Source organism: Adiantum capillus-veneris, chromosome 16 (genome assembly GCF_014529385.1).
Source record: "Adiantum capillus-veneris isolate H3 chromosome 16, ASM1452938v2, whole genome shotgun sequence".
Lineage (NCBI taxonomy): Eukaryota > Viridiplantae > Streptophyta > Polypodiopsida > Polypodiales > Pteridaceae > Adiantum > Adiantum capillus-veneris.
Window position 1 is genome coordinate 46,263,104 of NC_140946.1, and position 72,089 is coordinate 46,335,192.

A 72,089-nucleotide genomic window follows, 5' to 3' on the forward strand; every position below is an offset into this window, starting at 1 on the left:
CTTGCTCTGCAGCACGGCTTCTCAGTGATTCAATTTGATGATATAGCATAGAAAATTTGCATTTTTTGTAGTATCTCAAGGAGACAGGCACAACCTATTTTTGGACTTGTTAAAGGCAGCAAGTTGCTTGGCATGGCCGACTCCTTCTTACTGTTTCTTGAAGCTGACAGAGGATGCTTACCACACAGTACTGGTCAATTTCAATTGAAATTGCTCGACAATGTCGACTCTTTTTCTCATGCTCTCTGTATATCAATAGCCATCTGTGAGCAAGGCTTCAATTCCGGAATCTTGCATTAAGATTTTTTCCTGTTTGGGGTATGCTATGAGCACATGGCCTTGGGGAATTTCTTCATATGCCTGTAGGATATTTTAGGGCGTGTATATGATACGTACGCCGACTTTCTCCCACGCAACAAAGCTAGTTATGATCTACATGGAACAAGGTTTTCTTCCGACATCTCCAGACAACTGGTTACAGCTGACTCACCAGGTTAGATCATGTTTAGTAATGTTTATTTTTCCATGTTTATACATTTACATTGGAAACTCATGTTTTTGTGCAAAGCAAAGTTCTTTGACAATTTTACATGAAGCAAGGCTTCTCCCTTGTGCCAAGGTACTTGACTTGGCATCACAGGCAGTGGCACACAAGTTTGGGAAACTAGAAAAATAGGGAATATCACTCCATACCACTAAACCTGTGCAAGGCACTTGTGGTTTTGTCTCTCACGTTTGAGGCCATCATTTTTGCCAAGGGCTTAAATTCTGCATGCACAGCATGCTAGCCAGGTAGATTCACTTCTACCGCCCTATGAAATACGCTTCCGCTATCACACTCGCACCTTTGTCAAGGACATACTAAGGATGGATTATTACTATGATTGTTGGTTTTTATAAACACACAACAGCACTCAAAAGAACTTAATATTTCGACTTATTTCACAGGCAAAGTGCCATTTTACGTCATTTTTCTAAACTCACGACCCCATACATGGTAAGAGGGTCAAGCTGTGGCTTATGTTTTTGTTCCCTCTCTGGATGAGAGTGGTATACAAGCACATTGTTGCATGCTTATAGGATAAGCTGCAAGTCCGGCATAAGATGCGTCAGAGGACACAAATTGGGCACAATATATACAAACTCATCACTTAAGGAAAGTTCCTCAGCCCAGCATGCTATTCTTCTCTCTCTTTTTCTTATTTCTAAGAAGCTTTTCATACGTGTTTTGTTTGGAAGTCAGCATGAGCCAAGGTGCTCTAACTCTCAGCTAGAAATGGGCCAAGATGCCATTCACATTAGTTTTCCTCGGCTTATCGATTGAACAATAATTGTCGTAAGAGCTAGGAGCCACACACAGGCTGGCTAAGAGCCATTGACAGATCTTGGGTAAGACCCAACTATTGCCATTCCTTGGGTGATTGTTCTTAGGATCAAACAAATTTTCCCAGTGGAGTACACATCGAAATCTTGACGTTAATGGACGAGCAAGAGTCTTGTCATTTCGGAGGATTAGGGTGTCATTTTTGCACTATATGTTTCTCGCGCGACACTCAAGTTGCGTTTTTGATACTCTTGCACTTACATCATCTGAGCTATACCATGGAGTCTAGAGACAGCAAACAATAGAGACAACATGGCTGTTGATACGAGCTAGGCATCTCACTTGTGTGGTTTTCTTGCTCTCTCTATAGCACTACGAGTATCTATGGCATCATAGTTTTGGGGTACAACCCAGCGAGTGCTTACTAAATCACCCCATACGCATTGAGGATCAAAATTTGATCTTTTATACTTTCAAGGAAAGAACTCCGCAATCTACCACGCGGTAGCGGGAAAATTCAACTTTTTAAGTTGATTCTCATCATTCTGTACACGGTTAACTAGGTAGGTTACCGTTACCTGCTAGTTGCGCAGTTCTACAAAGGGTCTTACCAAGGCGTTTGACTACGTGGCTTCTACCCAACGGGTTTGGATTGCGAAGGCAACACCCAGGGTTTCTAGTGCAATGTTGCTTGTTTTTTCACACGTGAACGACGTACTCCTCTGTATTTGAATAAGGGTAAGTGAACATTCAATTCAATCTCCAGGTAGGCATCTATTGATTTGGTGTTATTCCAATTTTTAGTATGCATTGCTTGGTTTTTTCAAGTCGTTTAAATATGCTTGAATATTTTAGGGCCATGCCAAGGGCAGGTCAAAACAAGTATTTTGGGCCATAGTGTCCAAAGTACATTATGTTGTTATGAATCCACTTGTAGGATTCGATTTGACACATATTGTCACATGGGATACAACATGATCTAGGGACTCAAGGAGTTCGGTTTAGCCAGTGTGGAGAAATGAATGAGGGTCCCTCTCACTCTTGTCACGAGTGTTTAGAGTTACCTCCACACACAAGTACATCTTGTACTTGAAGAATGTTCTTTTGTAGACATTCTTACATGAGACATATTCCACATGTGGAGGATATGAGTCTCTGGGACTGACACTGGCGTCCACTATTTCAAATATGTGTCACGACAAAGTCCCTAAGTGCTGGTCCAATCAATTTTCTAGACCATTTTTAGCACGACATATCAGGAGAAATTTCAGTGGCCAGAAATTGTCGGATACTTAGAATGACTTGTTAAGATACAAGTACGGCTAAACAACATTACAGATGGTTGTTTATACATATAGGAAATGAAAAAGTTTCATTGTTTGTACCTAGAAGTGATCACTGTTTCACCTTCTATTATGGTTCAGACGTTTCAGCAAAGCTTGCAAAAGTTTGCAAATGAAAGTATTTAGTTTCTTTTCAGAACTATTTACATTCCTGTTAATGTGTGCTAGGCGCATCACATTTGCCATAATTATTGGCAAGGATCACCATGGATATACAGGTTCGGATCTGTTTTTTGCTAGATGCATGCACACTAGGTGTTATGGGCCCTAGTGTTTAGCAAAGGCTGATGTGGAACGCATGGATATTCCTCAAGTTGTTGCTTATGAAGCATTTTGCACTCTATGTGCACTATCTCTATGAGATTCCTTTTGGGTCTACTAATCACCAAAAGAGGTCATGGCTCGGTTTGGGTGTTTATGGATTTTTCAAGTTAACCACGATGGCTATTCCGTACATTGTTGATTCCTCAACAATGTTACACGCTATTGTGATTCCCCGTTTACCAGTTGTCTGGGAAGACTGTCTGTAAACCGTGGGGGAAACACACCTCAGTACTGTCAGTTATCCAAGGGGATAGGCAGATTACAAAGTGTGAGGGAGCACACCTCAGTACTATCAATTATCCAAGGGGATAGACATATTATAAAGTGTAATCTGTTGTTGAAGGATATGCAAAGTGCGTATGTTAGCACCAAGCGATTCAATCAGTAAGCATTTATTGCTCTACTTAGAGTTTGCTTACTATAAGTTAAAGCATGTTTGCGACTAGGTGTAGTCTCTTCATGTATAACTCAGGTTCTCAACCTTGCACACTTGTTAGGGTGGGGTTGTTTACTGCTGATGATGAAAATTGGGAACAAGTCAAGGACTTAAACTTGGCTGATGAGTTCTGTCAGCAAGTTACTTTCATGGAAAGTGACAAGAGGTACTCTTTTTGGTACACCTTTGTTGTGATAAACTTGTTTACCATTCTGATGAGCGTTCTAAATGGAGTCTACACACTATGTTGGATAGGAACCGGTACCATCAGATGGTTACAAATGGACAACAATGTAGAAAATCAAGATGTTACTCTTGGTTTCATTGAACCTCCTACTGAACTGGGTTCCGCTCAAATGAACCGTTGGATCCATGAGGGTGAACCGGGTTCCCCTCAAATGAACTGTTGGATCCATGAGGGATGTTACGGTAGAAAAAATTAGGGTTCTTATGAAGATACCATCACTTGTGTTTTCGCGGACGAAAACGCTTCTCCAAGGCGGGAGTAATGTCAGGGCAAGGGTAGGACCAGTCACGGCCAAGGGCCAGGATGGACATGCAGTCAAGGGGATCCCTATATTTAGCAGGCCAAGGGCCTATCTAGGGCATGGCTGGGTGGAGATTAGCATGTTCCAGTCCCCTTGCCCTTTCAATTGTACCCGAGTTAAGAAACATGCATTTTAATGATAGGAAAGATGAAGAAGCTATACCCAAGAGTCACTTTTGAAGGAATCATTAGGCAAGGAAAACATCTGAAACTGTGGTAAAGCTTGGTGACATTGGGGAGCTAAGTCTTAGCCCTTATAGACCATGATTCAGAAATCAATCTGATGGCAAAGAATTTGCACCAGAAGGGGAAGTGGCCTATTGATGTGGACCACAGGTGGCGGATTCGAGCTGCCAAAATTCCAGGTGATGTTTACGGTGCATGTGCAAACGTCAAGGTAACTATTGGGGATGTTTGTGATGAGCAAAACTTCTTTATACAAGAGCATTCCTCCTATCCACTGATTTTGAGACAGCCCTACATTACGACTGTGTGGATGGAAACGAAGATGCTAGATGATGGCTCGGCCTATGCCAAGGTTTGGAGCCGAGATGGTAAGAAAGCGGTTCAATTTTTAACTGTATGTGTTGACCATGCTAGGAACAAAGAGAATTTACATGATCATCCAATGCCAAAGATGTGCAAAGAGTTCAAAGTACAGAGATTTGCTCAGGATTTTCTTGAGGTGCTACTGTAAAGCGGGACTATGGTGGTACAAGTGAGGAGAAGTTCTCGCAAAGAGAAACCTTTTCTTTAGGATTTTTGGGATTGACATGTGAGGGTTCAGTATCTTACAAAAAATTTAATGATTTAGCGAAGTGGGAGAAACAATATGTTTTAAGTATTCTAAGTGAATTGCAGGGATGTGATGTGCTGGAACCAGATGATGTGATTCTAGAAATCTTCGAAGACATTTCTTATGTTGACACTATGTCAGAGCTTGAGGATATCAGGCAAAGAGGTCAGAAAGTGGAACTAAAGTTGTTAAAGTGCACTCAATGGAGAAGGTAGAAGGCCAAGTCCGGCTTAATTTGAAGCTATTCAAAAGATGAAGAAAACATGGTCTTTGGTTTACTGAAGTTCATCGGTTTTTGGGTGCATGTGTATTCTATCTTATTTGGCTGCCACATTTTGCTCATGTTGCAGAAGTGCTTTATCAACTGCTGAGAAAAGGTCAAAGATTTGTTTGGGAAGATATTCACACACAGGCTATCAGGAAATTAAAGAAGATTCTTCTTGAGACTCTGACCTTGAGGAAAGTCGACTACAAATGCGGAAGGCCAGTAATTTTAACAATTGACACTAGCCCGACAGATATTGGATGGGCTATAGATCAAGATGATGAAGAAGGGCACATGTATGCGGTTTGATTTGGAGCAAAAGTGCTCAATGCTTGCCAAAGAGCCTACCCACAGGTTAAGAGAGAACTTTGGGGTGTTGCTACTACTGTCAAGTCTGATAAAGACTACTTTATTGGAGCTTTAGTCATGGTAGAGACAGATTTCTTGCCACTGATAGGGATGATTGCAAATTGCTCTACTCCGGATATTGCTATGCTGCGATGGATAGCCTATATTAAGTCTCTTAACCCTGAATTTTGTCATATTGTAGGTAGAGATAATCCTGTTGATATGTTATTAAGAGCTAGGTTTGAAGATGAAGAAGAGATGTTGACCACAAGTGATGATGTTGGCTTGAAGTTCTACACGTCTTCTTATCTACATGCAAATTGTGGTAATATTGCTCATATTTTTGAGGTATTTTCTGAGGAGTTCTATGATGGAGAGTAGCTTTTGATTGGTCGCTACCTTAGCACTCTTACTAAGCATGAAGGGTGGACGGATCAAGAATAAAAGGATAAAAAAGAAGGTTTACGACTATTTTGTGAAGGATGGACATTTATGGAAGCAACCAAAGCACTCTAGAGGGGTACCACAATGGGTTTTTTATGATAAAGCGACTCAACAACAGGTTATCAAAGAATTTCATGAAAGTTTATGGGTTGGACACAGAGAATTCTGGGCAACTTTTGTCAAGGTTAAGGATCATTACTGGTGGAAAGGTATGTATAAAGATGTGGCTCAGTTTGTGGAGAAATGCTTAACATGCCAACAATATTCTAATGTGCGAAATTGAGATGGATTGCATTCCACCTATCCACTGGCTATGCACTACAAGTGGGTGGTGGACATGATTACTATGCCAGTAGGTGTTTGGCAGATGTGGTATATTGTTCATGCCAGAGAAGATCTTACTAATTAGGTAGAAGGCAGAGCTTTGCATACCAAAGCTACCAGTTTTGTATGCAAGTTCTTGCTTGAGGATGTTATTTCCAGGTATGGATGTGTTTGTAGAGTTACTGTTGATAGAGAAGAGCTGGATGCAGATGAAGCTCATAATTTCTTTGCTTGCTTGGGCATTAAATTGTCTCTCACTACATCATACAATCTAGAGGGTAATGGTAAAAGTGAAAGAGGGCATCCGCCTATTGTTAAAGCTTTAGCAAAGGCATGCCAGGGACATACTAGTAATTGGCCTAAACTCCTACCATTTGCTTTATGGGTTGATCGAACCACACATAGTTTTGTTAGGTTTTATGCCATTTGAGCTAATGTATGGGCAAAAACCCATTATGCCTACAGAGAGGTAGCGATTATTTCTTGGACCATAATGCCATGGGAAGAAGGTATGTCTACAAAAGATTTGCTTGCTTTGTGCATACGCCAACTTGAAAGGCGTCAGGAAGATATTGAGTAGGCTAAAGTGAAGCTTAAGGAAGCAAGGTTGAAGAATAAAGCAACATTTGATGGTAGCCACAGACTATGACCTCATGCTATTAAAGATGGGGATGGGTCCTTCTATATGAGAGTAGCCTGGAGAATGAGTACACTGCTTTGTGGAAGATGGTTAAACGATGGTTTGGACCATATGTAGTACTTCATGTTTATGATAATGCGACCTATAAGTGATGTGAGCTTGATGGCACTGAGCTCAAGGTGCCTATTGCAGGAAAAAGAGTTAAGTTATTTAAGCAAGGGGAAGGTGAGATTAATATTGAAGATCTCAACACAGATCAATCTCTTGAAGATAATGCTATGTATGCATCATACGATGAGTCTGATGATGCTTCTTAAGTGTAGTTGGCACAGACCGAAGGTTGTGCACGTTGAGAGGGGGTGGATGTCGTGCAGCTCTGCTCCCATGCTAAAAAAGATACCAAAAAAATGCACCTCAAGCTTATTTGAAGCTTACTTGATTAATGATCAATGTTCAGGGCTTGGTAACAAGCTATTTTTACGGTTAATGTATGTCATATGCGGCTTTAAAGGGCCAAAAGATGCCTCAATGATGGTAAAAAGGAGTATGCTTGAAGTGAGCACAAATGGGAGATTATGATCTAGAACTATAGTGCTTGAAGTGCTCTACCAGCTTATCTTTACGGCTTGTCGATTGGAGCTACGGTGAAAAAGTTAGGGCAGTTTGAAGTTTAAGTCGATTGCAGATCCGTACTGGATTGGGCAACTGCAATTGAGGGGACAGAGATGAAGTGAATGAATGGGCATGAAGCGGTCACTTTGTGGAGCGTGCTGGTCTTTTCAGATTAGTGATCAGAGTTACGGTTACCAAGATATCACCAGAATAAATTTCACAGGAGGCCGGTTCCGTACCAGTGTAGTCCGCTCGGTTAGTATGCCATCTCTTGCAGTACATTGATGGTGGGAAAGGAAATAACAAGAAAGTTACGGATGGCTTGGCACCAACCAGATCTGAGCCAAATGTGGTGCTTGGATGATGATTTGGCCAATAAGTATGCTTAATACAATGCTTTAGTAGTGCTTTGGTTGAGATGTATGCCGAATGTGATGCACTTCAGAGAGCACAATAAGTGCTTGAGTGGAATTTTTTAAAAGTCGTCTCTTGATACAGGCAACAGAACTCATGATGAGATTGCTGGACAGGGGTTGTTAGAGAAAGATGTTGTGCTTAGCAATGCCTTGCCCAATATGTATACCAATTGTGGTGCCCTTACGAAAGAATAAAGTGTATGCCTAATGTGGTGCCCGTACGGAAGCACATTGAATTCGTGTTGAGTTTGTGGGTTGATTGTGCTGCCAGGGAATGCTTTGGTTGATATTTGTGTCAAAATGTGGAGCACCTAAGGTTCAATGGTCACCCGGTGGTCGCCCAAATTAAAGGCAAGGCTGCCCATAAGCCAAAAAGGCTTGCCACTGAAGCTTAATGGTGAAAAAGAGAGAAAAATAGAAGGAGGAGTGTCGGCGGCAGTAGCAAGCAGCGCATCAGGAAGGAGAAGCACTCGTAGTGGGCGTTGAGGGCCTCTGGCAGGTTCATCTCTGAAGCAAAAATTGCAGAGAAGACCATGGAAACCTCATTTGACACCACTCCCACTAATTGTCATGCTGCCCACAATCCGACCTTCCACATCATCAAACCCTCTTTCCCATGCCACGTCAGTCACGGTGCCGTGACTGCGTGGTGGGGCAAAAATGTGGGGATTTTAACATGGTGGGGGATAATTTTGGGGGAGCATCAAAAAAGGGAGAGCAAGGGAACAAGGTTTAGAAGCAGGAGAACGTCTCTCTCTCTCTCTCTCTCTCTCTCTCTCTCTCTCTCTCTCTCTCTCTCTCTCGTGTTGGAGAAGCAAGGCAAGGAGGTTTATGAGCAAAGGGAAGACAACTCTCACTTGTCCTCGGCTAGCAAAGGAAGCTCTCTCTCTCTCGAGCTCAGTAAAAGAAATCAGTGCAAATATACAAAGTTCAACAACATTCAAAGTAGGGAAATCCGACATGGAGGAAATTTTGATCATCGACGCCAATTTTAGGTTTAATTAATCTGTTTTGATGAATGACGAAGCCGTTAACAGCCTGAAGGAAACTATAAGGGGAGTTTAAACGCCTAGAATATCAAATGAATTGTGTAGCAGGTGTCGTTAATGACACCGCCTCAATAATATTGCATCTCTTTTGACAGTATTATCAATTTTCAAGCGATTTTTGTGAATCGTTAGCATTATTTGGCTCTGAATTTTCCCACAGCCAGCAGCCTCGTGCTGACCTGGCTCACATTTCAAACCCATATCCCCCGACATTGGGAGTCGCAGTAGTGCTGCCCTCAAATGGCAAAAGAAGATTCACCACGTTCCCTAGCTACTGCATCATTCACTCCTCATCCTTCTCTGTGATGAGCCCAATCTTCTTCCAACAAGAGAAAGCGAATTGTCCCTTCTCGTTCAAGCTGATCAAGGATCTCATATTGAGGTTTGTGAAGCAATGATAGAGGCGGTACACATTGATTGTTGCCTTTAGAGCCTCCTTAAACCATTCGGCTCCATACAATGCCTCTCCATTGGGAATGGCTTCCATGGCATCCCACATAGACTTGATTCTATTCTCAAGATCGTCAATCATCGTGAAAATAAAGAGAAGTGAGCTACGGTAGCTAGTGAACGGTTTCACAAAAATAATACAAGCAATATCAATTTATAGCAATTGTGGGAATATTAGATTATTTCTTTATTCACGATGTGATACATAAACAACCACCTTCCAAATTTGAAAATTGGAAGAAAAAAACTGCAAAACAATGCACCAAAAGGTGGCCATCACAAGATAAATTAGAACCTGATAGTATTGTCCATTTTGTGAACTGACATACAAAAAATTGAAAATGGAAAAATCTATGAATCCATGCGTGGATAGGTCTTGCCTCAGCTCAGTACCCTGAATATATCAGCATCTACCAAAATCAGTTGATGGATAGACATGTTCTCATTTTGGCTTTACCCCAGCACACACAGATAAATGAAATACAAATGTTTACATGCAAGATATGGTTTTTGCTTTGTCACCCGTTCCATGAAGTGTGGACATGTGCACAATGGTTGGTTGCAAATACAAACATTGTACAACCCTACATGACCATCTTCACCTTTGGTCTCTACTTTGGAGACCTCATCAACACCATCTGCCCCAGATATCTCTTCTACGATCTTAGCTCTCAACGCTAGCGCTAGACTGATCTTGCAAAAAGCATCCATGGAAAGGAAAGTCTGGCACCGTACACGCACACCATCTCGCACTGTGGCTCATGCATTGCCTTGAGGAGTGGATGTATCTTTTGACTTGAAAGGAGAATTGGTTGTATTTTGTGCAGGAACAACTGGCATTACAATAGAGATTCCTTCTTTCCTAAACTCCACTTGATACCCCCCTTCATGCAATATTTGCACCTCATCCTCAGATAGGTTGGTGCCCATATGCACGGGCCAAATGTGTGGTGGATGTTGAGGCTCTGGCTCAATGTTCTAGTCTACTATGTGGCAATGCAAGACATGATCCAGACAAAACCAAAACCACTGGCACACCACACCATTCGAATGGTTTTGATATCCTTCAAAAGATGGGGCCGGTATATCAAGGCTTGAACCTGCAATACTACTTCCATACCTTCGTCCTCCTCTTGGAGTGCCGCCACATGTGACTCTACTACCTTGTGGAGTTTTTCGTATGGCCCACATTGCCTCATTGACCTTGCGTTCCACTAGATACTGCCCACCCGAACCTATACTTTGTTTTGGGGGTTGTGACATCCGTTCTTGTGCAAAGTTGATCTTACGGGGTCTTCCACACTTCTTGCGATATTTGGTGACCGAGTTGTACTCAGGCCTATGGGATGCATCATCTTCCACATTGATAACCTCATTTGGCTTGCGTTCTTGCCTTAATGTCTCCTTATCTCTTGTCAATGGAGTTGGTTGTTTATACATTGGAGTGCCTTCAATAGCCTCGTTTACTGCTCTTATTACTTGACTGGGACGTTTTTCATGGTGCTCCGCAAGCTTCTATATCGATGGACCCTTCCCAATGTGTTTTCCTTGCCTATATGAAATGGCCTTTGTGCTCTATAAGATGGAATTTGCTAGGTCAGTTGTACATGCCTCATATAAAGAAATGCGTTTACGAAAACCCTCCCCTGCTAGCCAGTTGCCATGCTTGTTATTGATGAGGTTTGTGCATGGAGCGTTTGGTCAATCAGAACTTCTTTCTACGCATGTCATAATGCCACCCCAATGTGCAATACAAATTTCCCACGAACTAAGCCATGAATACATATATGGAATATTACGGTCTATGCAATGACTGTTATGCCATCATTGGCGTATCAGACGAGTCTCTGTTGTTGCAGACTCTTTTGTTGGTGCTTGCCTCCACTTCTCACACATTCCTTTGTGTATGTGTTGAGAAGCTTGCGCCACATACTTCGTTGTGTGTTGATTCAAGCTTTGCTTCCAATGGAAAAGATAAGAACGATCTCGATCACTCATTGTATTAATCTTGTCGTCACCATTGAAAACAATTCAAATTGCATTCCAATTTGCTTGAGCTTTGTCCACCATGAAGCCAAAGAAACTAGCTCTTTCACACCACATGATAGCATTACATCATTGAGGCACTCCCAAAACAGACATTACGTTTCCATGTCTTCCTTTTTCATTTCACAAGTTGCAATAGTCAGAAGGTCTTGCATGTTGCAAACAAATTGTTAGAGAGGGAGTCAAAGAAAACCCACACTGCTGTCAAGGTGCGCCATGTAACTTGGATCATAGACATGACATGCCATAGTCACCCAATCATTCACGTGTCTAGTGTAATCAAACTGGATCCACACACATCAAAGATTGCCATCCATGTCTTGTCTCATTCGGTTCACTAGGTCCACACCCGATCCTAGACTAATTATTGTGGACATTTTGAAGACATAACATTTCTCTCCCTCCGCACCTTGACCAAGAAACTATGCATTGCATAAACTATGCACATGTGTGTAGATTATTCTTGTTTGAACACAATTACTATTAAGAATAAGTATTCATTGCCATGGGTGGATGACTTGTATGATAAACTCACCCATTTTATGACAATAGATATATTATCGGGGTATCATCAAAAGCGAGAATTAGAGTTATTGATATACCTAAATGTTCTTTTCAAACAAGGTTTGGACATTATGAATCTTGGTTATGTCTTTTGGTCTAACAAATGCGCTAGCTACTTTCATGATGCTCATGGATAGTGCCTTGAAACCATATATGAGCAAGTTTGTCATTGTTTTTCTTCATGACATCCTAATGTATAATGCAACTAAAGAAGAGCACTTACAACACCTGAAGCAAGTAGGCCCTGCCAATTTTTGAAATGGACCTATTTAGATAGAATCAACGAAGATTCTCTCATAGGTTTGAGGATGTAAAAAAGGGAGTGATTGCAGGTGGGTGACTGCAGGTGGAGCTGAGGAGAGACACAGTGAGATGCCATGCGTCGATGAGCGTAGAGAGAGAGAGAGAGAGAGAGAGAGAGAGAGAGAGAGAGAGAGAGAGAGAGAGAGAGAGAGAGAGAGAGAGACCATTTGCCTCTTGGTCTTACGTGCTTCTACACCTGGGAGCTCTGTCCTCATGCTGGAGCTGCCACAGAGGAAGGATGCAAAGTACTGGACGTGATGGCCATAAGGAGAGGGCATGTGTGCAATGTCCCTTGGTTGTAGCTATTGTGAGTGCAATTAAAGGTAGTGTTGTGGTGCACCTGATCGTCACGAGGCAGTATGATTGGTTGAAGGTTTGAGTAATGTGAGAGAAATCAAAATGCAGGCGGACAAGGAGATGCCCAGGTAGAGAGAGGGAAAGAAACGGGGGACCATTTTTCTCTTACTGCTCAATGAAAGGCAACATTTTAGAGCAAAGCAGTGGCTTGACCTCTCCTCGGTATGGTCGTAGAGGAGAGCGGCAAGGTTGGATCGAAATGGGGTGTAGTTGGTGACTTTGACCGCGTCCTCTTTCTCTGTGTGTGTGTGTGTGTGTGTGTGTGTGTAGGTCCATAGGGGCATGATTGGTAGACCTGCATCTTTGTCTTGCTGCTTCAACTTTGGACTTGTAGATGGTTAGTTGGTGGGCTATCTTACATGTTTCTTAGAAGGAAAGGACCATGCAAACGAGGCCATCGCGGAGGGCAAGAGTAGTATAGATGACAGCGATGGACAGATGGTGAGGAATGAGGCCAGTAGTGTTGGAGGAAGACATGGAGGAGAGAGAGGTGGAGAAGTGCACATGTAGAGAGAAAGAGGGTTGTCGTCTGTAGTAAGGCTGGTTGCTCTTGCTCCTTCTTTCACTTGCACCGAGTGGCCCCAAACGTCCAGGTTTTTCTAGATGTTGACGAGCAACCAACAGATGTGAAGAAAGAACAGTGAGGTGAGCATCAAGGGGAATTTGTTAGGCTCACTACCTTTTCATGGTCGTAGGCATCGCTGAGTGTATATGTGAAATGGCACTGAGAGAGAGTGATGATAGAAGCAGGGAGATGCCTGTGTGAGGGCAATGGCGCAGAGAGAGAGAGAGAGAGAGAGAGAGAGAGAGAGAGAGAGAGAGAGAGAGAGAGAGAGAGAGAGAGAGAGAGAGAGAGAGAGAGAGAGAGAGAGAGAGAGAGAGAGATCACAGTGCGCATAGAGGCAGAGACCGGCTTGGGGGGTTGTTGTTGTTCTTTTCATTTTGTATTGAAAGATTTGATGGGAATCTTGGAGAAAATTTAATCGAGTTGGGGAATGTAGACCCAGTAGAAGCGAGTAAGAGCCGAGTCGCACCATGGCTAATAGGGGTAAGTGGGGAGAAAGAAGAACGTGGTTGCACTCTACAAAGAGTAGGAAGAGCCGAGAGAAATGAGGAAAAAAGGTGAATGTTGATTGTTGGTGAATCAGTTCAGATATTCACGCTGCATCAATCGCTTGCTGAAATATAGCCTAATACCTTCCAAATTTAAGGGGATAGTAGGGCACTTGCGGGTCTACGAGAAGTGAGGAAGCTTTTTATTAATGGAGGATTTGATCGCTGCTTATCCCTGCTAGCGCTGAGTGTGACCCGACCCTAAGAGGGTGCACTTGGAGATGCCGAGGCGGCTGCCAAGATAGACCCTCGAGAATGTGGAGATCGTGGGATTTGTCAAAAGAGCTCGGGCTGTGGTCAAAACCAAGACGTCAGGAAATGAGCTTTTTAAAGCGGGGAGATTCTTTGAGGCTTGTGCTATTTATGGTGAGGGCCTTGAGGGTGATCCCATGAATGCCATCTTGTTGTGCAATAGGGCAGCTTGCAGGTCAAAACTTGGTCAGAGGGAGAAAGCCATAGAAGACTGTGATGCAACTTTGCAAGCTCAACCCAATTATATCAAGGCTTTCATGAGGAGAGCACATTGCAGGTCAAAGGTGAACTTGCGACAAAAGCTTTGCACTCACTTGATCAGACTCTTGGATATGTACATGTGTAGCATTCATGAAATCTAATTTGTATGTATGTACGTACATATGTGTCTACTTGTATGATTATGCAAAGTAGGTGAATATCTAGCACATGTTATCTTGTTCTGAGGTTATGATGTCCGTTCCACATCTATGGCTTCACAAAGCTACCCAAAAATTTCTTCATTAAACTAATTTTTTGATTGAAATGCTGGAAGTGTAGCTTGAGTGCTGGGAGGATGCTCTCCAAGACTATGAGGTTTTGAGAGCGAAAATTCCAAGTGATGTGGAAGTTGCACGAGAGTACTTTGATGTGCAAGTTTTGATAAAGAAGTCGAGAGGAGAGGAGATTCACAAGATGAAGTTTGGAGGGGAGGTAGAGGAGGTTTTCAATAAAGGGCAGCTTAGAGAGGTGGTGACATTTGCAGGTACAGTTCACTCTAAAACTGTCTCTTAATGACTTCTGTGTGCTCCTTCAACCGAGGTTACTCTATGTCAAATGAATTGGTGTGTGCCGATTGCGTCTGCATGAGCAAGTTAAGTCCTTTGTAATGTTGGGGTTGTTGTGGGTTTCGGGGATATCTGTGGTGCAATTTATTACAAGATGGAACGATCGATGTGGCCAGATCTCTCCTTTTATTGATCAACTTCTCAAGCGGTTTCCTTGTGTCCATTTTGTGAAGGTAGTCTACGTCTACGACTAGCATGGGATAATGTGACCGGGATGCCATTGATGTGTTATCCTTGACAGCTTAACAATTGCACAAATTTTCAAATCTAGCAATGTTGCTGTGTTAATCAGTGATGACTTTGATCCAAGCTACAAGTGACTGGTCTTTTTTCTCCCTCTTTTGCAGGTAGATGTGGAGGATAATCCTTACCTAGCACTACAACACGGCGCGCAAAAATCGATGCAAATATTGACGAACTAAAAAGCTCTGAAATAGGCCTCGGAAGAGATGCCGGTATCGTAACGTTGGTATAAGTATCGGTATTATAAGCGTCGGAATAAACCATGAAATGAGCGTCGAAATACGCAATGAAATAACCGTCGGTAATACTATTGCATGTTTTGACGTTGCTACCGAGGTCTATACCGACGCCTGTATTGTACTCTGTACCGACAACCAAACCTGTAAATTTTTTTTGGGTAGAGAGGACTAGGAACTAATGGTGTATGTACTGTAGCAAAAGAAAACAACCCTCTCTGTCCAAAGGAAGAGTGCACAAGCAATCGCACTCCACCTACAAGCTGACGCTAAAGAGTGAGTGTATGGCAATTAGCAAAATTGTAAGAAAAACATAACCACAAAATGAAAAGCTTGTTCATGACATAACGGCATAAAGATTTTATAACCATAATTAAAACATGAGTCAAAAACTGCAAAACCATAAACATAACCTGTTTTTATACCATAACCATTACCATAACTTGCTTATCATACCATAACCATAACAACCACACCATCATTGCACAATCATAACCATAACCATAACCATAACCATAACCATCACATGATTGCCATACCATCATAGCAAAATCATAACCTTAACTTGACTGTCAAATCTTAACCATAACATCTATGCCACACCATAAACATAACCATAAATCGTAAACATAAGCACTATAAAACTTATACATATGCAAACAATCACTAAGTCAAAAGACCCTCATGGTAATGCCTCCCAAACGACGTCCTCTCCCTCCTCCTGCAGCTGGGTCAAAAGGGCTACAAGTCCATGCTTGTACCCATACTTCTCTTCTCGGTGTGTCGAAAGACGCTTCACGGCAACTTTCTGCAAAATAATGGTTTAATCATCAGATAAATCTTCAAATAACATATATATTTTTCATAATTTAAAGCATGCATATAATACTTACAAACACTCACATTTGTCCTATTTGAGCAATAAAAGAAGTTGTAAATGTCCTGGAACCTGTAAAAACGCACACACAAACACAAAGCTAAACCCTTAACCCTAAATCTACAAGTAAACATGAAAACAATGTCACCTTAGTGTTATGGGCTAACCCACAAGCAAGATTAGCACTTCCGACAGCTTGTTTCGCACCAAATCTGTTAGAGGTGAGGAAGGAGAGAGCCTGAGAAAAGACACAAGAAGAAGAGAAATGCGTAGAGAAAGTCCGTGGTTTCGTTTTTTGCAAGTACCATCGGTACAAAAATCGATATAGGCGTCGGAAAGTGCGCTGGAGCGAGCGTCAGAAAGTGCATGCGCACTGACGTCGGAATAGGCACCGGAACATGCGTCGAAAATTTGAAAATCAAATTTAAAAAAAAGCTTTAGCTCCCTCCATACATACCTACACATATACCGACGTCCGCCAGTAACGTCGGTAATGTGGCGCCGAAATTTAAGTGACCTCTTGTAGTGTAGCCAAATTTGAGTGTGTGACATTTGTTCCTATATTCAAGATTTATAGGAGTGGACAAAGAGTGAAGGATTTGCAAGGCCCGAGCAAGCAAGCTCTCGAGAATGCCATAAAGCATTGTAGTCTGTAGATCATATACTAATCAGGGGGTGGGTGGAGGTGCAGAGAGAGAGAGAGAGAGAGAGAGAGAGAGAGAGAGAGAGCCTTGTTTGTGCAAGGTTGCTTAGAGGCCCCCATGGATTATTAACTTATCTATAACAAAACATGTGATGTGAAATAAGGGAAGAAGAGATGCATGTAAGTAAAAGCGAAGGATTTTTTTTTTGGCTTGGAAGATTACACAACAGGAATATACTTGTAATTAGCGCTGCCAATCTAATCAACTTGGGTTATTTGCATCCACTCCTCTTTGCTCTCTCCCTCTCTCTCACACGCACGTGCACACACACACACACGCACCCACGCTCTCACAAAGGCGTGGCAGTGACTATGAACAACATTAGGGACTCTTAAGCGAAGTATAGCTTGTGCCATTATCACTTTGCAACAAATGGTTCTATTTATTCTTAACATTCAATTTATCAGGGTAGAGGAAAGCATGTCAACGGTGATGCTCAAATGTACTTTTACTAAGAGTAGCTCAAAGCATCAAGCTCCTGATGGTGTGCATCACATGCCAAAGCTTTGTAGTATATAGTTTAATTGAAGTCACACTCAGGAAGTAATCATCATCAAATATGCTCGAATGGAAGGGCATTATTGTACTTGTACTTTGTGTCGAAAGTAGATCCCAAAATGTGGTTATCAGTTGTCCAACCCTTGCAAGAATGAAAGGTTAGAAGTCAGAGGATGTCGATAGCAATTAATTGTATTTTGGTTTAGCATATTATGATCAATGCATTGCGTGCTCACAAGCCATATCCACGAACAAAGAAAAAACCATACGTTCATGGGGAGAAGGGCTACCAAACTCACACTCCAACACCCACACTTGTTACAACCTTGAGCACTTTTTTGCAAAATCACAATTTGTGAGTGGATTGTATTAAGCACAACATAGAAGACAACAACCTTGAGCACTTCTCGCGGTCACCTGGTAAACACAACAAAGATACAAATTTGCCTTATTGACCCCTAGAAACAAGCGAGCTCACCCCAGTAAGCTCCACAAGCTTCAGCTTGATCATGTATGTCGAGCAAGGCCACACTAGATTGCATGCACACAATCTCGATGAGACTTGCTCCATTCCGTCGCAACTGCATGATAGACATGGTGCTCCAATCATCAAAACGTAGCCCCTCGCAACCCTTCTCTCTGTTGTCCTTTCCAATTGGCAAAACGTTGCCATCTTCCCTCTTCTCGAGCCTTGGCAAAATTGGCCTCTTTTCTCCAACGGCAGCCATTGTTGTCTCCCCTTGGAGCTCTCATCTTTGGCCTTTAAACATCAGGTACCCAATCATATTAAATGTAAAAACAATGCGAATTTGAGTTGATCCTTCTGGCAATGATGCCAGCGAGGTGTTAGCGAGGGTCGAGGCAGCAGACAGGAGGGGTCGCGGGCAGGGGAGCTGAGGACACTCATGCAAGACGGAAGTGTCGTGAGCAGGTGGCAAGAGTTGGCAGCAGGCGAAGGGGAGCCTGGAGGGGTCGTTGGAATGCTTCGTTCCTTTTGTTATAATTAGAGAGAATCCATTAGCATCGCTCAATTGGGAGCGCTGCAGTGGTGTACGACAACTGCATATTGGTCAGAACTCTGTAATGTAATTAGGTTCGACTCTTTCTCAAATGATTTTTAGAAGCCCTAAGCCTTCAACTAATTGGGTGAGAATTCTGGAAACCACCTCGCTATCGAATGAATAAAATTGGAATGAGCCAATTATTATATGTCCGAATGTAGACCCGAAGCAAGAATCTGATCTTCTATGACAACACAAATTATATACTAAGAAATCCAAGTGTGACCTTTTGAAAGCACAAAGTCACTAGGATTGATGAACCTTTTTCATTTAGGGGTTTTCCACTTGCGTCTTGAGCTTTCATCTCTTAGCCTAGTTAGTGGTGTGGTCTTCTGCAAACCCTTAACGTTAGAGGCATGGCACCTTCCCTTTTTGCTTCACATATACTACATGGTAAGCCACCTCATGTATGTTACATTTTTTCCAAAGTCACGCAGCATTAATTTTGCATAACTTGTCTTATTTGTAGTACTTTGAAGTTTTGATTGAATAGGGTTGTTTTGTAGACTAAAAAAGGCCGTATTGTCGAGCTGAACCCTAGCTCGCTCTGTTCTCTGTCAGCTCTGGCGCTCGTTGCATGAGCTTGAGGGGGCTCTGGGCAGGTCGTCCAGGGGATGGGGAATCAGTGGCGAGTCCGGCGGTGTCGGGCGTGGCGGATCGATGCCTGCGGGGTCGGGATCTGGGGAGTAGATGAGTCGGAGGCTGCCCCGGGTGGGGGTTCTTGCTGACTCTTTCCTGTCCTTGCAAGGTAGAGGCTCCCTTAACCTACTTTTTGCTGCGGGGTTGGGCGGCGACCCCCCTCTTCAGTTCGAAGAGAAAAACGCTCGCCTGGTTTAATGGTTCGGTTGGTGCTGTGTTTCGGCCCTCTCTTGGATGATGTGGGCACCTGCCTCGGGTGATTGCAAGAGCAGTTGGTGGCTTCTCTTTTTCCGCCGATGGTCTGACTGTTTGTGAGTCTCTCGGTAAGGGCGTGGCCCCCTTCAACGGCTTGTGGTTTTGATGGTGGATGATAGCTGTGGTTCAACTGGGTTCGGTTGCTTGTTCGGGATCTCTTCGAAGCATGCGGGTGGCAGTGACAAGGCCATCTCCATGGTGGCACTTCGGATCGAGCCCCTGGTGATGGGGACTATGGGCCCCGCCCGATCGGCAATTATGGTATGTAGTGAGGGGTTGCTTGTATTTGGATTCCTTTTCTGCAGGGTGGCTCCCTTAGTAGCCGATGTTACTTTGTGGGTTATAGCTGTTTGCTAGTCTGTTGATGCCCTGGCTCGAGGGTGAGCAGGGTTTGTAATGTTTTTTTTTCGGGATTATTATCAATATATCACTCACTATTGTGAGTTTTGCCAAAAAAAAAAAGACTGTTTTGGAGACTATTCTAAATACGTTGACGTCTTGTTTGCACTATTTTATCCCATGCAACAAAACCTCATTTATGCACATTTGGTTAGATTTTGTCTTAAAGTCTTTTTGTGTGTTTGTGGTTGTTCTCAAGAAGATTTGGGCTTGATTTTTTTGTCAAAATATGGATCTTATTTCAACATTGTCGTTGTGAACTACTATTTGGATAACCTGACTTCTTACCATGAAAGGTGTAATACTTATCTAAACATTGAATTTGATAAGTCATATTGCTAGTATGTCCGCACGATTAAAAAAAAATCGATAAAACTTAAGCATCTTAGGAAATGCCTTCGGAGACGAGCTCGCGACCTACAACAGGGGGGGCAGCATGGTCTGCACCAAGCAGGAAAATTGCAGCGTGGCCTGCAGCGTTGGATAGCAACGTGGCCTGCAGTGTTGGCTTGAGAGAAGGGGGCAGCGTGGTCTGCAGCGTTGAACAGTAACGGCTGTTGGCAAGGGACACAGGGCAAGGGCAAGGGCAAGGGCAAGGGCAAGGGCAGGGCCAGGGATTAACTCTCTCTATAGCAAAGGGGCGTGCGAGTCTGCAAGGTAGCAGTGAGAGCATGGTGGTTTAGCGCAACGACTTCTTGCCACACAGGTTTTGCACCCGGTTCGATTCCTCCAAGGCGAGTCTATTTTGGCCTCTGACAGCGCAACATACAACAACACACAAATGTTGGGATTGGATCTGCTGAGATTCCCTCCAAATATAATACAGAACCCACCAGTATGTGCCACCAGCTAGTTAGGGGTACCCAGCTGGGGATAATAAAAAAAAACTAGAATCTGACGTGATACCAGTAGAAGAAAATTCAAAAAAGCGTCTATAGGTGGAAGGGTGTAAAAGTGGTTTGCATGGAAGTTGCATGGCAACGCTACTTAATGAGGCAGCGTCTTCACAAAAGCAGCAAGGCAAGAGTTGTGAGCACAACAGCAGCGTGCGTGGTTTAGCGCAGGGCAAGGAACGGCAGATTGCTTTGTGAAACAATAAGGCGTTGCCTGCAGGATAGTTGTGTGTAGCATAAGAGGGAGAGAGCACTTCCTGGCTTAGAACCATGAGTGGTAGGGGAAGCGTCAAAGGTGCTTGCAAGGTGAAGACGAAGGTGTAGGCTGCCAGGGAAGAGTCGCAAGGAAGCGTCAAGTTCTATAGGGAAGGCGACGCAAAGAGAGGGGCAGCAAAAGGGAGGGGGGGGAGGCGGGTGGAGAGTATCTTTAGACAAACAATTGATTTTATTTTAGGATCTCCCAGTAGGTCCCAGTAGGACCGAAACAATGATAAAAGAGAAACCATGACAAAAATCAACTACCTTTTTTGGGAAAGGTCATAAAATTTTGAATTTACTAAATGCTTTGGTGAAGACTCACTGAACAGCTTGTAGGGAACAATGCAGAGGTGCACTTTTAGGTTGAGGGAGCACGTGGGTGCACTTATGAACTAGGGCCATCTTGTTCTCAAATGCACTATATGAGGCAATATTGGTCAGCTCTTGGGTTGGACAAAGAAAATCTAGATCACAAGTTTGCAATGTATGAGTTGTGAGGGCTGATTGCACTAGGGTTTTTAATTGGCCAATCGTATGGTGCTACCTACGTGCAATTACTGTTTTTATGATGTGGGATAAATTTTTAATTGGCCAATCTTATGGTGCTACCTATGTGCAATTACAGTACCTGCTAACCGGTACTATTGGGTCAAGGCGCGCATTAAGCAGAATCAAGCGAGATGCTGCTGACCTGGACACGTCGCTTTTTGCGCACACAACCAAAAAAAAAAAATTCTTCACGCACGTCTGTGCGTCGTGCCTGGTGCCCAGAACCGCAGTCTTTCAGATTGAGTGCGTCGCAAAGAGAGTGCTGACACTGTTGAAAGCACGGAAGAGACATTGATGACAGTCTGCAAAGCACTCACAGACACACCAATGATTTAAGTGTTGATCCATACACCAAGGAGCCATTAGAAGTGTAGCATAGTGCAGTTCTGGCATGAGCAGCACACATAGACTGTTGGGACTCTTCACAGAGATGACAGAGAGAGCAGTGTCTTAAACACTTTGTATATTGTATAAACGAACCAGCATCATGTCAGTTTTTCTTTGAGATTTTCTACAGACAAAAAGCCGAAAACATGCTCTATTTACATTATTACAAAGTGGCAGGAGTTCGAATTGCATGTCCAGAATTTATCACACATTCTAGCTACGATTCAGCATATTTGAAAACCTACATAGTATTGCATTAAGACGGTTGACTTGCGCTTTCAGAGCCATTAGTTCTTTTCCCAATGAGAAAATATGCTCTTCCAACTTTGTTACTTGTATGTCTGCAACGTTGATTGCATAGTCCTCGATGGTATCCCTCGAATTAGGTATCGCTTCAATATGCTCTGACCGGAGTGCACGGGTGTTTGTGGTTTGATCTCCAACTAATTCTTTCAAAATTGCAGCAAGAGCATCCTCTATCCTATCAATACGTGCATCTTCTACCATAGCAAAAGAGTCATCAGGTTGTGTCTCACTCAACCGAACCATCCGGTTTTCGTCTTCTTCATCCATCTGAACACTGCAACAAAATAAATTGTCATCAGTTTATATTTTTTGGTTAGAGTAAAAACTAACAATGTTATTGCTAGCAAACAACCAGACTATGCAATTGTCGTTACATCGACACGGTGTACAAGTGGAATGACATCATCTCCTATTTCCGGATCTCTTATAGCAGGTTCAACATCAAAATCATTGACAACAGTTCTCGGTGGACTACAAAAGATGCAGGCCATGGTCAAAAACTCGACCACAAATACAGTCCTACTTAAACTATCATAAGCATACCTTTGTGTCTCTTGCCACTCTGCACGAGATTGTGTGTTCGCATATACATCATCATTAACAAAAATATTCAAAATGTCTTCATACGGTGCTGTGGATGGGTATATCATACACCTCCACAATGCTTTGATTTTCGGAAGATGCATTCCACGGCCCTGATAAGGAGTTATCCAGCATGATGATGGGTAGTAGTTCCCACTCTTCACCATTATATGTAGTGTAGACAGAAAGTCGTTCCCTGCTGGATGTCGAAGCTTAAATTTCCAATACATTAGGGCTCTATCAAAGATGTTTGTCGGTGTTAGGCAAACCCTATTCTTCAATTTATTGGCACCATATAAGCTATACAGTTCTACACCGGCATTCACATCATTAGTAGTTATATTTTGGACAACCTTTTGAAAGTGTGGTTCATCCTAGTCTTTTAAACAATACCCTACCATGCCCTCAAACGTATGCATCTTGTGCTGCTTTAGGCCACGACACAAAACCATTGCGCCTGCAGGTGCCGACTTAGCCCAACCTAAGTACGCTTTTATCTTCCTATTCACTGCAATCAACGAGGTTGCCCAAATACGGATAACCATCTGTAGATGAAGGTGCAATAGCGCTCCTCCTCTCTCCAATGTACATAGTCCCGCTAATGTTTCTCTTTCAAGAAACAAGCGCATGCACCCCAACAGCCCTACGTTTACATCACCACCACCAACAGATATGGTGACACTCACTTCCATTACTCTCGCCTCCGGTTTCTTCAGTTTCGAGGAGCTAACATTACAGCCTTCAGTGTTTGTCACGGGTTGCTTTCCTTTCTCCCGTGCCTCGAACTTTAGCTTGGCCATTCTCAAGCCATGTACTGTGAGGGAACCAACAAATACAAAAGAACCTGGCTGTCAGACATGCAGTCACTTCACCACCTGCCCCATCAAATGCAGAAGCTAAACAAATACTGCACGCTGCATGCAGTACCTTAACACACAGCCCAATAGCTTCACAGCTTCCTTCATGACGTGCAACAGCCAAAAGACACAGGCTAAGAACCGAGTTGTCCCATCAAATGCAGCAGCTAAAGAAACAATGCATGGCGTATGCAGTAGCTAAACACACAGCCCAATAGTTTCACAACTTGGTTGATGATGCGCAGCAGCTAAAGACACAGGCAAACAACCGATAGCTGTTGTCGAGACCAGCACAACAAGAGAAGAGAACTCACGACAGTACTTGTATGTCTCACGAACAGTCGGAGAGAAGTGCAGCGAGCAACAGGTGTGACGGACAATCCTAGTAGGCGTTGAAACAGGCTCCGAAAAAATACACGCTACCTTGTTGAAGCCTAGCTACAACGCGTCTGGCACGACAAAAGCCTGTATGACACGTAGCCCTACATTCTCGATTAATCCAGATAGGATCTCGATAGATTCCATCTATTAGAGCTGCTTTTCAAAATTGGGAGCGCCTATTGGAGAAACCACATTCTTATATTTTAGGTTGTAAGGCCATCATTTTTAGATGCATCCATGTAAAATAAGGTTTGTAGAGACCTCATAATACATACCGTAAGCTCATTAACAAAAATCAATCCATGGGCTTGAGTTTATTTAAATCTAATTTTCTTAGGCTTAAGAGCAACACGACACAAGGGAGACTATGGTCACTTTTGGGGTCATGAATATTTTCATACACATCCGTTAGGCTTAGGATGTTCTTATTCCATATGATTATTATGAGAAACTAGTAAAACGGCGCTGCCTTCGGTGGCGGCATGGCTGACCGCCTTCGGCGGCCTCTCTCTCTCTCTCTCTCTCTCTCTCTCTCTCTCTACGTGCTATCCGCTTGTGTCACCGGCTTGCAAGGAACATGATTGGATCAAGCTGCTTGTGACACCCCTTGTCCATGCCATTTGCTTGCTTTCAAGATGCAAGCGAATGTGATTGCATCCGGAATCCCTCCCCCTTGCTCCACCTATGTCGAAAATAGCACAAAGCTTCTTGGGCTTGCCCAGTTGGACATATCCCGCAATTAGTGCATTCCAAGAGACGACATCTCCGTTAGAAGGCTCCTCGTGCACTTTTTGTGCTTTAGGTGGTGGACCACACTTATTAATACATGTGGACCAAGACAGTGCTCAACACGACTTTTTCTTTGAACAACCCAAGTCTAACAATATCGTCGTGAATTCATGTGTAACGCCACATGCCTCCAAGGTGCAAGTGTTACGTGTTTGCGCCCTCTCTCTACATCTGCTCGAAAATAGCCCGGAGCTTTGACCCTAACCCTTGCCTTTCCTTCCCCCATTGTAGAGCCCGAACTTCAGACGTCTCGTCGTAGACCGATCCTCTCCCTCCCTCCCTCTTCTTCCCCCCCCCCCCCCCCCCCCCCCCCCCCCCTCTTCGCCCTTCACCTTGTCATGTTTTCCTTTAAGATTCAAGCGAATGTGATTGCATTTGGAGAGACACCCTCGCTTGGCATCTACCAAAAATAGCATAAAGATTAGGACATATCCTGTAGTTTGTGCTCTATGAAGTACACTACATTTGGGATACATGTCAACCAAGGCAGTGCTAAGCACGACATCTTGTTTCAACAACCTCAATCTAACAATACCATCATGAATTATTTTACCCATATTAGCATCTTGTGTAATGCCACATGCCTTCATGGTGCAAGTGTCTATGATTGCGTTTAGAGAGATGCGCTCTCTCTGCATCTGTTGAAAATAGCTAAGAGCTTCGCGACCTTGATGCTTGCCTTTCCTTCCTCCATTATAGAGCCCAAGCTAAAGACGTCTCTTCGTAGATCTCCTCCTTCTCCATGCCATGTTTGCCTTCACGAATGTGATTGCATCTAGGGAGACACCCTCGCTTCACATCGGTGTCAAAAATAGCACAGAACTTCTTGGCCCTGCCCCAGTTGGACATATCCCGCAATTAATGCATTCCAAGAGACGACATCCGGTCAGGAGGCTCCTTAGCACTTTTTGTGCTTTATGAAGTGCACCACATTTATTGATACATGTCGACCAAGTCACTGCTAAACATGAATTTTCTCTCAAAACAACCTCGTTCTAAGAGCCCCGTCCCACCACATGGTTACGGGAGTTCAATGTCCTCCTTGCACTGAAGGAGCTTCTTGGCTGGACATATCGCGCAATTGGTGCATTCCAAGAGAGGACATCCCGATCAAGAGGCTCCTCACGCACTTTTTGTGTTTTATAAAGTGCACCACATTTATTGATACATGTTGACCAAGGCAGTGCTAAGCAGGACGTTTTCTCTCAACAACCTTGGTCTAAGAGCCCCGTCCCACCACGTGGTTACGGGGGTTCAATGTCCTCCTTGTAGTGAACAGTCAACGTCCCACAGAGTGACTGCAGCGCTTAGTGAGCTTTGTACGACACTTACAGTAGTGCATTCCTTGACAATGCCCTACAACCCCTCTAACAGTCGTGCGGGATGCAGCTCTAACAATATCATGGTGAATTTTGTTGCCCATATGAGCATCTTGTGGATTCCTAAGAAGAGGCACCTCTCTCTCTCTCTCTCTCTCTCTCTCTCTCTCTCTCTCTCTCTCTCTCTCTCTCTCTCTCTCTCTCTCTCTCTCTCTCTCATCGGCGGCTCTTGCTGCTGCTCTCGGTCGACCACTGTCTCGTACGTCGGTTAGGTGGTGTGCTGATTTTACCTATTGTATGCAGCGTCACCAATAGACTCGCGCACACATTGACACAGACACAGTCTTGGTACACGTGAGCCAACGGCCCAAAACCTGTGTGTGTGTGTGTGTGTGTGTGTGTGTGTGTGTCCACTGCTCTTGCCTGACACCTGTCACCTTCCACAGTGTACTAGTCCAAAGTCTGTCGGATGAGGCTCGTGACGACACATGTCCAGGGGGAGGGGCTGGAATTGGAGCTGGATAAAGATAGTTGTTCCTTTTGCAGACGTAGTCAAGAGTTCATGCCAGAGAGAGAGAGAGAGAGAGAGAGAGAGAGAGAGAGAGAGAGAGAGAGAGAGAGAGAGAGAGAGAGAGAGAGAGCTGTTTGGCTTCTCTTTTTCGCTTCTTGCCATGTCTCTTTAATCTCTATTGCTATTTTTTGCAATAGGCTAGAGCTTCTTGTATCTATACTTCTTCGTCGTGCTGATTAATCGTTTTTGCAATAAATTCTCAAGGTAACAACAAAGAAGTTCTGTTATAGGGGGAGAGAGAGAGAGAGAGAGAGAGAGAGAGAGAGAGAGAGAGAGAGAGAGAGATGTGGTGTTGTGCGTGTTCACAATGCTTGATAAGCATGGGTGAGACTCTTATATCCTTCCATGATAAGTCGCCCATGAATAGTCCTTAGTTTGGAGTGGCGGTGGTGGCCGATTGTGCAAAAAAAAAAAAAATATATCTCTCTCTCTCTCTCTCTCTCTCTCGGTCATATGTAAGGGAGTTGCTGCCAAGACCATAATTTTGATTCTCACAAAATCTAGCTACCTCCATGCTTCTGGAGTTAACAATAAGATTGCCCACTCAACAGACAATCAACACCTAAGCAAGGACGGGCGAGTCTTGGCCAATCAATACGTAAGCAAGATCGGGAAAAATGTTTCTTCGGGGTCCAATGTCCGCAAAGCTACTGGAGGTATTCTGATGTGCTCTCAATATAGAGATGTGGGCAATGTAGGCTATCTCTTCCTCTCTCTGTACGCGAGCTGTTGGAGCTGGTATTCCTTGCTGATTAAGATGACACCCCTTTATGTGCTATAACCAAAGAGGTGTCGGTCTAGAATTGTACATGTGAGCAGGAGTAATTAGTAATGTTGTGAGAGAGAGAGAGTTACTAACGCTATGCCCAGAGAGAGAGAGAGAGAGAGAGAGAGAGAGAGAGAGAGAGAGAGAGAGAGAGAGTGCAAAACCCTAACTCTAGTTGTGGGTTGTGCTCCAGATGACATGCATCCATACCGAAGCTCGCCCGCAAGCGTGTGTGACATCGTCTGCATATCTGCAGTAGCGCCAAGGGGACCGACCCTTTCAGCATCAAGGAGGAAGGAGAGCAGGAGAAAGCGTCGTCCCAAGTCTTGTTTGTTCTTGCTAGAGGTTATACACAAACGCCCTCAGACTGTTTCGCCTTTCCAACAAAAGATGCTTTTTTCACTTCCCTGCAGAAAGACACACGCAGGCCTTGCCTTCGATAAAGTTTTGTTGTATAGCTTCCATGGAGACCTCGGCTTTGCTTTCTCTCATCAGATTCGGTGTCCATCACAAACTCATGCGCAAGCACCTGGATTTTAATTGGAAAAAGCAAAGATAAAGGAAGTTCCTACCCAGAACTCCCGCCTTTAGAGAGAGAGAGAGAGCGCACTCTCTTTTTCTCTATCATCATTTTCCCTGCTCCAACGCTACCAATGCAAAAAAAAAAAGCATCGTCTAAGTCTTTATACACAGAGTCACAGGACGCCCGCAAAATAAGAGTATTCACCCGCCTTGCAAAACAAAATATTGTCCTTTGGCGCTCCCGCAAATCAAGGCAATTTCGTGGCAACCAATTGGCCTCCTACAATGCATGTGCTGCCAGCTCTCTCTCTCTCTCTCTCTCTCTCTCTCTCTCTCTCTCTCTCTCTCTCTCTCTCTCTCTCTTCCCGCAAGATTTTCTCTCTCACAAAGCACGCTGGCTGCAGGGCACACTGGCCGGACTGATGAGGCGTCGACTGGTGTCCGGGGGAGGGAGCCGGAATCCCCTCCCCCATTATCTACCCAGAACTCCCGCCTTTAGAGAGAGAGAGAGAGCGCACTCTCTTTTGCTCTATCATCGTCTTCCCTGCGCCAACGCTACCAGTGCAAAAAAAAGCATCGTCTAAGTCTTTATACACAGAGTCACAGGACGCCTGCAAAATAAGAGTATTCACTTGCTTTGCAAAACAAAATATTGTCCTTTGGCGCTCTCGCAAATCAAGGCAATTTCGTGGCAACCAATTGGCCTCCTACAATGCGTGTGCCGACAATCGCCTAACTCTCTCTCTCTCTCTCTCTCTCTCTCTCTCTCTCTTCTCGCAAAATTTTCTCTCTCACAGAGCACGCTGGCTGCAGGACACACTGGCCGAACTGATGAGGCATCGACATGTGTCCGAGGGAGGGAGCCGGAATCCCCTCCCCCATTATCTATTAGTATAGATAAAGAAATTCAACATGCATATTATGTGCAAAAGACCATATTTAACCTAGAAGCCTAAAACAAGATTATATAATGATTCGGTCTTCATCTACGGGGGCATTAGATTGGCATCTATCATGATCAATCCCCCTCAAGACTTTGCATGGGTTGGAACAATAACTAAGATGACATTACCATGCCTAAAAAGTAATGCAGCCTCGTTTAAAAAATAAACCCATCTTTAATGCGTACGTAATGTTTTGTATTGAATCAAATTTTTTTATTATTTGAGAATTTTCTTCACAATACTATGATGTCTCTTATATTATTGGAGGAGATATGATTTTTTTTTGAACTAAAAGGCCCCAAAATGAGTTCTAAATGTTCGTCATGGATTTTACCCATTATCTTAAAAATAGTTTGAACCAATTTTCAATTTGATGGCTATCTGAATACAATATATATTAATAGATAAAGGGGGAAGGGGACCCCCCCCCCCCCCCCCCCCCCCCCCCCCTCACACACACACACACACACACACACACACGTGGCAATAGCAGCTTCATTAGAGAGTGTATCTTGCGGCTCCGGCACACAGCAAACAAAGAGCGAGAGAAAGCTGGCATTTCAATTTTTTTGAATCTGAAGTAGGGTTATGGGGCTGCGGGTAATTGACTAGGTGGACGTGTGATCGTTGCAAAAGGAGCCGGACATCATTGGGCTACGGGCAATCGTCGAGGTGGATGCCTGGCCGTTACTTTACGAGTGGCAGTATCTCTCTCTCTCTCTCTCTCTCTCTCTCTCTCTCACACACACACACACACACACACACACACACACACACACACACATGTTTTTCATGATGTGGTGCAGGCAAGTGAGCTGCTACTGCTGCTGCAGGGGAATAGCAATTGACGGACGACAGACAGGTATTGTAGGGGACGATGGCAGACAGTAGTAGCAGTTGTTTGACGGCGGATAGTAGCAGCAGTGCAGGAAATGACGACGGACAATAGCAACAGAATAACGATGCAACAAGATTAATATTGTAGCAAAATAACGATGCAACAAGATACATAACTAAGGTGACATTAGCCATGCCTAAAAAATAATGTAGTCTCATTTGAAAAATAAACCCATCTTTAATGTGTAGGTAATGTTTGGTATTGAATCAATTTTTTTATTATTTTGTAATTTTTTTCACAATACTATGATGTCCCTTATATTATTGGAGGAGATATGATTTTCTTTTGAAGTGAAAGGCCCCAAAATGAGTTCTAAATTTTCCTCATGGATTTTACCCATTATCTTGTAAAAATAGTTTGAACCAATTTTCAATGTGATGGCTATCTGAATACAATAAGAAATATTATACAAGAAGATATTTTCTAGTGACACTTTCCAACACATGTTTTGTGATTGGAAGGGGATAATTGTCTGGAATTGTGGCTGCATTCACCGTTTGGATATTCAAACATATTGTTAGCTCTCCATATACCCTGAGCACATGACGATAGGTTACAATCAATCTGTGTTTCATTAGATGTGTGAGGCCTTTGCATACATCTTATATCTATATTAAAAAGACAGAGGTCATCTCCACGTGGCTGCAAATGCTCGCAGCCACGAGATGACCATCTGCCTTTCCCTCTGCTTGGCAGTTGATCGGGTGCTTACATGCCAACACCACTACGCAACAAACATCAGCCAGCCTTGCCCAGCACAGCCTACATGGCATCGACTCGACACACCTTGAGTTGCGGGTGCACATCCTTGGAGTCTGGAGCCAACTCCCGCGGCCCAAGATGGGCAGCTGCCTGCACGATCGCAAATCATTTCCGCCTCTCTCTCTCTTGCTAGAACTCGAGCTGAGGAGGACCTCTCCAATCTCTATATAGAGATACAGTGTTGCCTTTTCTTTTCTCCATTCACGTCAGAGCCGTAGCTGCCAACATTCTCCTGCAGGTATGGACCATATATTATTGACGAGCTTTTGTCCACTCACACAAACCACCCGCATTGCCTGGCCTTGACACATTCCTGGCTGGTGCGAGACTCGAGAGGACTTGGAACCCACCAAGTTTCCTTGGCTTTATCTGCTACTCTTGAAATGGCGCTCTTGCTTGCCCCAATCATCATCCGCCATGCGTGCTTAAGCCCCATTTGGATTCTACTCATGCAGCATTAGGTTTTTTGAGGAAGTCCTTTTTTTGTTGTTTTTTGTACATGAGAGAGAGAGAGAGAGAGAGAGAGAGAGAGAGAGAGACCAAATGCATTCACCATTGTAACCTAGAGCTGGTGCTCTTCAACATCCCCTCAACTCACTCTCTCTCTCTCTCTCTCTCTCTCTCTCTCTCACACACACACACACACACACACACACACACACACACACACACACAAACATACACGTGGTTGTTGCTCGCTTGAACGAGCAAGGACGTAGTGTGTGGACGAAGCAGTACAATAGTGTGGGTGGAATTTAGCGGGCAAAGGCAAAGCTGGCAAAGGTAGCTTGCATAGGTCTCTCTCTCTCTCTCTCTCTCTCACACTCTCACACACACACACACACACACACACACACACACACACGTACGTGGCTGTTGCTCGCTTGAACGGGCGTGGACGTAGTGTGTGGGTACACTACGCAGGCAGGGCAGCATTTATATGGCAAACAGGGCAAGCTTTTCCAAGATGTGATGGAGGAGATAGAGCAGATGCTATTGTTCAAATACAAGGGAAACTCACTTGGGCAAGAAGAGAAATGTGGCCTTCCATCGGGTAGCGCAGAAGGTGGTGTCCGCGGACAAGTTTCTCCCCGATAGTATCTTCTCAAGGGCTTGGACGGACGAGCTCCTGGGCACCCTCCATCGGTTACACTTGCCAATAGGGATACTGCTTTCATGAAGCCCCGTGTGTAACTGAAGCTTCTTCCTTTCAGTAATCTTATAGGCTAGATCAAAGTAGCTGCTGGATGCGAGTGATCACTACGTAAAGTCACATTGATAATTGATGTGCGTATCCTTGGCATAGCCATAAGAAGCTGGCCTTCATGAGTCATTAGCAACCTTTCAATTTAGCAAGTATGCAAACCACTGTGAATATGGATTCTTTATTACAGTGTCCATTTTTAGTAAAGTAGGGATGATCTTGGGTGAGAAAAATGTCCCTTCTGGTGAGCCCGACGACACAAGTGTGCGCAATATAGAGAGAGAGATTGCCGGTAGAGAGAGAGAGAGAGAGAGAGAGAGAGAGGCCGCCTTTGGCGGCCGGCCGTACTAGTGGTTTTGAATATGGCATGACGGTTATGAAATCTTTGTACTCATAGAGAGTTTTCATCAATAGCTTATCTTCCTCAAGAGAAAGGCCAACAAATATGTATATTGGCTTAGAATCCTCTCCTTACTCCACCAATTCCTAGAGAAAAGCCAATAGCTACACCTGGGAGAAATAGAAGAGGAAAAGGCTAAGAGAAAGAAGAGGGCTCAGGGGGTTCCCCTTCAGAACCTACAAGAACACAAAAAACTGCTCAGAGTTGTGGCCCAAGTAGTTCGCTTGTAGAAAAATGACAAGTTCTTGGCGGAGCAAGTGTTCATGGAAGTGGTGAGGGTTTTCTCAAGGGGCCATTGTGACTGGGCAAGGATACTAGAATAGGCCATGACCACCTAGATTAAGGTAATCAAAGGGAAGGACCAAAAGCTATACACATGCACCCCAATGTGGCAGGAGTTGTACAACCAGGTGGCCCACAGCCAATTAGGCAGACATGCCAAAGCCCAGGGCCAAGATAAAGGAAAGAAGCGAGGCAAGAAAGCAAGTGGTGAGAAGGTTTTGGAACCCAAGAAAAGTAAGAATGTGCATGAACCACCTGCCCCCCAATATGGGGCACCCAATCACATAAAATCATAAATTATAAAGAATCAAACATGATACCAGAGAATTGGGCAACGCGGCCGTGAGACAGAAGGAAAAGGGGACTAGGGCACGTGGAAGCAGGACGTTTGTTTCCTTTTCATATCTCTCTCTCTCTCTCTCTCTCTCTCTCTCGAATCGTCTCCTCTGCAGCTTGCCTCTGCATGAAGAACACTCGACCTGGCTTGTCGTCCCTCTCTGTCTCTTTGCATGCCAGTTCAAAAAAATAAAAACCCAGTTCAATTATGGAAAACTCTCTCTCTCTCTCTCTCGCAATGCGTGTAGCCGAGTGGTGGATGCCTTTGTGTCCTGGCTGCACTCAGAGATTTTGGAGACCTGGTAGGATGACGACGTACAGTTTCAGGGCAAGAAGCTACTGGTCAGGGTAAGAAGCTGATGAAAGTGGAGTGGAGGGGAGGGGAAGGGAGGGGGTGGGAGGCGTGAAGAGAGATTACGCAGAGGAGGCGGTGACTTGACACAAGCAAATGCTCCCAACCCAACGTGCGAGGAGGACTTGTGCACGTGAGGTTTGCAGAGAGGAGAGCGGAGGAATGGCAACAGGTGCGTGAGCAGATGGCGGGGAGGAGATACATAGTATGTCTTGAATATGGCAAGAATATTCGAAGGGGATCTGGAAACTTATTGAATTTCCTTTTTTGAGAGCCAATAGTAGTAGTCAGGAAGGTACAAACACCTCATAAATAAGTTTGCAAAAGGCACCTTGGTCTTCTTACAAAATCTCATAAACCACGCATCCAACTAAGACCAGCAGTCAGCTCAAGATAAAATGAAGGGACTTATATGAACTTTGATTCCCAAAGCCAAGCCACCCAGCACTTTAGTTTTGCCAAACCCAGGAACCACATCGGGCAAGGGAGACACAAGGACAAGCCAGAGAGAAGGAAAGAAAAAGGTGCAAGCAGAGCCTGTCCTAATGAGGACATGGCAACTCAGCATGACAAAACGCATGACCTCGCTCGGGTCAGAAAGCTGGAGTAGCCTCAGGGGGTTTTGCCATTTAAGACAATGCCAGTAATTACCAACAGCCACAAAACCTTTCTTTCTCTCTCTCACTTTGCATAGACACACTTCGGTTCGGGGTTGCACTCAATTACACCGCAATCAACAACACAATCAAAGAGCATGAATAGAAGAAAGGAGGGGGAACGGGGAATCAACACCAGAAAAGGGGAAAAAGACAAGCTTCTTCTTGCACAAGCTTACAATATTTCCATGGCTTACACAAAGGAAAAACTCGTCTCGTTTGCTCTCCAAAAAGTTGTGTCGTCAAAATTTAAAAAGTCCTTTACACTGTTTTAAAACACCTTCTTATAGGGAGGTTACATTTAAAAAAGAAACCAAAAGAGGGGTGTTTCTCGACTCATGCAGCTCGTTCAGCTCCCTTTCACCTTTCTTTTCCCCACTTTACATCCCCTTAGCCTTTCATTTTTATCATATTTGATATCTTGGTGACAGCTTGGCAAGTGTCCTCAATTCATACACATGTGAAGCACCTCAAGAAACTCCTTTTGGTTGTCACGCAACTCATTTGGGTCCACCTTCCCTCAATTAAAATCTTTTTGCCATTATGAGCCCGCATGCACCACCTTAACCGAACAAGCCATGTCATCATCATCCTCGCACCAACAGCACCGCCTAGAGGGTAGCCACCACTGCCACACAGCACCACACCCGTCGATGCACGTGCAACCACTACGTCCACAGAGAGACGTAGCCACCCTTTCGAGGGGACTCCCTCCCTCTCTCTCTCTCTCGCTTTGTTGCTTATGAGGGGGGCACCCTTTAGGTTATTTGCCTTGCAAGTTTGGCTTCGGGTACCCCATGTGGGATCAAGGCAATGCCATGTGGTGCTCCCCCACCCCTTGGCCTTTAAGGCCCCTCCAAAAACCCCAAATGAATACCAAAAATTCCATGCCTCCTTCCCTTACTTCCGATTGCTCCCATTTCTTGCTCAGCTATCAAATGGTTGAGTTGTGAGGCATTGCCAGTAGACTTGGTCCTCAGCTGCTAAACCATACCAATTTTGGCACAACTCAACCTCCTTGGGCTTGCCTTTCGAGGCCCGCAAAAAGATGAGAAAATCATCCCCGAGAACTTTCTTCCACATGTTGGCACCAACTTTCGACCACAATATCTTGGTCGTTTGGGACTTCATTTTACAAGCCGTAAATCTTGGCTAATCCCATACAGTGCATATGACATTGTAGAACCTGGTTGAGACCCAAAAACTCTTAGCAAGCATGCTTCCCAATGCAGGAAAGTTGGCACATAACTGGCCCCCGCCGGTAAACATTCAGCTGGCCACAACTTTCTCTCTCGAGCTTCGATTGACAATTCAAGAGGACCGGCATGCTCCACAACTTGATCTCTTCAAACTTACATGCTGACACCAACTCTGGCCATTTGTCCTACCTGTCAGGGATCTGCAAAGATTTCTAACTTTGCACTTCAATATCTTTCACATTGCGGCTTCGTTGGCTCCGTTTGAGAGGAGCCGTCTGGACAGGCTCCTAGAGCACTTTGAACACTACATTCCCGGGAAATAGAACAACACTTCAAACACTTGGAATTGCCAACTCATTTAGCCTAATTTTGAGCCCATCTCGCCTAAAAGACTACATTATCCATACATTCCCGCTGATACCTGTCTGCCAAGGCCTCACATACCAGCTTTAACATCTAGTTCCACACCTGTATGAACCCTTTGCACTGCTTGGAACTACTTTTGGCTCTGACCAACTTTGCTTGCACCATCATTGACCATCACATGTTGACCATTCATGTTCAACCAAAAGCAACTTTATTCAACTTGAATGCTACCACACCTTGGAACACTCAAGCACACTGGAAAAAGCACAACCATATGTACAGTATGTACATAACTATATGCCCATCACTCTTGAACCTCTTCAGGTGGGTTGCCCAAAACCCTTGGCTACAATTTGGTTTTTATCAAGCACCAAACCCTATCGAAGTATAGATTAGGCTGTACCCCGTTCACCATGTTTCTAAGAGCCTGCCAGTCGACCTCATCAGTTGTTTGATCCCATTTGGAAAAGCTTTCTGTATCATGTACAGTCCCGTCCACCTCTTCTTGAATTCATTTTGGAAATTAAAATCCAAGTAGCTCTCGTACTTCATCACCATATCTCCTTCCTATATCTTCTTATATGGCAAGTTTTGATTAAACCTAGCAATCAGTTTCTCCTACTGCTTTACAAAATAGTCTCTTGCTACCTCCCTTTTCATTTGCAAAGATTTTGAGATTAACAATTTGATCTTGTAGCATACCCTGCTATGTGGCATTGACTCGTAACATCCTTTCACAGAACCTAGCTGCATATGTACTGGCAACACCGCCTCTTTGCCATATACCAACTTATATGGAGTAAAATTGGTCGCCACTTTGTACGACGTCTTGTACATCCATAAACACTTTCCATGATTTACCTCGTACCTAGTTTCCTGCTTATAAACATATTTTGTCAGCATTTTTATGACGACCATTTTCATTTTCTACCAAACCATTGCATTGAGGATGATAGGATGAAGAGAACCGATGCTGAATGTCGAGCTTCTGCACCCAAGCCTTCATAAGTTTGCTTCAAAACCCCTGTCCTCTATCTGGCACGAGCACCCATGGTACTCCAAAACAACAAAAAATGTTATAGAAAACAAGCTGAGCCACAACATGAGAAGTTACCTCCTTTACATCTTTGGCCTTGATCAAGAATTTTGGGCGATGATGGACTCTTGCGACTCAACTATCAGCCTCCTCTCACCTATAGTTTGGGATTCATCGTAGGTTTTGCACTAATAATGCACGTCACACACTAATGAAGGCCACCAAAACCCTACTCTTAACAATCAAAACAAAACGTGGTCCTTATCGTGATGTCCACTCTCCTCATGGCATTGTTGCGGCACCATACCGACTTCTTCTTTGTATAACACCCTCCGCAACACTTCTTCCCATCCATAGATCATTAGATCCTGCAATATAAATATAATTTGCAAGATGTATGCACAATCCTCCGTTTTTGTAGCTTGGACAACCTTTTTGAACAGTGTCATGTGCTCAAAAAGTCCTCAACTTCCTTTAAAGTCTCACGACTAGCATAGGTGTTTGGGGCCACATATATACCTGCAACATGTGTCTGCACTTGCACTTTTTTTGCTTGCAAGCTGATCCGCTTCTTGGTCCTACTCCCTTAACATGATTAAATTGAACTTCTTCAAAAAAATTCAGTAACTACCAAGGCTATAAGGGGAAAATATAGTTGTGTAGTGTAAAACTTGTCCTCCACTCCACCACTCGCTACTGTTGTACCCCCCCCCCCCGCCCCCATCATCGCTAATTTCTCCCCTTCGCCCTCGCATTGATATGCTGCCCTGCACGCTGGTGTTGCCAGCTCTTGTGCACATGGAACTTCCCCCGCTTGCTGAACCGCCCTTGCACGCCAGCCCCCCAACTCACTCATTTGCACTCTTGTACCAGCCTCCCCCGCCCCTAGCTCACTGCATACAACTTTGCCACCCCGTTTCTCCCTTGCGCAGTCCCCCCCCCCCCCCCCCCCCCCCCCCCCCCCCATCAATTCCTCCTTGTGCCTCAACCATGAGGGTCTGTCCTTCACAGTCAAAGCTTCTTGGAAGTCGTTTGGCTCTTATCGTTCACTCCACTCACAGAAGTAGACACAGATGGATGCTCATGCTTTGCCCCAGAGGGACTCTTCAAAAGCCCCCTCGCCCAACCCTATAGAGCCCACCATCCGACTTGCTTTCTCACCGACAAAGGAATTGAGCCTGGCCGCAGAGGTGGAGTCCCTCCAAGCGACTTCCGTCATCTACACCCAACCTAGCAGAGGAGAGGTGCGTGATCTTCTTCAGCCCTCCTTTTAGCACAGGTAGGCAAGATTCTTCATGTTCAATTTCTCGAATGTGGCTACTACCAGATAGAGTTTGAGACTCCCGAGATGGCATCCAAGGTCATTGCGATGAGCCCCCTGGCCATCTGAGTAGTTCAGACATATTTTTGATAGTGGTGCCATGGTTTCCACCTTGATGTGACGTTCGTGTCGAGAAGGCAAACTTTGCCCATCTTAGTTTGCTTCCTTGGCATGAGGAGGGAGTACCTTCCACTCCTTTCCAAGATAGGATCATAAATTGGGACTGTCCTAGAGATACCCCGCATGAGAGCCTCTATAGCTGCCAAGGCGGCTGGCATTCCCATAGTTTGTATTTTGGTTCGGGACACCCACATCTCCCAAAGGTCATCCTATTACCTCGGGTGAGTCGCGGTTGGGGTTCTGTTAGAGCGTGGAGTATTCGGGCCTCTTGAATTAGTGTTTTATTTGTCATCAGATGGGCCATCATACGAAGGCTTGTCCACGGAGGAGACCCCGGCCTTCACCTCAAACTGAGCCCTAGCTTTTAAGGGCTGGCTAGTAGCGGTAGATGAAGTCACAAGGTACATAGGTATAGACACCCTCTGAGCCTGGGGCTCAAGCGGAGGAGGGCTGGCAACAGATTCATGGTCGACGTGGACAGGGGCCACCATGCCAGCCTGACACTCAAAATGGCCCCCAGGCTCCAGTCTAGCAGTAGTAGGTTTCTAGAGGGAAACACTTTGACCCTCTTCAGCAGGAAGAGGTTCCGGTTCCACCCTCCATCTCATCCTCACCTCCAACAGCCCCCCCCCCCCCGAGTTCCCATCCACTCCTCCCCCTCCGCCTCCTTCCTCCTCTTCCCCTCCTCGCCCTTCTTCCTCTATCGCTCCCCAACCCCCCAACTCCTCCTTCTCCCACTACCCCCTGCTTCCACCTCTCCTTTCTCTCCTGCCCCGCAACCGTTCGAGAGGGCAAGACCATCCTTGGCTACTAGGATATCTCTTGGCAGTGCCTTTGCCACGAGTCTCTTGGCAAGAGAGGAATAATCTTTCTTGCAAACCCCCCTTCTGGTGAAAATGTCTCCCTTTGCAGCAATTCCTCGTAGATTGATGAGCTTTGACATTTATCATCGGTGGGACTTCTTTGCCTATGATTTCACACGTTTTCTTGGAGACCCTTCACCAGACTTTGAGGTAGCTTTCTTCAGAGTTTATGTAGTGCTCCTTGTAGCTAGGGGATAGAGGCCCTGGACTCAGCGATTGGATTCTCTTTTCCCCTTTGTGGAAGGGACCAACCTGGGTGGACTTTGGACTTAGTGTTGGATTGGCTACAGGCACATGCCCTTGAGTTCTGTCACCACATGGGTGACCTAGGGATTATAGACTTGGTTCAAACTTTGTGGCTGTTTGCCAAGTTTTGAGTGACACCTCTAGACTCGGCATGATGTATAAACATTGTGGTTCACTTCTTCGCTGACACATAGAGACCGCCATGCTATGTGCACCTACATGAGGACTCCTAGACAGAGGAGGTTGTCCTGCACACTGCTTGTTCTTCTTAGGCATGGGCCAGCCACTCTTTGTAGTCACGCCTATCTTGAGGACGCTCAAATGCGGATTATCCCCCCATCCAAGCCAATTGATGTTGCTTTTGTTGCGACATCAATTCTCTCTCGCTCTCCATGAGGATTGTCTCATGGAATGTGCAAGGATTAGGTGGGCCCTAGTTTCAATGCCAGAGGGGCGGATTACGTCAGGAGATTCAGTTATGCCTTGTGGGAGAAGAGATCTATCTTCTTATGCTACAGGAGCATCATCTATGTGAGACCCGCATTAGACAATGTGGTCAGCTTTTGCATGGTAGATATGAGACTTTTTGAACAACTACATTTACACCTGGTGGTATCCACAGGGAGGTGTATGTATGACTATTGCGGACTCTTGGCAGCATGCCATTGTGGATGGAGATATTATTGTGCTTGGCAGGGCTCAATGGATTACTATGAAGGTTTAGGGTTGCCTCTTGGGTTTCCAAAACATCTATGCACCCAATGTGGCGAGTGCACATGTTGAGTTTTGGTCTCACATTGTAAAGTCTTTGCCGCATGCAGAGCAATGGTGCATTGGGGGAGACTTCAACATGTTGGAGGACCCCTCTAACAGGATTGGAGGTAGCCATGCTACTGTGCATGGCATCGGGTTGGCATCTTGGGAGAGGCTATGTATGACTGAGGGTTTGAGATGTTTGGCACCAATGTGGCTTTGTGAGGCCCCCAGATAGCCTGTCCTTCTGACCGTAGAGTGAGAGGAGCGAATATATCTCCGATAGATTGCTTCTACGCTAGTGACTACTTTTGTGACTTGGGTGAGACAGTTTGCATTCGGGTTGGGATATCTTTTTGGACAATGCACCAGTGATCCTCATAGTGACAAATAGACAGAGGACGGGGAGCATGATGCTACGCATCCCTTAGAGGATCTTGCTAGACTCTGAGCTTAGAGAGTGAGTGGTGGCTCTTTGGACAAAGAGCTTGGACACACATGACTCCCCTGCTAATAGAGTGGCCTCTGGACTTACTCAGCTTAGTCAGTTCTTTCTTTAGAAGTCTACCACCTGCCTGGATGCACTGAGGGAGAAGAAGCAGTGTCTTCGATCGAGCGTTGCGTCCTTGCTGAGGATGTAGGAGCAGCACCCAGACAGTCCTTGGTTGGAGGAGCAATTGCAGGAGGCTTGCCAGCACAGACAAGAGGCACCATGAGTTTTCCTTCCATCGACAGGCATCTCAGTGGACCTAGGTGGGTGAATGAGTGACCCGGGAATTCTTTAAGACAGTGGGACCCCGACATGCACACGCCAATGTCAACCATTTGAGGAGGCCTGACGGGTCAGTTGCTTAAGAGCTAGAGGATATGCGTGTCGTTTCTACTGACTTCTATCATGACCTATTGTCTGCAGAGCATTAGTGAGAGTGTCAAGATGCATGCAAAGAGTAGATTTGGGCACATATGCCTTGTCTTGTGATTGAGGAGATGCGCTAGGCTTGATCTGCCTCTGCAACTTGAGGAGCTCCACGAGGCCCTCATAGCACTTCCTTGGGCAACTGTCCCTGTGAGGATGATTTGACTCCCAGTTTGTTCTTAGAGTACTGGTACTTGCTTGGCTCAGATCTTTGTAGCACTTTTCAATACATCTTGCTCACAGGAGAGATGCCTGACAGCATGAGTGAGGGCTTGATCTACCTTATTCCCAAGTAGGGTGGCTCCTTGGATGAGATTTGATAGTGGCGGCCCATCACCATCCTCAACTCAGCCTACAAAATTCTTGCCAAGGCTTTAAGTTTGAGGATTTAGCCACTTCTAGAGAGTATTATACATGGGACTCAAACAGTTTTGTCAAGGAGCGTAGTATCCTCAATAAAATATTTACTTTCTGGGAAACATCTGCCCTCCCGTGCCTTCATGTGGTGAGGATTTGGTGATTCTTCTTCTCGATTTTGAGAAGGATTACGATAGAGTTGGCTGGGTCGTTTTGAAGGGCACTCTACGCAAGATGGGCTTCTTAGATGCTTGAATCATAGGTGTGTTAGCTCTTTACAGACGTACACACAGCCATGTGCTTCTGGCATGAGGTAAAGGAGTCCTCTTCATGCTCACACGTTCGGTCACACAGGGCTGGACTCTTGCCCCCTTCCTTTATTCTTTTCTATGATGAGGCGATGAGCAGATTTTTGGTTTCATAGCAGGTTGGTCTACGTCGCTTAGCGCTACCTATTCAGGGCAATGAGCTACAAAATGCTGAGTTTGTAGCAGATGATGATAAACCACTTTTGGTTTGTACAAAGTAGTTTGTATATGCATGGACATATGTACCAAATGATGTAAATACATGCATTTGGAAGCTTTGCAAAGTGGTTTCAAGTTTTAAAAAAGATGCGACATGTACAAATTGTAAACAGTCATGCTTGCGTGCCGATAGTCGGGCACACGTACATGCCTGGATAGGGTATCAAGGTCTTGGATGTGCTACCAGTTGGCTTCTTTTGGCTCTAGGGAATGTGTTTAATCTTTTTAGAATGTAAATAATACAAGCAAAAAGTGTGGGCACTCTCATCCTTCCCGGGAAGAATGACACATACAGTAACAATTTTTCAAGAGCGTTTTCAATTTTAGAATGGAGCTGTTAATGTTTGGAGTGATGATCTCTTGGAAATAGGGAATGAAGAGCAGTCAATGCATCAGGAAGATAATGTGGGATTTATGGTTGTCGATCAAATGGGCTCTAGGTATGAGATGCATTTTGAGGTATTTATGGGTTTGGCAGATTGGAACAAAGTATGTTACAACATGGCATGTGCCAATCTTGGAGAAGATTCATATCATGCATGAGATCCCCGTGGGTGGCAATACTTTGACAAGAAAATATGTGCTTTTTTCATTGACCTGAGCAACGTGCTTGAGCATGTAGTTGGCCCTATGTAGATGGATAAGTTTCCATATGATCTAGGTGAAAGTTTCGGATCGCGTTTGTGGTTTTATGTCACTATTTGATGCGAGTGTTGAGCATAAATGCACAACTTGGGGTTGGGCAATGATGATAAATCACTTTTGGTCTGTACAAAGTAGTTTATATATGCATGGGTATATGTACAAAAGGATGTAAATACATGCATTTGAGAGCTTTGAAAATTGGTTTCAAGTTTTAACAAAGATACGATGTGTACAAATTGTAAATAGTCATGCTTGCGTGCCGACAATTGGGCACACATACATGCCTGTATAGGGTATCGAGGCCTTGTATGTGGTCCAAGTGGCTTCTTTTGCCTCTAAGAAATGTTCTTAGGCTTTTTGGAATGTAAATTATACAATCAAAAAGTGTGGGCACTCTCATCCTACCTGGGAAGACTGACACATATACGGTAACTGTCTATTTGCAGCGCTTGATATGTAGCGGTGTGCGAACCACCCTAGAAGTGATAAAAAGTGGTATGTGAGCATGTGGAAATTATTTTTGGATATCAAGAACAAAGCTTGAAAAATTTGGTGGGTTTTGGAGTTCATTTGGTATTTTTCCCACGAAAAACGCCCGCCGAGGGTCAAAGCTGGACAAAACTCGGGTCAAAAAGGTAAAAAAAAGGCCAAAAATGATGTGAAAAGGCTTTAAACTGCCACATCAGTCACAGTGCCAAAGTTTTGAGGCACACATATAAATTTATTGGAACTTTCACCTTTGTGTGTGTGGGAGGAAGCAGGGCTCCGATAGTGGACTAACGTTCGCATCGTATTTTTGAATGTGTGGAGGAGTGAATGAGAGATTTTTCTCTTCAATTTTGCACTCAAGAGAGTCTATGGAATTTTTAAAGGTTTTCATGGATGTGTGTGTGCGAGGAATTGAGGGAAGAAGGTGAGGCTTTTTGCAAGACTATGTGACCCTGTATCGGTGCCATTAGGGTTGAGGCTACTCCAAAGAGTCCACCAGAGTGGAGTTTGGTGAAGGTTTTGCAATGGTTTGAGAGAGGAGTTTTGTGGCTGGACTTTTTGAGTTTTTTATGGTTTCTCTTTTATATTTTGGTCACCATCAAGCGTGATTTCAAGAGTTGATCAACTCGACTCACCTTGTAGTGTCTGCGGGCAGGCAAGGGCTTGTAGGTCGAGGTGTTTTAATTTTGAATACATATTGTGGGGAGAATTTTCATTGAACTCTTGAGTGGTGGTTGTGTGGGGTGGAATTAAGTAAATTACTTGTGCTATGTTAGTCGTCTGGGTGTGGGAGTGTTTGCAAGACGTCTTTTGCTCCATCATCCTTTGGCGATCCCATTGGGGAGCGGAAAATTGCCGGTTGTGCACCCAGAATTTGGACTGTGAGCAATGATGTATCCACATTTTGGATTTTGAAGGGTGTTTCATGATGGTGGTGCCATTCCAACCATCAATTTTCATAGGTTCTAAGGATGTAGAGGATTGGATTGCATCTTATGAGTTTGATTTGACATGTTTATGCCGTGCAATTCCAAGTGAGGCGCAAAAGCTTGCAGGCATCAATCTGGTGGTTAAAGGTAATGCAAGAGAATGGTTTGAGTGCTTGTCACAAGATGATAAGGGCAATTGGGTCATGCTTAAGAGATGATTTTGAAGCGTTTTAAGAACGCGATTCCTCACCAAGATGCATGGAAACATGTCACTAGTTTATTTATGCAAGAACATGAGTCTGTTTGCAGAGTTTTGGTCAAGATTTGATGATGCTTAGAGAATCCAGCAAGATGCCGTGTTGCATGTGTAAGTCATGTCTAAAGAAGATTTTTTTGTTGGCATTTACCAATTGCCAAAGAGTATGGGTATTCACAAGTCTATTGCGGTGGGTCCTTAATATGGAAGTGCAAGAGAAAGAGCCCAAATCCATGTGTAAATCATTGAAGATAGCCCTACAAAAATATAGCAAGATATGTGTTGCTACAGGCAGGAAGTTCCCTTTGTCAATACATGGTATGGATAGTGTGGATGACCTTTATGTGCATAAAGTCATGATTAAAGATGCTCATGCTAGCAAGGATAATAGCTTGGATGCAAGTGTGAATGCCCATATGCTCAAAGTCGATGCAAATGAAGTATGGAGTGCAGTTTTGGAGACATACGTGTGCCTATTATGCAAAATCGCAAGGACATAATAGATGAGTTCAAAAGTTTGAGCACTAGCATGGTAAGTGAAGATGTTGAGAGTGAAATTGACAAGGATGAGGCAACCTATGATGGTGACATGTGATGCTACTGAGAGTCGGTGCAATGATGTATACGATGATGAAATAGAGTCACTAGATCCATTAAAGGATATGGTAGCCTTTCACAAAAAGAAATGTATATTTTGGGAAGGACCTTTTCAACAACACAACATGTATGCTTGCATTGAATATGAAATGATGGGTTCCTTACGAGCTGGTTTATGGGTACTTGTAAACTGGTGTGTACTTGTACTTGCAGTGCTACCACTACTAGTACTAGCACTGGTACTACTGGTACTGGACACTCAAACATTAAACTCAACCATCTCACTATCTACCACAGCCAACTGGGCACACACAGACTTACTCGTACTGGTATACTAGCTCTAGTGTACTGGTATTGTCACACACAATTTTTTTCTTTTGTTTGTATTTTTTCTTAAATTTTCTCTTTGGTCTCAAACTTTCGACCTGGTATACTTATAATGGTAAGTTTTGTTTTTTTTTTTAAAACCGATATGCTAGTATAGTGGTACTGGTACTGATATATTGGTATACTCGTACTGGTACCGGTATACTAGTATACTGATACGGGTACTGATATACTGGTATAGTGGTACTAGTACTGATATACTGGAGGGCACACACTAGGTACTGGATAATGTTTTTCAAATTTTTTCCTGTGAATAATGTTGCGCGTGGGAGCCGAGCTCACGCACAAGGCCTCTCTGAAGCACGCACACTGCTGCATCTCATGCGGCTCGGTCTAAGCTTCCTAATCAACACTTATCGACACTAATTAACAATGGACCCATACTGTCTAACACCTCACACTACACATGGACATAACTAAAACTGCACATTGCAGCCACTTGACAGTTCTCATAGAACTCACAAAAACTAGATAATAGATGAAAGAAAGGCTTCCAGAGGTAGCATTGAGTGCTCCTCAAGCTTAGTGCAAGGCATTCCCAGCAGTGGTTCCAAAATGTGTGCTTTGCCGCACGTGTTGAAAGCTGGGAACTTGCAAGTGCATTGTGTGGGAGCCTCAAAAGGCTACGAGCACACAACTAGAGAGTCCTAGCAAGCTTAAAGAAACAATGGTGTGTCACTCACCGTTCAATGCTTCTGTCGTGAAGGATCCTATGCTATGAAGAAGGAGTTGTCATCGATGCCGCACTCAACCGCCTCGTTGCAGCCGATGCTGCCGCAATGCTCTCTCTCTCTCTCTCTCTCTCTCTCTCTCTCTCTCTCTCTCTCTCTCTCTCTCTCTCTCTCTCTCTCTCTCTCTCTCTCTCTCTCTCTCTCTCTCGCATACACACACACACATACACACGTGAGCACACGAAAGAGAAGTAGACAGAGATGAAGCAAGAGCACTTCTTAGCTTACACCTCCAAGAATGAGGATGTTTAGGTCAAATGGACCTTTTATAAGATTTTGACCCATTCACACATGGACGCCCATACTGGCCGATTGTTGCAAAACTACTGTAAAAATAAGATCAGTGATGTGCCTCTAATGCAATCACCTTCACACCTATTGGACCGACAAGCCTGGTGCATGACTCAATCAAATAAATAATATATGTCCGTCGAAGGTGATAGGGTGTTCGTGAGGGTTAACAATAATAGAGGAGATTGTTTTGAAATTCCAAGCAAAAGGCTGTATCATTTCAAATGATCTGTCTCTCTCTCTCTCTCTCACACACACACACACACACACACACGCACACACGCTCTCTCTCTCTCTCACACACACACACACACACACACACACACACACACACACACACACACACACACACACACACACACACACACACACACACACACACACACACACACACACACACACACACACACACAACCTTTAAGATTTTATCCTGGCTTGTGAGCCATACCATAGCCTTCCATGGTCCATTTGCTCTGCATCCATGGCAATCTATCTGTTAGGATTCCTACTTGCAGCAACATCTCCTATCAAAATTCAAGCGTTTGAAGGTATGTTTGGCAAGGAGAATATTGAAAACCGCAATGTTTGTGGCAAAGTCACTACAAGTGAGAGACGACTCTCACTAAACGCCATTGTCACTGTGAAGAAGAACACCACATTGGATCATGAACAAGATTCCACATTCCAAATTAAGGCACGAGTTGTGTCTAGCATCGTGAAGAATTTCATCTCTCAATTTCACAAGAGTGATGAAAAACATAGGGTAGAATTGGCAAAGGTTCAAAAAAGTCTTGCAGAGTTTTGGTCTAAGGTGGAAGAGCTTAAAAATTTCAAGTCTAAAGTTGAAGGGGAGGCCATCTTGTACCATGACAGAGGAACCATGAGATTAGTGGATGCATATGACTGTCTTGATGCAGTGCTTGTGGAGACGGATCATCTCTTGAAGCTAGTGTTATGAGCCTTGAGAAAGGGGAGGGGCATGAGAAAGAAGCAGAACAAGGATCAAACATTTCGAGCTATTTGCAAGTTGTGCAAAATGCAACTTTGTCCAACGAGGAAACCAGGGTCAAGCTTACAACTCATGGAAGTATCAACCACCTCCTTACCATGGCATCACTTCATTGCTAGCTGTGGACTTGAAGCTTTTGAATTGGAAAGTTGAATCCTTGCAAAGGTCTCCAAAAGAAGTGCAAAGGCCCTGATTCCCATCCTTTCCTTACTACAATTTTGAAAATTTTAGAGACAACATTCTCTTTGTTTCTTGATGCTAGCACAAGTGCAAGCAATGCTTGCCCAATATGTTGAAGAGCTTAAGGGATCTCTCAATACGTTTGTCCATGACATGGAAATCTGGAAAAGTTCTAAGGTGTTCAAAGCTCATATGGTGAAGACGCAAGGCTTAAAAGTTGTTTGGCAAAGCCATGGAGGCCTACATTATTGCAAATTTTTTGAATCAGACTTTCAGCTCATAAGAAGACTGGTAGAGGATCTCGAAGTCAACATTGATAGGCTTCCTAGTCTTCCACGCATCAAGGAAGGGTTTCTTTTATGGATGAACAGGTACAAGTTTCACTTGATAACTTGGAGGATGGAGGTTCACAAAGCAGAAAAGGTACCCTAAGTTGCAGCTTCTAGTTCGCTATCAGGTTTTTAGACTTGTAGTGGATCAAAGTTGTACTACTACAGCTGTTAGATTTGACATGTAGGGGTGTCCTATTAAGGTAGAGAAACCATGTTTAGTCTAGGTAGAATAAGTCATCCTACTCTTCACATGCCTTTTAGGTTTTTGCAGTGTGGTTGCCGCTATGAAAACGTGCAAGTTCTAATTGTACATATAGATAGTTACAGGTGCATGTCTTAGTTTTGAGCACATGGTACATCTCTAAAGTATTATAAAACGTTTGAATTATTGCATCTTCACTATCTTTAAGTTGAGGGGGATATGTTGCAGGTGTAACCTCCCCTTATCCTGGCCATCTTTTTCAGTGTTATACTAGGATTAAGTGAATGACTGAGGTGTGCAAGATAGTTGGAATTAATGTTATAGCCTTTTCCAGTCTGATGCAGAAGCATAATTTCATGTCTCCTCAAATCCTCTTCAACAGATGGTTCAACAAAGAGCAATTTTTCTACTGTTAGAGTCCCTATATCTCTGCTCGGTTGAACTCTACACAAGCATACACACTTTTATCCTCTATGATATGTCCGTGTTAATGTTTGTTAAGAGAGTGGAAAGATCGAGTTAGGACCCATACATATTGATGATAGTATTGACGGGCTATTAGTGGATTGACCGAACGGGATCCCACCTCCTGAGACACGTAGCCGGACACTACGTTTGTGCTCTATTATTTTTTTAAGCTAGAGTAGTGATACTCTATGTAAATCCCGATTTCTGAGTAGGAGGTCGATTCTCTGAGTTGTAATTTGTCATGACATTTGTAAAAGTCCATGTGAGCCATCCATTGGCCATTTAGAAAGCCCTAGGTATAAAGTTTAATAACTTTAACGTGAGAGGAGGCTTATCTTTGATAGAAGAAGGAGCTCGGCCAAAACACTCAAGCTACTAAGCTACTCCAACTTGTGAGCAAGTTTTCTAATGATTGGGTAATGCAATTTCAATTCCAAAACTTTGCATTGTGTTCCTCTCTCTTTGTCTTTCATTTAAGTGTAAGCATTGTCAGTTTTGTTGAGGCTCACAACTACATCTTAGTGAGAATAATCTTAAGATTTGAGTGCTTAAATCACATTTTAAAAACATTTTGACCATAGCAGAGTGCTCCTAGACCATAGAGCACCTTTCTTGTATGTTTTGTAGTAGTTTTTGGGACCTTTTTCATGAAGGATTTTAATTTTGGTACCTTGATGGATTCTGCCAAACTTGATAGGATAGTGCTCCTAAGTGTCTTAGACCTCGTCTTAAAGCTTTGTTTCATTTCAGTTCGTTCGAGTGCCAAAATGGCGTGATGACCAAGAACGGTGAGAAAGGACATAGGTAGATTTTCCGATCATTAAGTGGTGGTTTGCTTATTAAGTTGGCGTGTTTCCTTGTTAAGGTTCACTTCTTGAGATTGACAATCTCAAAGAGTCTCCATGCCCCATCTGAGTCACTTCCCTAAGCACTGACATTATGTTAGTGCCAGATAGCTATGGTACAGATGTCCGTCGTGGGCGGCGACTCGCTATCACCGGCCTCTCTTGGACAAGGTGTTCAATGTTGTCTTGATAGTTAACATGATACACTCTAGCAACGTGCATAGGTTTCTTGGACCATAGCTTGTAAGTCAATCAATAAGTTGTTGAAGGGTCTCTGGTGTTAGGAATCGGATCGTGCTAGCTATGGTGGATGAAAGAGAAACATGGTGCAAGTGTGTGAGTGTGTGTAAGCAAGGTTATCACTCAAGTGAATTAGGTTCCAAGATAGAATTAGCTTGGACTCATAAACACAATCTTGAGTATTGACTTAGCTTAGCACAAGCTCACCCTAAACAAGCATGTAGTGCAAAATGAGTTGTTGTTTATTGATTCAAGAAATGAGCTTTAAGTAGCTCTACAGCCTTGCTCCACAGTATGTGGGATAAATCCACTCTCCTCTCCTTGACTCACACCTTAGGACAAAGCTCACACTTTACAATCCTCCCCTTGAGGTTTGGACTAAGACAAGATACTGAAGATGCATGATCCACACAGGCTAACAAAATCCACACGGGATGGTGATATCCCCACAAGAAAATAAAGTCCACAAAGGATGGTGATATCCACACAGGATGGTAAAAATCCACATAAGAACAATTCACAAAGGATGGTGATGTCCACACAGGATGATAATCTGGTATCCACACAGGAAAAAGTCCTCCCCTACAAGTAGAGAGTCTTCATCTTCAAAATGGGTCTTCCCAAACGCTGCCTCATCTTCGTCCTTTTTGTCTTCTACTATGTGAGCTGATCCTCTGTCAGGTCTCTTGCCTTCGTTGCTTCTGCTGTTGCTTCTACTGTTGCTGCTTTCTCCACTGCTACTGCCTCCACTTGAGTAGCACCGAGAAGGAGGGTGTCACTTCCTACCACATTTGTTGGAAGGTTTTTTTGTGTAGCAATATTTCGCTACGTGTCCCATTCTTCCACATTCATAACACTTTCTTCCGTTTGTTGATGTTGATGGTGAATATCTTCCCCTTGAAGATGTTGCGATGAAAACTCCTCCTGATGGGGTGAGTGAACCTCTTTGCTTTCTTTCTTCTGCTTGGACTGAGTTGATGACATCTTGAAATGGTGGTGCTGGTTCTTTCTCTTCAAGAATTGTGACTAAGTGGTCATAAGAAGGTGGAAGTGCACTTAAAAGTATAGCCACTTTGTCATCTTCTGGTACTTCAACTTGGATGTAAGTGAGCTGCGTGACAATGCTCTTAAGCCTGTTCACTAGGATAGCAATGTCCTCCCCTTGAAGCATAGTAACTAAACTCAGCGCAAGAAGGGGCTTTTATGATGTGCTTAAGGATTCAAGATTTTGGGGCCGTGGGATATGGGGCTAATGCCAGTGGGCAAGTCAAGCTAAGGCCTTTTGGAGGTGCTGGGAGGCTTGAGGCAGGACTGCCCGCTTAGAAATTGGTGCTTTGGGGGCTTGGCATAAGGTGGCAAACCAGGCAGCTGCCGCGGGAAGGGGGGCCCCGTAGGGATGGACCCAAAACTGTTTGTAAAAAGAAATTGAGCGCGCCGGGTCAGGTCCGTGACCAGACGGTAGCAGCAGACGTTCGCGGGGTCAGGCCAGGCGCGTTTCAAGCAGTTGGTCGTGGCCGATCGAACAGGCGCGGGTGCGGACGGCCGGTTAGGCTTAGTTCGGGACCTGAAAATGGATTTCAAACGGATTCACCGCCTGGCTGAAGTCCGCCTTGGGCGCCCAATTGGGGTGGCCCTTTTTGCCTTTAAAAAGGGTCAAAGGCCCCCAAAAATAGGGTGTTCCCACCACGTGCAAGGCTATTTAAGGCGAAAAAACTAACACACAAAAGTACAACAACAATCCTAGCTAGCACACCATAACTCTGATACCAAATTAGGAATTGGATCGTGCTAGCTATGGTGGATGAAAGAGAAACATGGTGCAAGTGTGTGTAAGCAAGGTTATCACTCAAGTGAATTAGGTTCCAAGATAGAATTAGCTTGGACTCATAAACACAATCTTGAGTATTGACTTAGCTTAGCACAAGCTCACCATAGACAAGCATGTAGTGCAAAATGAGTTGTTGTTTATTGATTGAAGAAATGAGATTTAAGTAGATCTACAGCCTTGCTCCACAGTATGTGGGATAAATCCACTCTCCTCTCCTTGACTCACACCTTATGACAAAGCTCACACTTTACATCTGGTCTATTTTGTCTCCTCATCTACATCATTATACAAGAGCCTTCTCTCTTTTGTGCTCCTCCTCAGTGGAGATACAAGTCTTTCCAAGCCGTCTCCTTTGAATTAGCTAAGGGATATCTTAGCTTGGTCTTTTTTTGCTTCATCTAAATGAATCAATGTAGTTCTAGACTATAAGGACTTGCATGAGGGGGTTCTCAAGGACAAATATTTCCTAGTGTTTTCCTCCACAATTGAACTTGTCCGAGCTATACATGGAGAATCAACAGATGATATCATTTGAAATGATATAGTTTTTTGCTTGGAATTTAAGAAATATCTCCTCTATTAGAGCTTGAGTCTACCTGAATCTCAAAGCTTGAGCAGAACACTCCTCCTGCCATAAAACTCGATATGCTGTGTATAAAGGTTTTGTTGTCATTTGGACTTTAGAGAATGAAAGAGAATACACACGAACACTCTGAGGAAGTATGAAAAAGTTCAATTCCAAACACGACCTCATTGTGGTTGTGACTTGGTTGCAGTTCCTCTCATATGCCTTGCAATGAATAAACAAATTATCACATTCCTTGTTGCTTTGCACTTTGAGCAAGGAATCAAGTTTTCCTTGAAACTTGCAAGACCAAATGGTGTTAAAGCTTGATCGGGTTTTAGTGAATTTAGAGATTTCTTTTGACGTTTTTTCCTCCTTTTTCTATGGGGATCTACGTTATACAACACGTGAAATGCTTGTAACAGGATTTCACCATGTACGTGAACTACAGCTATACAATATACTTCATTGCATTGCATTAGGGCTTCCTGCCTATACAACATAATTCATTGCAGTAGGGCTTCCCACCTAGAAGAGTTGCTAAGACAAGGTCTTGTCATTTATGGGGTTGCTGCTCCCTGGGCGATTGTCCAGCCTAGCATCATGTGTAGGTTGCATGGTGATGGATCCGAATGCATGTCTTTGATTGTCTCCGCATAGTGAAGATCTTCAGGGAAGGACCGATTTGACTCTTTGACAAAGACCTCTTCTGCACAAGTCTTCCTCACTGGTAACTTCTTAGCCATGCAGACAAAAGATCTCGCTTCCTCTTTTGAGAAAACATAGGTGTTCTTTCGAGATGTTTTAAAGCAAAACCATCTTGCATACATGATAATGCCTATCTCTTTTTCTTTCTTTTGAAAAAACATATAGCAACCACCTCAAAAATGAAATTGACTTTCTGCATGGCTAAGAAGTTACCAGTGAGGAAGACTTGTGTAGAAGAAGTCTTTATCAAATAGTCAAGTCGTGCCTTCTTGAAGGTTATCACTTGGAGAGAAGCACCCCCCATACACATAAATGACAATACCTCTTCTTAGCAATTCTTCTAGGTGAGAAGCCCTAATGCAATGTAGTATGCTGTATAGGTGGGCAACCCTAATGCAATGTAATGGAGTATATTATATAGGTGTATTTCCCAAGGGTGAAATCATGTTTCAATCAATTCACTGTTGTATAACGTATCTCCCCAAAGAAAAAGGAAGAGAAAACCTCAAAAGTAGTCTCTAAATTCACCAAAAGCTGGTGAAGCTTTAACACCATTCGATCTTGCAAGCTAAGGAAAACTTGATTCCTTGCTCAAAGTGAAACACAATAAGTAATGTGATAATTTGTCTATTCACTACAAGGCATACAAAACCTATATACACAACATATCAAATTTGATGGAAGGAGTGTTCTGCTTAGGCTTTGAGATGTAGGTAGACTCAAGTGTTAATAGAGGATATATTTTTCAAATTCCAAGCAGAAAATTGTATCCATTTCAAATAATATCATATGATGATTTTCCATGTATAGCTCGGATAGGTTCAATTGTGGAGGGAAAACACTAGCACATTATGGTTGCATACTAGGCAACATTTGTCCTTGAGAGACCCCTAGTACAAGTCTTTATAGTCTAGACCTACATTGATTTGTTTAGATGAAGCAGAAAATACCAATCTAAGCTATCGCGTAGCTGATTAAAAGGAGGCATCTTGGAAAGACTTGTATCTCCATTGAGAAGAGCACAAAAGAGAGTAGGCTCTTGTATATTGATGTAGATGACGAGATGAAGTAGACTAGAGACCCTTCCACAGCTTATTGGTTGACTTACAAGCTATGGTCCAAGAAACCTATGCTTGTTCCCCGAGTGTATCATGTTCCAGTACTATCATGAATATGTATGGGTCCTAGCTTGATCTTTTTGCACTCTGGACAAACATTAACACGGACATATCAGAGAGGATAAATGTGTGTATACTTAAGTAGAGTTCAGCCAAATGGAGATATGGGGATCTCACAATAGAAAATTTTCACTTTGTTGAACTATCTCTTGAAGAGGATTTGAAGAGACATGACATTATGCTTCTACATAGACTAGGGAAAGTTATAACATTAATTTTAACTGCCTTGCACACCTCAATCATTCACTTAATCCTAGTATAAAATTGAAAAAGATGGCCGAGATAAGGGAAGTTTGCACCTGCAACATGTCCCCCTAAACTAAAGACAGTGAAGACGCAATCATTCAAAATTTGTAAAAGACTTTAGAGAGGTGCCCTGTGTTCAAAATGAAGACATGCACCTGTAACTATGTGTATGTACAACCTCCACTTTTTCATAGCAGTAACCACATCACAAAAAGCTGAAAGACATGTGAAGAGTAGGGTGACTTATTTTACCTAGACTAAATGTGGTTTCTCTACCGTATTAGGACACCCCTACATGTCAAATCCTACAGCTATAGCAATACAACTTTGATCCACAACGAGTCTAAAAAGCTGATAGACAACTAGAAGCTGCAACTTAAAATACCTTTTTTGCTTTTTGATCGTCCCTCCTTCAACTTAGCAAGTGAAACTTGCTCAACCAAAAAAGAAATTATTCCTTGATACTTGCAAGACTAGGAAGCTATCTATGTTGACTTCCAGATCCTTTACCCATCTCATCATGAGTTGGAAGTTTGATTCAAAAAATTCACGATAATGTAGGCTTCCATAGCTTTGACAAACGACTTCTAAGCCTTCAGTCTTCACCATCTACGTTTTGAACACCTTAGCACTTTTCCATATGTCCATGCCGTGGACAAACTTATTGTGAGATCCCTTAATCTCTTTAGGTTATTGGGCAAGCATTGCGCTAACTACACTTGTGCTAGCTTCAAGTAACAAAGACAATGGTTTCTCTATATTTTTCAAAAGTGCAGCAAGGAAAGGATGGGAGTTAGGGCCTTTGCACTTCTTTTGGAGACCTTTTCCCTTGTGCTTCTTTTGGAGACCTTTTTGCTTCTCCTTTAGCCATCTCCTACAGGCTAAGTATCTCACGTCCTCCAAGGATTCAGCCTTCCAAAACAAATGCTTCAAGTCCATAGCTTGCAATGAAGTGCTACCATGGTAAGGAGGTGGATGACACTTCCATGAGACGTAAGCTTGAGCCAAGGTTTGGTCATTGGATGAAATTGCATCTTGCACACCTTCCAAATAGCTAGAATTGTTTAATACTTCTCCTGCTTCTATCTCATGGCCCTTCCCTCTCTCAACTAAGACTCTCAACACTAGATTTAGCAGATGATCCGACACCACAAGCGCTGTGTCAAGACAGTCATATGCAGCCACCAATCTCATGATTCCTCTGCTGTGGTACAAGATGGCCTCCCCTTCAACTTTAAACTTGAAGTTTTGAGATCTTCCACCTTAGACCAAAAATCTGATGCCCTATGTTTTTCATCACTCTTCTAAAATTAAGAGATGAAATTATTCAGGATCCTTGACGTGGATCCTGCCTCACTTTTTAACGTGGAATCTTGTTCATGATCTTGTGTGGTGTTTTTCCTCATAGTGAGAATGGCGTCTAACGAGAGCCGTCTCTCACTTGTAGTGACTTTTACACAAAGATTGTGGGATTCAATATTCTCCTTGACAAATGCACGTCTTTGAACGACTAATTTTTAGCAAGAGACGGTGTTGTATGTATCCTAATAGATGGACAACCATGGATGCGGAGAAAATGGACCATGACTGGCTATGTTATGGCTCATGAGTCACAAGAGAATCTTGAAGGTAGAGAGAGAGAGAGAGAGAGAGAGAGAGAGAGAGAGAGAGAGAGAGAGAGAGAGAGAGAGAGAGAGAGAGAGAGAGAGAGAGAGAGAGAGAGAGTCTCCTAGCTTTCCATTGCCAAATGTGGAGAGGATGATCACATTGATCGGCGATGTTAATGAGCATACAACATCATGTCAACGTGTCAAGCTAAATGTACAAATCACCTAACATGTTGGTGATGTATTGTTAATGCTAATTTTTTATGCAACTGTATGGACACAGGAAAAACTTTGTGCATTACATTCAATCGTTTTTTTTTCTCTAACAAAGCTCACAGACCATTGAAGCTGCTTCCCACCATGCTAACGGCTCCTCATCGCTTTGATCTACAAGGCAACAGGTGTGACTTTTCGAAGCTCAATGGCAGCAAACTTAAGGGTTTTGCAACAATAATATACAACTATCTTGGAGGCAAGTAGGTGCGGGAGGCTTCTATGATGGGGCACCCAAATGCGGGCCTAGCCGGTGGTGGTATCCAATCAATAGTCGAGAGAAGCAGTAGCACTGCAAGAGGTACGCTCGCAATGCGATGTTTAAAAGTGAAAATTCATGGCGTCGCTAGTTTATTTGTAACATAGCGACGCTCATACCGACGTCCATAGCGATGCCGACGGGGGTAAAAAATAAACCGAGAGCACCCAAAAACTCATATCTCAGAATTGAGTTTTTGACGCTCAAGCAAGCAAAGAGGTAACCCGTGCTCTCCCTCTCCCTCTCTTTCTTCTCCACACACACACACACACACACACACACACACACACACACACACACACACACACACACACACACACGAGGAGAGGAAGGAGAGCCATGTATTCTTCTTCCCTCTCCTCTCTCTCATGTTCCCTCCCCCTCTTTCTCTCTCTCTCCCTCTCTCTCTCTCTCTCTCACACACACACATATTGTGTGTTTGAGAGAGAGAGAGAGAGAGAGAGAGAGAGAGAGAGAGAGAGAGAGAGAGAGAGAGAGGAGAAAACAAAGAGAAAGAGAGAGAGAGGGGGAGAAGACGAAAGAGAGAGGTAAGAGGAGAAAACAAAGAGAGAAAGAGATTAGGTTAAAAATTAAATTAGGTTAGGTTAGATTACGTTTAGATTTATGTTTATGTTGAGTTCCAGATTAGGTTAGATTTAGATTTACGTTCGATTAAATTTAGGTTTATTTAGGTTAGATTAGATTAGATTGAGGTTTATTTTGAGTTAGATTTACGTTAGATTAGATTTAGGTTTATTTACGTTAGATTAGATTAGATTTATGTTTATTTTGAGTTTAAAATTAAATTAGATCTAGATTTATGTTCGATGGACTAGTTTTTTTAGATTTAGGTTAGATTTTAGTGCATGTCAATGAAGGTGCGCTTTGCCCAAAGAGGAAACACTAGTTACACGACAATATGTATATTCCCATCAGAATGTGACACCTATTAACTCACACAGTAACCATATTCAGTTAGCCGTAAATCACCACATGTTCAATTAGGTTAGATTTAAGATTAGATTTTGGATTGAGTTTTTATATAAGAGTCTACCTTCGAGATTACGGTAAAAAAAATCAGAGTTAGACGAACGGTGATCCCTCTCTTCCTCTCTACAAATGCGACCTTAAGCTGGAAAGCTTTCAACAACATGATACTCAGATTGGAGGCCAACATGTAATGTGCTAAGTAATCCCTCGAGCAAAGATCTACTGTGATAAGATGTTAAGATGCTGTGAAATGCTACAGCTAGAGAAGAGGCAAAGGGGATTTGTCCACTACACGCACTATCATGTAGATGTGGGTGTGTAGGTTTCTTGTACCCACAAATATAGGCATTGACCAATAAAGACGAGATTATGACCCAGTGGTTCTGATCTCTGTGCACCTTTAGACCGAGGTGTGCGGGGATTGGATATGACTACAGAATGTGAGGTAGTTTAGAGTGTGAACAAAGAGAGAGAGAGAGAGAGAGAGAGAGAGAGAGAGAGAGAGAGAGAGAGAGAGAGAGAGAGAGAGAGATAAAAGATGGAGGATGTCAATAGAAGATTAAATTTATGTCCAGGTTATAAGGTTTTCACCCTCATTATGAGTAGTGACGAGGATGTGGGGCCGTCCAACACCTATCTCTCAACGAGGATCTCATGTCCCTATAATCAATGCAAGCATGCTGTGCGACGAACAAGACGTGTTTCTTTGCAGCACGTTCACGAATTTGGCAAGTTCGATCCATCTATTATAGATCGAGTTGTTGCCAATTATAACTCGTTGGACTCTGATGCTGGCCAACAAGCAACAATCTTACAACCCAATAGACGTGTTCACAGGCGCTTTGGTCAAGCAGCATATGTGAGGCCACCAAGATGTAGCCTCAGACAGCTCGGGGGATGATCATGCAGACCACATTCCCACTGAGGCAATGTTTGAGCCCGAGATCGATGAAATGATTGAGACGATCATGGATTCAGAAAGGCTTATCTATGATGATATGAAAAGTGAAGCCGATACGCCATTGTATGATGGAGCACGTGTGTCTAGATTGAAGACGCTCCTAGTTCTTCTCAACGTGCAGAAAAAGTTTGGATGGAGTGACACTAGCGTCACAACGCGTTTCAGGTGATCTATTACAATGTGTTTACTTTAATAAAAAACTCTAGATGTATAATGATCTGATAGATTTTTACACAATTGTACTGCATTTTTTTGTTGTGTAGATTGCTCAAACAGCACATATGATTCTAGAGAGGAAGCAAGAAAGATGTTGCAAAACTTGGGGATGGATTATAATTCGATCCATGCTTGTCCTAACGACTGCATTCTTTTCAGATGGCAATACATAGACATGGAGAAGTGTCCGAAATGTGATTCCGAGAGATATCTAGTAGATCCCCATGGAAAAAAATTTCCACAAAAGGTTTTGCGACATTTTCCTCAGCTTCCTTGCATCAAGCATTTCTTCGAAAGTAAGTCCATGGTCGCGCTAGCATCATGGCATGAGGAGAATAAATCTTCGGATTGTGTGCTATGGATTCTTGCAGATTGCGCAGTCTGGAAACATATAGATGAAACATGGTTGGATTTTGCCATGGAAGCTCAAAATTTGCGCCTAGGCCTGGCTATGGATGGCATAAATCCATTTGGTCAAAGATCAACATCTTACAGTGTATGGCCCGTTGTCATTGTCAACTACAACATTCCTCCATGGTTGACTACGAAGAAGGGGTACCTATTGGCTAAGCTTGATTGTGTTGGGGTGGTATAAAGTGAAGAATATGGATGTGTATCTTTTTCCACTATTGGAAGAGCTACAACAATTGTGGATTGGCATAAAACTGGTGGATATGAGTCAACACACAGGTCGACGGAATGCTTTGATCAGAAGCATTCTAATGTGGACCATGCATGACTATCCCGGACTAGTAGAATGCTCACGTGACTCACACTTAAACTCAAACACTGTAAATCTTGGTTTTTCTCAAGCTTATCTATTGTCATGTGTATACATGCAGAGCTTCAAACAAGCGGATACAGAGCATGTGTCACATGTGGACCTAAACTGAATGCACGTGGGCATCCTCATTGAAGAAGCAAGTCTACGAAGGTCATTAAACGTATCTTCCAGAGAATCATGTGTTACGCGACGGCTTTTTGGGAAGAGAGCCACCGAGGATGTCTGCACAAGCATGGTTAGAGCAGAAGGAGATGTGTGATGACGGTTTTCCCTCAGGGATGAAGAGACTCTCTCTATGGTACGAGTTACCATATTGGCCCTGACTCATGATCAATCACTTGCTTGATCCAATGCACATATTCAAGAATGTGGGTAATCTGCTATGGGACATCTGAACGGCAAGAAAGACACTTTGGGAGCCAGGGTTGACCTTAGAAATGTGGATCGTAAGGAGCAATATTGGCCGCAGAGAGCATCCGATGGATCGATAAAACTCCCTAAAGCGCCATGGATTTTCACAGGAGCCCAAGAACGCAAAGTAAAAGAGACCATTCGATCTGTTTGGACCCCACTGGCGTAATGCACTCGCTCCGAATGTGTTTTACTAAAGAAGCAAAGCTTATCGGTTTGAAGTCACACGACTAGCATAAAATGTGTCAGGTATGTTCATAGTGGAATATATCATAGTGGGAGTTGTGTAACAAATACGTGTGTGGACTTTAATAACATTGCTGCACGTGTTTTGCAGTTTATTTTACCAGTGGCCATTGAGGGATGTTGTCTCTTGACGTCTGTAACACAATATACAAACTTGCGAAGTTGGTGCAATGGATCTCACAAAAGGAGATCAACGTAGACTTCATACCATTCGCCAAACTAAACGCTGCGGAGGTTGTGTGCATGTTTGAGAAAAACTTTCCTACTACCATGCTAACCATTCAGGTGCATCTTCTTGTTCACACAGTTGATGAGGTGGAAATAGCTGGCACAATACATTCAAGATGGATGTTATTTTTAGAACTTTTATGAAAATGCGTAACAGAAGGCAAGTACGGCGGGTTGCATGGCAGAAGGTTGGATGGTATCAGAGTCCCTAGTCTGCATTGGAGAGTGGTTAGACAGATTTGATGAAGCTGGGGACATGCTATGGCGAAACATAGATGATGAGCGTATATTTGGGATTGTCATGTGGAATCTCGGTGTTGAGAAGAAGATGATGGAAGATCTAGAGGCTAAAATCAACCAATTTTGCATGCTCACAATCCAGTGGTGCAAAAGTGGATTTCACAATATGAGGATGCAAAGCAAGAGCAACAAAGAGTAAGAATCAAGTGGAGACGAGGAAGACAACCACCGATGTGCTATCCGACGGGTCTCAAGTGCCTACCAACATTCATGAGCTTAAGATGGTTGCACAACCAATTGAAAAGTGCACACCAGTGCGGTGAAGAAGTGACTGAGGAGGAGTGGGAGTACTCTCAGGGTTGCACGACCAAGGTAAGTTTGCAATGTATGATTAGTGACTTTCTAGATGTTTGAACGGCCACTCATAATCTTTGTTGGTTGTAGTATAAATCATACACAGCAGCATGGTGTAAAGGTCGACATTTTATGGTGGAACGGATCGACAAAAAGCATTTTACTCAAGATTGTGGAATCATGGCAAAATTTGAACAGTCTAGTCAACGACGATCCTTTGATGCAGATCCTATGGTGGCATAACTCACTTACTTTGGCACGCTACAAGAGATTTTGAGGATCGATTATAGAGGATTTTTTGTTGACTTGTTTGACGTGCAATGGTTCAAGATAATCATGGAGGGTCGCAACGCTATTGTGCCTAGAGGAGAGTCTGGTTTTCTTGAGGTGGATTCAACTAAGAAATGGAATGACCTAAGAGACACTTTCGTACCACCCGAGCATTGTGAACAAGTAAGTATGTAGATAGTTAACATCCAATTTCAGAAGTTATGTGCTTGGAAGCTCTCATGTAAGTTATGTGGCTCTGGCAGGTGGTATTTCATCCTACAAAGTCTGCATCAAACTGGTGGTACGTCATAGAGGTAGCCCCGTGTAGTGCACGGACGTATGAAGGCTACCATGTGCCAATCACAATGGCATCAATGGAGGAGATCGTAGAAGATGCTCAGTCAAAAGCCGCTGAGGTGTTGCCAAACGAGCATCAAGCTGCTAGTCTCTATGGGGTGCATGCGGAGGATCTACAAAATGAAACGGAGGACATCTGTTGAAACGGATAGCTCTATATAGATATAGAAGTTATGATGAGCTTTGCAAGGATGAGAGAGAGACCTCTTAAAGCCATAAATATTGTATTTGAACAATTTTGCTCCATTTTTATAATATATATTGTATTCACGTGGCTTTTTGTCCATTTCTGTCTACATGCATCATTGCGTCATTGTATTTAATGGTCTTTGCATCCACTCCAGGTACGTATGCTCTAGATATGTTCTCACAAGCAGGGACGATGAGCACTACACTCCGACTGGGATGGAGACTGAAGCTGCAATCGCAAAGGTCTGCTCAATATAGATGCTGCTCGTCCCACCGCTAGATCTAGTTGATCGGGTGAAAGAGACACTAAGAAGCACTACTACTGCTTCTCAACATCTCCTTCACCCGATCAATTAGATTTAATGGTGGGGCAAGCAACTTCTAAGAGCAGACCATCACATGTAGCTTCAGTCTCCATCGTACCCAGAGTGCAGTGCTTTTACAAATTCACACAAATTCAATGAAATCTCTCTACACAAGAATCCCTCCCCCTTTATGAGTCCTCTCTCTCTCTCTCTACTTGTCCATGTTTTCTTCTCAATTCATTCAATATTAAGATTAAATGTTCATGTGTTTAATGCAGGTATGGATGATGATGAGTTTTTTTCTTCTTTGTCACCCCAAAAGAGATAGTGATACGTGGAGCGTCATCGCTCTGGAGCACCATCACTGGTTCCTACTCCTTTAGCGTCTCCCTCTGTTTTGGAGCATTTAGCGCACTCCGAAGCTTTGATGTCGATGAGACGATCTTCACACTCGTCTAGGCACCGGCGCTCTAGTGGTGGCGGTGACGGTTTTTGTGGGGATACCACCGCCGATACCTCGACACTTCCTCGTGTTCAATGAGGCTCTTTATCCTCCCCTTCTTTGCCCATCCCCACACCAGCCACGACATCACCATCTACACCAGGTTTTGTGTGGCTGACGATCGTTCCTAGCAGTTACACATCACTAACTACTCCTCCAGGAGTCACTCCAATCGACACTCCTTGCTTCGGGGCCCAGACTCTAGTGGAGAAACCTGACATCCGTACGCCCATCGACACGCCACTAGAGACCCCTTCCGGGACATCCAGGTTCATGCGTCACCAGCGAGAGGGCTTGCCTTACTCCGTCGACTTCAGCGGTAGCATCATCTTGGATGATGAAGGCAAGAAGGTGATCTTGCGCATGCGCGGTCTTTGCTCCCAAGTGTTTCGACACTACATACTAAACACCTGGAGTGAAGTACTAAGTGATTTAAAAGACAGAGTCATTAGCATGCTGCATGATGAGTTTTCCGTTTCAACACGGGATGACCACTTTAATGAAGACCGATGAAAGTTTGAATACGCAAATACTGCAAGCACAAGCGTTCCGAAGTGCAAAAAGCAATTAAGCATGGGTGGAATAGACCAGATTGACTTGCCAAAGAAGATTGGAAGAATGCGAAGAAAGCAGCGCGCGAGAATCCCGACAAGTGGAAGCAAAAAAAGGAGGTAGCCAAAGCGCGAGTAGAGGCAGGGAGCTCGCACCACTTGGGGAGCAGCGGGTGTGGCATCATTTGAGTCCGATTTTATAAGTGTTTTCGCATTGGTCTTTAGGTTTGATAGTTTAGGGTTTAGGGGTTTTTAAATTCTAACATAATGGATTCTTTGTATGTTTTGACAGTGGTCGATGACAGGATGTGATCCCACACCGTACGAACGCAAGTACGTAGGCAGGAAGGGCTTAAACGCTTTGATAGACATTCCGAGTCATCACGGCGGCATGGTTAGTATTAGGGTTTACTCTATTCTATTTGTTGTATTGTTTTATAAATTATATGTTTATACTTACAGAAAGCTGTCTTATTGTTTTTTTTTGCAGAATCCGACAGATACGCCGCTTGGACGTGATGAGATGTCTGATTTAACGATGTCAGGGGGTACACAAAATGAGTCTGTTCACCAACTTGCGAAGCATCTGCACCATACATCACTAGGCTCTTACCTGCTAGAGGGCTCTCTATAACATAATCTGCATCCAAAGAGCTTTGTAAACGGTGCAAAACTGGTTGTAAAGCAACCTTCAAAAGTATATCTATCAACAACATGGCACCAACCTTCGACACCCAAGCATCCTGAAGCAAAAGAGAGGGTTGCCCAACCCCCTAGACCACACAAGGCATCTCTATACCTGTCTCCTACTGCTTTGTGACCACCTCATCTACATGCATAATATCGTAAATATCATACCTTGAGGAAGTGGAGTCCGTCTCTCATGTGCTATCTCCATCAAAAGAGCCGCCGCCACTTGACTCATGCTCTCCCCCTGTTTTAGAATATGGAATCCTCGGGGGCTTCACTATGTGTAAAACTACCATATCACGTGCGTTCAAAACATGTTTGTAAAACTCCTTATTAGTGAATTTTGGTAAGAATATAATGTTCCCTTTTCTTTTAAAATCTCTAAGTTTTCTTCAATTTTGAAAAAATAATGCCCTTCTGTATATATATTTCTGTAAGTTTCAAGAACTTTAAATACCCTTCTGTTGAACTCACGTGATAGGTTACATTTTTATTAGGTGGCCTCCCCGGGATGGAATCTCGTCCATCACTACTGCTTCAACCTTATCAACAAATCCCACTTATCGGCCATGAGCACACTCCCTAGGGATTTGACCATCCAAGCTGAATCTGCCAACATATTTTCCTGGCTTGGAACCATCAGCACCTCTTCAACCACTGGATCTTTCTTGTCTGGCATCGGAGGCATAGGAATAACCTGTCTCTTTGCAACCATAATATCTTCGGCTCTTCTTGCATATGCAGACCCTCTAGCATCGGTTGTGCTTTTATCTCCTTCGCTTCAACTGGCTCTGACACTATCTGATTGGACCATCCTTGCCTTACTTGACGTTTCTTCAAGAGCTTCTTTGTGTGACCTTTTGCAACAGCAACTGCCTCTGCATATGACCCCGGTCCATGGACTTCAACTTTATCACGAACATCCACATGCAAGCACTCCATGAATTTGTTTAATTTCAAAAAGTCAATGTTCTTTGCAATTACCTTTATTGGTTTACTCCATAGCGCTTCGAAATCCCACACAAATGCTTGAAAGTGACCAGCCAGGCTTTGCTTTAGCTCGTCTAGCCTTCGCTTCACTTCGCTCAATTGCGCGTTGGCCACATATTTTCTTCAGAAGGCCACTTCCAGGGTACTCCAATCCAGCTTTTCTTCAGCGTGCAAGCCATTGTACCATGTTTTGGCCTTTCCACGAACCAGGAGTGGGAACGCCTGAGCCACTCCCTCTTCTTTCGACAAGCCGCTTTCTAGCAGAAATAGACCATAGTCCTGCAGCCACACTTCTGGATCTTCAACACCTATAAAAGTCGGAAAACCCAACCATATCTTGCTTAGCAGCACTTGCTCTTTGAAACAGGTATCACCGCAACACCGTCTTCGACTTCACAGAGAAGCAATTAGTAGCTCCTCATTGGGGGCACCACTGATGGAAAGGGGGAACAAACCCAGCACACTCCAAGCTTGCCTCTCTATAGCCCAGGGAATATCCGGCACCCCTAACCACACAGAATCTCACACACACACACTTTTCTGTAAAACTCTATTACCAGGCTCGCCTTTGAGCATCACCGACCACACACACTCACACATAAACACCTCAGCACCACAAGCCCATCAAACTTACCATCATATCCCGACATCACTTGATGCATACAACTCCCCAATATGTAAACGCACTCACACAGGGAGATGACACACGCCTCAACCACATATACAATTTGCGCGCACAATCTCCCTACCTCCCTCTCTGCTCACATACACACAATCCCAGAGCCACCACTACCACGAGCATATGGCAAAAGATGAGACGTACGTAGATGAAATTGATGGAAAACTCAACAAGAAACACAAACCAACTATGTATCACATAAACACAAGCAAATACAATGATGGGGGTTGTCAACCGCGTGCCTTGGTGCAACCTGGTAACCTTCCTCGGCTATTGGCAACCCGCACTGGCGACCAGTTCTCCGCATTCATAAGCATCCCCTAGGCAACCCTCGACTCCTTTGCAAGCTGCCCTTCTCAAACCTTCCCTCCTCCCCTATCCGGGCACTTCAAAGCCTTCTCCTCCTTGCCCCCTTTCAGCCCAAGTCCGCTATTACCCCTGGCGGCCCATCCCCTATGTAGCTTGTGACATCCACCTTCTGGTCTCCAGGCCTACTGCAGTCTAGTTCTCTAGCTCGATAGCACCCCCCATGCAGCTTGCGACATCCACCTTCTCTTCGATGTACTCTGTAGTACCGACCTGCAAGCAAATGTCACGCCCAAACCTGCAATTAGTGGCCCTGGTTTATGAAAACTGTCATGCCCCTGGTCCTCCTTTGTATTACCAACCCCCCATCACTGGCGGTTCTCCCTTGCTCACGACGGATGAGCCCTCCTGCTTTGTAAACAGCGCCACCTTGTGGCCTTCTCCAGGCGGTCCCCCTCTTTGGCTGCAATTGGCGCCCCTTTAACCCCTGAAAGCCTCCTCTGTTCTTGAAGGCGACCCCCTCTCTCTTTGGCCACTAGCCCTGGCCACCTCCAGTCCTCATGCAGCTCTTGACCTTCTGCAGTAGCGGAACAGCTCGTCCCCCACCCCCAACACCACCGAGCCGCTCTTCCTTGGCCCTTGGCCTGCTTCAATCAAAGGCTCCTCCAATCATTCTCTGCCTGCTTTCCTTCGTAGCGCCCTCGTTGGCATCCCTTTAACTCGCGAACGTCAGATCCCTTCATACATCCTTCAGCGGTGCGGCCCTCCTTCCACGAGTGGACCCGCCCTCATTTTTCTGCTCCACCCTCCAGCCAGTTGGCCGCCCTCGGGTCTTCTCGCCATGCAATTGGTGCTGCCTTTGCATCTAGATAGCGCCACCACCCTAATGCACACTACAGCGCCCTCAATTAGCTTTTCCATCCACCTGGCGGCTTCCTGGTCATGGAACTGCAGCATTGCACCATCTCCATGAAAAATGCCCATTTTTTTTGTAATTCTGTTAACTTTAAGCTTTTCTTTAAAAAAACCTTCCTTAGCCCCACTTCACACGTTCACCATGACTCTCTCTTTAACCAAGAGAATGGTCATGCTTATGGTCGGCCAGGTGCTTCGAGTCCACGTACATGCCATACCGCTATCAAAGCAAAGCTCCAAGTCTTCATGGCCGTAAATAAACAAAGGCCGCTCCACAAGAATAGTCCCCGGGTGACGAGATCTTCGCCTAGAGAGGTAATGACCGATACGATTGTTGACTAGCCTGTCCCACCATAACTCTCAATTCTCTGATGTGCTCTCCGACCACCTATTGAGTTAGAAATTAATCTTTGACCTGCTAAACGTCACATATGGCATACATATCTCAATGGCACTGGCTCAAATCTGCATCTGGTATGCGTCGAAGCATTCTCCGATCGCTCTGCTTGATGTCATGCAACTGCTGCTGCTGGCATTTTCCATGGTTCGACACACCTTGGGTGCACCAACGTTTGTGCCGACTCCCCGAGTGCTATCTGTGGCCGGATGAAGTAGGAACAACCACATTGGGGGGGGGGGGGGGGGGGGACCCTCCCTCTTTTATAATAGTATAGATGGCATATAGGTAGCACGATAAGATTGGCCAATGATATTATCTACAAGAAAGTCTTTAAACATGGATACATTCTTTTCAAATGTGTGTACTGAATGCAAGACCGTATAACTTGGAAATAGATAAACTCTAAATTTGGGCAAGCTTAGCTCCATAGCATTGGTCTATTAGACTATGGATACATTCACTCATTTCAATATACCTGTAAATGGAATTTCATGGTCAACAGTTTGACTCAACAGCTCGTTGTTCAATGCCAATCATGCCGTGGGCTGATGGGCACATATACTAGCCATTGGCCAGACTCAATTGCAAATGACCATATATTTGAGACTTTGGCCATTTGTTAGATGTTTTCTCCTAAATTTCCTCAAAATGAGGTAGAGTGTAACCAATCTTTTGTGGTTTCTTGGCCCCTGAGAAGAAAATGTCTTTCTTTCTTGAGATCATCTCGGAGTTCATGTGTCTACTTTTCTACTCTTTCGGAGTCTTGGGAGTTCATGTTTCTTTTTCTTTCATGTGTTTATATTACCCATTTCACATGGTGATGGGCAGGTTTGTAGAGGCTGACCTAGCCTATGATGCTTTGATTACACATAGGCCAACTTGGGGGGGGGGCTTATGTAGTGAAGCAATCATTAATCTAGATGTCAACGCGTATGTCCCTCTAATATTTTTCCGTTTCTTTTAACCAGAATCAAACAAGATTCTCGCATAAGTGCACTAGTGTGCTCCCTCAACCTAAAAATACACCTCTGCATACAAACAAAAACTTCAACAAACTCTTGATATTTAGGAAACACCATTTTGTAGATGGGATGGGACTAATTAGAGAGGCTACATGTGCAAGTTAAGAAAGCACCCCCTTGCTTGTGGATTAAAACAAACTTAACTTCAATGATATCTTCTTTCAATTGCAAAAATTCTCAATGTTGACCTCATAAAAAGTTTCATATTGAAATTATTGAAGGGGTAGGGAATGGCCTTGGAGTGGCCTTTCCCTGTAATGCAATGACCCCTGGTGATCGGCGGTAGCCGGGAGCCATGGGGAGTTGCATTGTAGGGAAAGGCCACTCCTTGGGCATTCCCTTCTGTCAAGTGTCGGGGGGAGGGGGCCAGCAGGTGTCATCTGAATGCAAGGACAGTTGGTACATATTCCACATTTTGAGAGCTAAGGTGGCAGGTGGCGAGCATCTCAGACTGTAATTTTTTTGCCAACTGAGGTGTCAACAGTTGCGTGCTTTTCTTGCACTCACATGTCGGATCTTCATTGGATGCATGGGAGAGGTTCCAGATGCTGACTTGGCAATCATCTGTTGATCACAATTGATATTCCGATCAGTAATGGTGAGCAGGTTGACGGCCATGATCTCTTGCCCTGCGATCGTTGACCTTGACGAAACTACACTAGTCTCTCATTAGCATGATATTGTATTTAAACTTGAATATGTTTCCAATTTGGTTATAGCACCATGAGATCTTGAGTGAAAACTATGACATCATTTCTTTGCTTGTTTAATTTTAGATGTTAAAAATTACACTATTATTCATTGTGATGGGTTATCTCAAAGATTTTGGACCAAATCAGTTCTTACATACATACATGTTTTCAAAAAATCATTTTGCCAAAAACTTCCCTTTTTTTAGTAAAACTAGTACAACCTTTTTTAGTAAAACTTCTCTCTCTGCGTCACTGTGTTTCCGGAGCTGTAGGCCACACCTGTCGCTTGAAGGACGTTTTGACGCATGGTAGAGAGGAGGAACCGAAATTCCCTCTCCCATTATCCTTAGTATAGATATCTTTTACAATTTGGACAATACGTAAACACACTTTATACTTTCATGCGTTCAAAACTTTGGATACATTGTGTAGATTCACATGTCAAACCACATGTATCAACAATTAGATTTTCTTCTTGGCTTTATAAAAGGTACGTTGATTGAGTCCTGATGTAAACTTAACGAGCAACTTACGAGAGGCACTTTGTTCCACTTAAAATTCAAATGACACCAACTCTTTGAACATGCTACGGCTACTTGTCAAGATTCTACGACTCAAGATAAGGCTATACCCACATCACAACAAGCTCTTTCACGATAAGTTTTCCCAAATTCTAAGGATAAGAGAAAAAGCCTTACGTTTATGTTGCAAGAGAGAGAATATTGTGTATAATGAGAAGCCATCAATCAAGACAAATAGTAAGATAAGTCCCACCCCAAGGAGTAGTTGTGGTTTCTCTGTCAAGCAGAAAACTTGTAATCCTTTGACCCTCAAGGCTCGGTCTGAGCTCGAGGTTGGTGTAAATTTCTGATGTTCTTAATACTATCCACTCACAATTGTGAGTTTTGCACAAAAAAAAAAGATACGTCCCACCCACAAGCTCACAATTAAATTTAGAAACTGTTGGGAGAACATAACATCTAGCATTGTGAAAGCCACAAGTCAAGTTATGATAGATCTTTATTAACATTCGAGACCAATGGGGGTTTGGCGTGCATCACAACCCCCTTCCACTTTCTTTCTCAGTTTTACTGCATCTCCTGATAGCTTGGTCCTGTATATGAAGGTATTTCTATGGAAAGTGATGTGGAGTGCTTTGCCCCGACAGGCGTAAAGATACAAGAAAGAGGAATCGGGTCCGATCGTTGCTCGGGGTGCACAATAGCTACTGAAGACCTAGCCCACCTTTTCATGGGATGCCATGCTATCAGTGGCATGGCTGGGAAAATATGCAAGTGGATTCAAAGGACATCATGGAAAATTAAGTTCTTCAAGACTGATCTGCTCTTTGGTAGTAACAGGATGGGTAGTCTTGCTCTCCTTGTGTGGACTCAAATAATGAGATACTACTTCTTTCACCATATTTGGCAAGCAAGGAATGTTGAAATAAGAGAGAGAGAGAGAGAGAGAGAGAGAGAGAGAGAGAGAGAGAGAGAGAGAGAGAGAGAGAGAGAGAGGGTCCTTCACTGAAAAATGAGGGTTGAAAATGAAATTTGTGGCTGCACCATTGTCTAGCTTGGACAACAGATAACAGTTGGTAGAAGTAATACAACAAACAATCGTGCACTACATTGAAGTCCTACAACTGCTCCACTATGCAGCCTATTATTGGCCACATCTTCACCCCCTATGCCCCACCTACTAGCATCCACATCCACGCCGCCCTGAATATGAACAATGGTGCCAGCCAATCCATGAGCCACATTTACCCCAGCTCTTCCTTGACCTCCTTCCATTGTAGAGAACACTCTCTCTTTCTCTCTTTAACACTACAACAAGATTTAGCCTGCATTGTACACACACGGGCTTGCTCTTTGTACCTTGCCTACTATCATAGTCAGTGGCAGGAGCACAATGTACCTTCGATCAAAACTGTGCAGAAGTGACATAGTGGGTTGTAGCATAAAGAGATTAGTATAGTTCAAGCAATTTCCCAGCCAAGATATGTGTATGTGTGTGTATGAGAGAGAGAGAGAGAGAGAGAGAGAGAGAGAGAGAGAGAGAGAGAGAGAGAGAGAGAGAGAGAAAGAGAGAGAGAGAGATGAAATGAAATGATATGATATATTAACGTCTAGAGGGTACAAGAGAGGGGTTTGAGGGTAAGAGGGGCCATGCCACCGCAAGGCGACGCCCTTTTACTAGTTGGGTATGGAAATCTAAGATTTGTTTAGCTCTCTAATCACTTGCTTGAAACCCATGATATTGTTGACCCACTTTCATATAGGCACCTCTTTCTGGTGGGACATACTGGGTTCTTTCGGTATGTATTAGACGAAATCTTCACAAGATTCCAAAATTTAAAGTCTTGCTACATACTGGCTCCCCCTCCCCTCCCTGTACTGCACCCTCCTTGGCGGGCAGATGTGCAACGCGTATGCCCTGTCGCCACCTTCTCCCTACACTGCTCTATCATCATTGCTAGCATATGGCATCCTCACCAATGAGGCCAAGTGCTGTGTGTTGCAGGCGTGATTGCTAAGCTGCTCCCCTCCCTCTTGCTCCCAGCGGACACCCCCATCCCCTGCCGCACACTACCCACCTCCTCCCCTTCTCAGCAGATTGCGTTGCTGCTGCATCGAGAGAGAGAGAGAGAGAGAGAGAGAGAGAGAGAGAGAGAGAGAGAGAGAGAAGGTTCCGCAAAAATATCCTCTGCCGCTTCTCACGCAGTCAATTCACGTACTCTCCGCCCCCTGCAATTCTAGGTGTCTCGTCCTCCTAGCCTTTGTCCACACTCCCCATCCTCAATGTCTGGTTTCTGTCCCTCATGCTCGTGTCTTTATCATGGCACAAGGGAGCAAACACAAAGAGAGAGGTCTCCATGCATGTAGGCTACCCACATTAGAGAGAAGAAAGACCGACACAGAGGAGCGCAACTCAGAGAGACAAAGGGAGAAAGAGCTTGTCGTCTGTCTCTTCCTGCTTCTCCATGAGTGCCGACACAGCAAGCAAACAATCGACATCGCTCTGATTGTACTCATGCAAAAAGCCCCAGCCCTACCGCTCCTTGCATCACCCGTCCATCGCCTGCAAAAAATTTCTCGTCGACAGTCCTACGCGACTTCACAATGCTCTGTCCTCAAGCTACCTACAATTTGAAGGACCTACCCTCTGAAGGACCTACCCACACGTGGATTATCTCCCTCTCTCCCTCTCTCTCTCTCTCTCTCTCTCCATGTCACTTTCAATCTCCTTTTACTTTAGTTTTTAGATGGTATCTCATGAGATACCCTATAATTTGACATGCTTGCAAAATTGTAGGGACATTGTTGGGTTATTCATCATATTGGAAATAAATAAACTCTAAATTTGGACAAGATTAGCATTCACTCATTTCAATATACTTGTGAATGGAATTTCATGGTCAACAATTTGAATCAATACCTCCTTGTTCAATGCCAACCATGCCATGGGCTGACGGTCACATATACTAGCCATTGGCCAAACTCAATTGAAAATGACCTAGCTTCAAACCATATATTTCAGTTTTCATTACATAAAATCTTCCTGAGATGCTTTAGCATCTCTAATTAACATCTCCATGCAGCTCACTGCTCACTGTTTAAAACCATTCCTAATGGGTAGGATTTGACCTCATCACCATCACGTAGAGAGTACAAAGCTCAACCTTAACCATTAGGGTGCAAGCCCATGGTACCCTTTGGGGTCCCTTTAAACATTAAAAAAAAACAATAACAACCCCAAAATCCCCAAAGAAACCCCCCCCTCCCCCCCCCCATTCTCTTTTTCCTTGTTTTTTCCCCACCCTTCCGTTTTCCTTTCTTCTCTCTTCGCGCCCCGCCCCGCTCCGCGTCCCCCCCTCCCCCCAAAAAAAAAACCAAAAAAGAAAAAGAAGTAATGGGTTTCTCTAAACAAAGTAGTTTTGGGCACCTGCTTGAGACTTTGACCATTTGTTAGATGTGTTCTCCTAAATTTTCTCAAAATGAGGTAGAGTGTAACCAATCTTTTGTGGCTTCTTGCCCCCCGGAAGAATATGTCTTTCTTTCTTGAGATCATCTCGGAGCCAGAAGGTTCATACAAAGGGTATGTGTTGTTAAT

At 43.9% G+C, this 72,089-nt stretch overlaps 1 protein-coding gene and 4 pseudogenes across 1 annotated transcript; 1 reads left to right on the forward strand and 4 right to left on the reverse strand.

Moving 5' to 3' along the window:
- Nucleotides 1-21,468: 21,468 nt before the first annotated feature.
- On the reverse strand, nucleotides 21,469-22,359 carry LOC147438964 (uncharacterized). The gene has a single exon (XM_086484917.1). It carries the CDS (start codon nucleotides 22,350-22,352, stop codon nucleotides 21,993-21,995), a length of 360 nt encoding a protein of 119 aa, XP_086341043.1. The 5' UTR covers nucleotides 22,353-22,359; the 3' UTR covers nucleotides 21,469-21,992.
- A 128-nt stretch (nucleotides 22,360-22,487) lies between these two features.
- On the reverse strand, nucleotides 22,488-23,212 carry LOC147438965 (uncharacterized; annotated as a pseudogene).
- Nucleotides 23,213-46,216: 23,004 nt separating this feature from the next.
- LOC147438966 (uncharacterized) lies at nucleotides 46,217-47,356 on the forward strand (annotated as a pseudogene).
- Nucleotides 47,357-53,948: 6,592 nt separating this feature from the next.
- LOC147438967 (uncharacterized) lies at nucleotides 53,949-55,505 on the reverse strand (annotated as a pseudogene).
- A 7,341-nt stretch (nucleotides 55,506-62,846) lies between these two features.
- On the reverse strand, nucleotides 62,847-63,609 carry LOC147438968 (uncharacterized; annotated as a pseudogene).
- Nucleotides 63,610-72,089: the final 8,480 nt, after the last annotated feature.

Excerpts from the sequence above, each read along its gene's own strand:
- LOC147438964 (XM_086484917.1), bottom strand. The coding sequence starts at position 22,352 with ATGGATGAAGAAGACGAAAACCGGATGGTTCGGTTGAGTGAGACACAA.